The 69,674-nt window shown below is 38.2% G+C and overlaps 25 non-coding genes and 2 pseudogenes across 25 annotated transcripts; all 27 read left to right on the forward strand.

Annotated features, from left to right (window-relative positions):
* The first annotated feature begins 16,831 nt into the window (after positions 1-16,831).
* TRNAN-GUU (transfer RNA asparagine (anticodon GUU)) lies at positions 16,832-16,905 on the forward strand. The gene has a single exon. It is a non-coding gene; the product is annotated as a tRNA-Asn (tRNA).
* Positions 16,906-19,167: 2,262 nt separating this feature from the next.
* TRNAY-AUA (transfer RNA tyrosine (anticodon AUA)) lies at positions 19,168-19,241 on the forward strand. Its single transcript has one exon. It is a non-coding gene; the product is annotated as a tRNA-Tyr (tRNA).
* Positions 19,242-27,355: 8,114 nt separating this feature from the next.
* On the forward strand, positions 27,356-27,429 carry TRNAN-AUU (transfer RNA asparagine (anticodon AUU)). The gene has a single exon. It is a non-coding gene; the product is annotated as a tRNA-Asn (tRNA).
* A 3,476-nt stretch (positions 27,430-30,905) lies between these two features.
* Positions 30,906-31,069, forward strand: LOC134988538 (U1 spliceosomal RNA). The gene has a single exon (XR_010193971.1). It is a non-coding gene; the product is annotated as a U1 spliceosomal RNA (small nuclear RNA).
* A 152-nt stretch (positions 31,070-31,221) lies between these two features.
* LOC134988549 (U1 spliceosomal RNA) lies at positions 31,222-31,363 on the forward strand (annotated as a pseudogene).
* Positions 31,364-32,055: 692 nt separating this feature from the next.
* On the forward strand, positions 32,056-32,219 carry LOC134988526 (U1 spliceosomal RNA). Its single transcript, XR_010193961.1, has one exon. It is a non-coding gene; the product is annotated as a U1 spliceosomal RNA (small nuclear RNA).
* A 152-nt stretch (positions 32,220-32,371) lies between these two features.
* LOC134988546 (U1 spliceosomal RNA) lies at positions 32,372-32,534 on the forward strand. The gene has a single exon (XR_010193978.1). It is a non-coding gene; the product is annotated as a U1 spliceosomal RNA (small nuclear RNA).
* A 665-nt stretch (positions 32,535-33,199) lies between these two features.
* On the forward strand, positions 33,200-33,363 carry LOC134988527 (U1 spliceosomal RNA). The gene has a single exon (XR_010193962.1). It is a non-coding gene; the product is annotated as a U1 spliceosomal RNA (small nuclear RNA).
* Positions 33,364-33,515: 152 nt separating this feature from the next.
* Positions 33,516-33,678, forward strand: LOC134988539 (U1 spliceosomal RNA). The gene has a single exon (XR_010193972.1). It is a non-coding gene; the product is annotated as a U1 spliceosomal RNA (small nuclear RNA).
* Positions 33,679-34,349: 671 nt separating this feature from the next.
* On the forward strand, positions 34,350-34,513 carry LOC134988525 (U1 spliceosomal RNA). The gene has a single exon (XR_010193960.1). It is a non-coding gene; the product is annotated as a U1 spliceosomal RNA (small nuclear RNA).
* A 152-nt stretch (positions 34,514-34,665) lies between these two features.
* Positions 34,666-34,828, forward strand: LOC134988547 (U1 spliceosomal RNA). The gene has a single exon (XR_010193979.1). It is a non-coding gene; the product is annotated as a U1 spliceosomal RNA (small nuclear RNA).
* Positions 34,829-35,500: 672 nt separating this feature from the next.
* LOC134988535 (U1 spliceosomal RNA) lies at positions 35,501-35,664 on the forward strand. Its single transcript, XR_010193968.1, has one exon. It is a non-coding gene; the product is annotated as a U1 spliceosomal RNA (small nuclear RNA).
* A 152-nt stretch (positions 35,665-35,816) lies between these two features.
* Positions 35,817-35,958, forward strand: LOC134988551 (U1 spliceosomal RNA; annotated as a pseudogene).
* A 692-nt stretch (positions 35,959-36,650) lies between these two features.
* Positions 36,651-36,814, forward strand: LOC134988531 (U1 spliceosomal RNA). The gene has a single exon (XR_010193965.1). It is a non-coding gene; the product is annotated as a U1 spliceosomal RNA (small nuclear RNA).
* Positions 36,815-36,966: 152 nt separating this feature from the next.
* Positions 36,967-37,129, forward strand: LOC134988542 (U1 spliceosomal RNA). Its single transcript, XR_010193975.1, has one exon. It is a non-coding gene; the product is annotated as a U1 spliceosomal RNA (small nuclear RNA).
* Positions 37,130-37,800: 671 nt separating this feature from the next.
* LOC134988532 (U1 spliceosomal RNA) lies at positions 37,801-37,964 on the forward strand. The gene has a single exon (XR_010193966.1). It is a non-coding gene; the product is annotated as a U1 spliceosomal RNA (small nuclear RNA).
* A 152-nt stretch (positions 37,965-38,116) lies between these two features.
* LOC134988540 (U1 spliceosomal RNA) lies at positions 38,117-38,279 on the forward strand. Its single transcript, XR_010193973.1, has one exon. It is a non-coding gene; the product is annotated as a U1 spliceosomal RNA (small nuclear RNA).
* Positions 38,280-38,950: 671 nt separating this feature from the next.
* LOC134988537 (U1 spliceosomal RNA) lies at positions 38,951-39,114 on the forward strand. Its single transcript, XR_010193970.1, has one exon. It is a non-coding gene; the product is annotated as a U1 spliceosomal RNA (small nuclear RNA).
* Positions 39,115-39,266: 152 nt separating this feature from the next.
* Positions 39,267-39,429, forward strand: LOC134988548 (U1 spliceosomal RNA). Its single transcript, XR_010193980.1, has one exon. It is a non-coding gene; the product is annotated as a U1 spliceosomal RNA (small nuclear RNA).
* A 671-nt stretch (positions 39,430-40,100) lies between these two features.
* LOC134988529 (U1 spliceosomal RNA) lies at positions 40,101-40,264 on the forward strand. The gene has a single exon (XR_010193963.1). It is a non-coding gene; the product is annotated as a U1 spliceosomal RNA (small nuclear RNA).
* A 152-nt stretch (positions 40,265-40,416) lies between these two features.
* LOC134988543 (U1 spliceosomal RNA) lies at positions 40,417-40,579 on the forward strand. Its single transcript, XR_010193976.1, has one exon. It is a non-coding gene; the product is annotated as a U1 spliceosomal RNA (small nuclear RNA).
* A 671-nt stretch (positions 40,580-41,250) lies between these two features.
* On the forward strand, positions 41,251-41,414 carry LOC134988533 (U1 spliceosomal RNA). Its single transcript, XR_010193967.1, has one exon. It is a non-coding gene; the product is annotated as a U1 spliceosomal RNA (small nuclear RNA).
* A 152-nt stretch (positions 41,415-41,566) lies between these two features.
* LOC134988544 (U1 spliceosomal RNA) lies at positions 41,567-41,729 on the forward strand. Its single transcript, XR_010193977.1, has one exon. It is a non-coding gene; the product is annotated as a U1 spliceosomal RNA (small nuclear RNA).
* A 671-nt stretch (positions 41,730-42,400) lies between these two features.
* On the forward strand, positions 42,401-42,564 carry LOC134988536 (U1 spliceosomal RNA). Its single transcript, XR_010193969.1, has one exon. It is a non-coding gene; the product is annotated as a U1 spliceosomal RNA (small nuclear RNA).
* Positions 42,565-42,716: 152 nt separating this feature from the next.
* LOC134988541 (U1 spliceosomal RNA) lies at positions 42,717-42,879 on the forward strand. The gene has a single exon (XR_010193974.1). It is a non-coding gene; the product is annotated as a U1 spliceosomal RNA (small nuclear RNA).
* A 671-nt stretch (positions 42,880-43,550) lies between these two features.
* On the forward strand, positions 43,551-43,714 carry LOC134988530 (U1 spliceosomal RNA). Its single transcript, XR_010193964.1, has one exon. It is a non-coding gene; the product is annotated as a U1 spliceosomal RNA (small nuclear RNA).
* Positions 43,715-43,866: 152 nt separating this feature from the next.
* Positions 43,867-44,029, forward strand: LOC134988550 (U1 spliceosomal RNA). Its single transcript, XR_010193981.1, has one exon. It is a non-coding gene; the product is annotated as a U1 spliceosomal RNA (small nuclear RNA).
* Positions 44,030-69,674: the final 25,645 nt, after the last annotated feature.

Genomic DNA, 69,674 nt, shown 5'->3' on the forward strand with positions numbered 1-69,674 from the left:
CACTCCGTGTGGTAAATGGCATATTGGCAAGTTTACGCTTCTCCTCCGACAATTTTATTTTAGATTTTTGAGTCCTTTTTTTACTGATATTTGGTGTTTTGGATTTTACATGCTCTGTACTATGACATTGGGCATCGGCCTTGGCAGACAACGTTGCTGGCATTTCATCGTCTCGGCCATGACTAGTGGCAGCAGCTTCAGCACGAGGTGGAAGTCGATCTTGATCTTTCCCTATTTTTGGAACCTCAACATTTTTGTTCTCCATATTTTAATAGGCACAACTAAAAGGCACCTCAGGTAAACAATGGAGATGGATGGATACTAGTATACTTATGGATGACGAGCGACTGCCGACACAGAGGTAGCTACAGCCGTGGACTACCGTACTGTGTCTGCTGCTAATATAGACTGGATGATAATGAGATAAAATTAAAATATATATATATATATCACACTAGTACTGCAGCCGGACAGGTATATATTATGTAATGACGGACCTTCTGGACACTGTCTGTCAGCACTGCAGACTCCTAAAGTAAGCTACTAGTATCAAGAAGATAGAAAAAAAAAAACCACGGGTAGGTGGTATACAATTATGGATGGACGAGCGACTGCCGACACAGAGGTAACTACAGCCGTGGACTACCGTACTGTGTCTGCTGCTAATATAGACTGGATGATAATGAGATAAAATTAAAATATATATATATATATATATCACACTAGTACTGCAGCCGGACAGGTATATATTATGTAATGACGGACCTGCTGGACACTGTCTGTCAGCACTGCAGACTCCTAAAGTAAGCTACTAGTATCAAGAAGATAGAAAAAAAAAAAACACGGGTAGGTGGTATACAATTATGGATGGACGAGCGACTGCCGACACAGAGGTAGCTACAGCCGTGGACTACCGTACTGTGTCTGCTGCTAATATAGACTGGATGATAATGAGATAAAATTAAAATATATATATATATCACACTAGTACTGCAGCCGGACAGGTATATATTATGTAATGACGGACCTGCTGGACACTGTCTGTCAGCACTGCAGACTCCTAAAGTAAGCTACTAGTATCAAGAAGATAGAAAAAAAAAAAAACACGGGTAGGTGGTATACAATTATGGATGGACGAGCGACTGCCGACACAGAGGTAGCTACTACAGCCGTGGACTACCGTACTGTGTCTGCTGCTAATATAGACTGGATGATAATGAGATAAAATTAAAATATATATATATATATATATATCACACTAGTACTGGCGCCGGACAGGTATATATTATGTAATGACGGACCTGCTGGACACTGTCTGTCAGCACTGCAGACTCCTAAAGTAAGCTACTAGTATCAAGAAGATAGAAGAAAAGAAAAAACACGGGTAGGTGGTATACAATTATGGATGGACGAGCGACTGCCGACACAGAGGTAGCTACAGCCGTGGACTACCGTACTGTGTCTGCTGCTAATATAGACTGGATGATAATGAGATAAAATTAAAATATATATATATTATATATCACACTAGTACTGCAGCCGGACAGGTATATATTATGTAATGACGGACCTGCTGGACACTGTCTGTCAGACTCAGCACTGCAGACTCCTAAAGTAAGCTACTAGTATCAAGAAGATAGAAAAAAAAAACCACGGGTAGGTGGTATACAATTATGGATGGACGAGCGACTGCCGACACAGAGGTAGCTACAGCCGTGGACTACCGTACTGTGTCTGCTGCTAATATAGACTGGATGATAGTGAGATAAAATTAAAATATATATATATATCACACTAGTACTGCAGCCGGACAGGTATATATTATGTAATGACGGACCTGCTGGACACTGTCTGCAGAATGCGTTTATAAAAACACCACACGACGAGTGTTTAACTTTTTCAGGCAGACAATCACAATATACTGGTGGTCAGCAGACAATCACAATACTGGTGGTCAGTGGTCACTGGTCAGTCACACTGGCAGTGGCACTCTGGCAGCAAAAGTGTGCACTGTACTTAAAATATGTACTCCTGCTATAACTGCTCCCCAGTCTCCCCCACAATTAAGCTGTGTGAGCAGTGAGCACTCAGCACAGTCAGATAATGATATACAGTATTACATATAATGCAGCACACTGGGCTGAGCACAGATATGGTATGTGACTGTGTCACACTGTGTATCGTTTTTTTTCAGGCAGAGAACGGATTAATTAAACTGGTGGTCACTGGTCACACTATCAGCAGCAAGTAGTACTCCTCCTAATAATATGCTCCCCAAAATTTGTGTCTCTCTCTAGTACTCTAGTCTAAACGGAGAGGACGCCAGCCACGTCCTCTCCCTATCAATCTCAATGCACGTGTGAAAATGGCGGCGACGCGCGGCTCCTTATATAGAATCCGAGTCTCGCGATAGAATACGAGCCTCGCGAGAATCCGACAGCGGGATGATGACGTTCGGGCGCGCTCGGGTTAACCGAGCAAGGCGGGAAGATCCGAGTCGCTCGGCCCCGTGTAAAAAAACCTGAAGTTCGGGCGGGTTCGGATTCCGAGGAACCGAACCCGCTCATCTCTACCCTCTATACAGTACACTGACCTCTATATACCTGCTAGTACATCCCTGATGCCTATATTTCCTAAGCTAAATCCCTGACGCCTCTATTCCCTACGCTACATCCCTGACGCCTCTATTTCCCTATGCTACATCCCTGACGCCTCTATACCCTACGCTACATCCCTGATGCCTCTATTCCCTACGCTACATTCCTGATGCCTCTATAACCTACGCTACATCCCTGACGCCTCTATACCCTACGCTACATCCCTGACGCCTCTATACAGTACAATGCATTACTGATCCCTCTAGACCATACATCCTCATTACATCAGAGAGATAGTGAAACACTGGAAAAAATAAGGATAAAGTGGACTACAGAAACTGATGCTCTAAACAAAGGAGAGAGAGAGAGAGAGAAAAGCACAAGGGAAAGTGGGCAATCGGAACACCATAGAGAGAGGAGAGATAGAAATGCCTGAAAAAGTAAAGGGGGTTGGGTATGGCATCCGGCGCTCGGGATTCCAGCAGTCATATGATACCTAATCCTAACCCTCTGGGGGGGTGGCGGATAGGGCTAACCCTCAGGGGGTGGCAGCTAGGACTAACCCCCCCCCCTAGTGCCTTCCCTAACACCCCCTCCCCCGGTCCTAACCCTCCCTCCAATACTCGCCTTCGGGATGTTGGCTGTCAGCAAGATGCATCCTCATTTCAATGTCTACTGAAATAATTCAGGTTGACACCAGGAAACATTAACGCCACTGCATCCTTGCTGCTTTCTCATGTGGAAGTCTGTTTAATGTGAAAACAAGGTGATATCTAATTATCTAATTAGCACACAGGTAAGGAATTAAGAAAATCTTTATTTAAGGGTGAAGATGTTTCTCACAAAATCGTTGCCCCAATGCATCATTGAAATTCAAGCTGGAAAGATGATTTTAATATATCACTTGTACATTTTGTATTGCTCTTCTGGTGACAATGTAGTTTGTTTTTGTCAATTACCATTTTAATAATAGGGTAAATAAAATTAAGTGGATTTTTGAAAGAAAACAATACTGTCAATATACTATTAAAACAAATTAAAATGGTAAAAGTTATTGTACTTTAAGTAAAAATAAAAGAGCCAAAATATCAATCCCAGTTTTGGATTACTTTAATTAACAAAAAAAAAAGCATACAGCAGAGGATAGTTTCAATCTGCCTACCTCTGGGTTATGGGTCCAGCATGCTTCCATTGCAGTACTCTGCTGCACATGTAAGTGCAAGAGATCCTGAAGCACTCACTCATCATGGGAAAGTACCAATGTGTTTCTTCGTTGGTTGATGGAAGAAACATCTTACAAAAACTCTCCAGATTATTGACTTTTTAAAGTTTTGCTAGGAAACGTTTTAGATGAATGCTTATTAGCCTTTGTCAGTATGGACTTTTGCAAAGTGTCTCTGTGGCGCAATCAGTTAGTATGTACGGCTATTAACCAAAAGGTTGGTGGTTCAATCCCACCAAGGGACCTAATTGACCTTGTTATCAGATTTTGGTGATCTTTAAGTAGACTAGTCAAAATTTCAAACCCCCTGTTATGGTGTAGGGTACTTGGCCTTCTCTGATGTAATCAGAGTTAGATTTGATTCAGTGATTTTATAAAAACAGCTAGGAAGCACAATTTAGCAGTGGGTTGCAGAGAAAAAAAATATGCTGGCAGAAAAATCCAATTGAGTGATTAAACAGTTTTTTATTTTCTGGCTTTATTTTTATGCTAACAAATTTGTTCTCTGAAAAGTGTCCACAAAGCCAAGTCTCTGATTAACACCTTTGTAAGGATGGTTTTTCACCTATTACTAAATTAAACTTGCTTCATTGGAAAGGCAGCAAGATGCATCCTCATTTCAATGTCTACTGAAATAATACAGGTTGACACCAGGAAACATTAACGCCACTGCATCCTTGCTGCTTTCTCATGTGGAAGTCTGTTTAATGTGAAAACAAGGTGATATCTAATTAGCACACAGGTAAGGAATTAAGAAAATCTTTATTTAAGGGTGAAGATGTTTCTCACAAAATCGTTGCCCCAATGCATCATTGAAATTATAGCTGGAAAGATGATTTTAATATATCACTTGTACATTTTGTATTGCTCTTCTGGTGACAATGTAGTTTGTTTTTGTCAATTACCATTTTAATAATAGGGTAAAGAAAATGAAGTGGATTTTTGAAAGAAAACAATACTGTCAATATACTATTAAAACAAATTAAAATGGTAAAAGTTATTGTACTTTAAGTAAAAATAAAAGAGACAAAATATCAATCCCAGTTTTGGATTACTTTAATTAACAAACAAAAAAATGCATATAGCAGAGGATAGTTTCAATCTGCCTACCTCTGGGTTATGGGCCCAGCATGCTTCCATTGCAGTACTCTGCTGCACATGTAAGTGCAAGAGATCCTGAAGCACTCACTCATCATGGGAAAGTACCAATGTGTTTCTTCGTTGGTTGATGGAAGAAACATCTTACAAAAACTCTCCTGATTATTGACTTTTTAAAGTTTTTCTAGGAAACGTTTTAGATGAATGCTTATTAGCCTTTGTCAGTATGAACTTTTGCAAAGTGTCTCTGTGGCGCAATCAGTTAGTATGTACGGCTATTAACCAAAAGGTTGGTGGTTCAATCCCACCCAGGGACCTAATTGACCTTGTTATCAGATTTTGGTGATCTTTAAGTAGACAAGTCAAATTTCATACCCCCTGTTATGGTGTAGGGTACCTGGCCTTCTCTGATGTAATCAGAGTTAGATTTGATTCAGTGATTTTATAAAAACATCTAGGAAGCACAATTTAGCAGTGGGTTGCAGAGAAAAAGAAATATGCTGGCAAAAAAATCAAATTGCGTGATTAAACAGCTCTTCATTTTCTGGCTTTATTTTTATGCTAACAAATTTGTTCTCTGAAAAGTGTCCACAAAGCCAAGTCTCTGATTAACACCTTTGTAAGGATGGTTTTTCACCTATTACTAAATTAAACTTGCTTCATTGGAAAGGCAGCAAGATGCATCCTCATTTCAATGTCTACTGAAATAATACAGGTTGACACCAGGAAACATTAACGCCACTGCATCCTTGCTGCTTTCTCATGTGGAAGTCTGTTTAATGTGAAAACAAGGTGATATCTAATTAGCACACAGGTAAGAAATTACGAAAATCTTTATTTAAGGGTGAAGATGTTTCTCACAAAATTGTTGCCCCAATGCATCATTGAAATTCAAGCTGGAAAGATGATTTTAATATATCACTTGTACATTTTGTATTGCTCTTCTGGTGACAATGTAGTTTTTTTTGTCAATTACCATTTTAATAATAGGGTAAAGAAAATGAAGTGGATTTTTGAAAGAAAACAATACTGTCAATATACTATTAAAACAAATTAAAATGGTAAAAGTTATTGTACTTTAAGTAAAAATAAAAGAGACAAAATATCAATCCCAGTTTTGGATTACTTTAATTAACAAAAAAAAAAAGCATACAGCAGAGGATAGTTTCAATCTGCCTACCTCTGGGTTATGGGTCCAGCATGCTTCCATTGCAGTACTCTGCTGCACATGTAAGTGCAAGAGATCCTGAAGCACTCACTCATCATGGGAAAGTACCAATGTGTTTCTTCGTTGGTTGATGGAAGAAACATCTTACAAAAACTCTCCAGATTATTGACTTTTTAAAGTTTTGCTAGGAAACGTTTTAGATGAATGCTTATTAGCCTTTGTCAGTATGGACTTTTGCAAAGTGTCTCTGTGGCGCAATCAGTTAGTATGTACGGCTATTAACCAAAAGGTTGGTGGTTCAATCCCACCCAGGGACCAAATTGACCTTGTTATCAGATTTTGGTGATCTTTAAGTAGACAAGTCAAAATTTCAAACCCCCTGTTATGGTGTAGGGTACTTGGCCTTCTCTGATGTAATCAGAGTTAGATTTGATTCAGTGATTTTATAAAAACAGCTTGGAAGCACAATTTAGCAGTGGGTTGCAGAGAAAAAAAATATGCTGGCAGAAAAATCCAATTGAGTGATTAAACAGTTTTTTATTTTCTGGCTTTATTTTTATGCTAACAAATTTGTTCTCTGAAAAGTGTCCACAAAGCCAAGTCTCTGATTAACACCTTTGTAAGGATGGTTTTTCACCTATTACTAAATTAAACTTGCTTCATTGGAAAGGCAGCAAGATGCATCCTCATTTCAATGTCTACTGAAATAATACAGGTTGACACCAGGAAACATTAACGCCACTGCATCCTTGCTGCTTTCTCATGTGGAAGTCTGTTTAATGTGAAAACAAGGTGATATCTAATTAGCACACAGGTAAGGAATTAAGAAAATCTTTATTTAAGGGTGAAGATGTTTCTCACAAAATCGTTGCCCCAATGCATCATTGAAATTATAGCTGGAAAGATGATTTTAATATATCACTTGTACATTTTGTATTGCTCTTCTGGTGACAATGTAGTTTGTTTTTGTCAATTACCATTTTAATAATAGGGTAAAGAAAATGAAGTGGATTTTTGAAAGAAAACAATACTGTCAATATACTATTAAAACAAATTAAAATGGTAAAAGTTATTGTACTTTAAGTAAAAATAAAAGAGACAAAATATCAATCCCAGTTTTGGATTACTTTAATTAACAAACAAAAAAATGCATATAGCAGAGGATAGTTTCAATCTGCCTACCTCTGGGTTATGGGCCCAGCATGCTTCCATTGCAGTACTCTGCTGCACATGTAAGTGCAAGAGATCCTGAAGCACTCACTCATCATGGGAAAGTACCAATGTGTTTCTTCGTTGGTTGATGGAAGAAACATCTTACAAAAACTCTCCAGATTATTGACTTTTTAAAGTTTTTCTAGGAAACGTTTTAGATGAATGCTTATTAGCCTTTGTCAGTATGAACTTTTGCAAAGTGTCTCTGTGGCGCAATCAGTTAGTATGTACGGCTATTAACCAAAAGGTTGTTGGTTCAATCCCACCCAGGGACCTAATTGACCTTGTTATCAGATTTTGGTGATCTTTAAGTAGACAAGTCAAATTTCATACCCCCTGTTATGGTGTAGGGTACCTGGCCTTCTCTGATGTAATCAGAGTTAGATTTGATTCAGTGATTTTATAAAAACATCTAGGAAGCACAATTTAGCAGTGGGTTGCAGAGAAAAAGAAATATGCTGGCAAAAAAATCAAATTGCGTGATTAAACAGCTCTTCATTTTCTGGCTTTATTTTTATGCTAACAAATTTGTTCTCTGAAAAGTGTCCACAAAGCCAAGTCTCTGATTAACACCTTTGTAGGGATGGTTTTTCACCTATTACTAAATTAAACTTGCTTCATTGGAAAGGCAGCAAGATGCATCCTCATTTCAATGTCTACTGAAATAATACAGGTTGACACCAGGAAACATTAACGCCACTGCATCCTTGCTGCTTTCTCATGTGGAAGTCTGTTTAATGTGAAAACAAGGTGATATCTAATTAGCACACAGGTAAGAAATTACGAAAATCTTTATTTAAGGGTGAAGATGTTTCTCACAAAATTGTTGCCCCAATGCATCATTGAAATTCAAGCTGGAAAGATGATTTTAATATATCACTTGTACATTTTGTATTGCTCTTCTGGTGACAATGTAGTTTTTTTTGTCAATTACCATTTTAATAATAGGGTAAAGAAAATTAAGTGGATTTTTGAAAGAAAACTATACTGTCAATATACTATTAAAACAAATTAAAATGGTAAAAGTTATTGTACTTTAAGTAAAAATAAAAGAGCAAAAATATCAATCCCAGTTTTGATTACTTAAATTAACCAAAAAAAATGCATATAGCAAAGGATAGTTTCAATCTGCCTACCTCTGGGTTATGGGTCCAGCATGCTTCCATTGCAGTACTCTGCTGCACATGTAAGTGCAAGAGATCCTGAAGCACTCCCTCATCATGGGAAAGTACCAATGTGTTTATTCATTGGTTGATGGAAGAAACATCTTACAAAAACTCTCCAGATTATTGATTTTTTAATATTTTTCTAGGAAACGTTCTAGATGTATGCTTATTAGCCTTTGTCAGTATGTACTGTTTGCAAAGTGTCTCGGTGGCGCAATCGGTTAGTGTGTTCGGCTATTAACCAAAAGGTTGGTGGTTCAATCCCACCCAGGGACGTAATTGACCTTGTGATCAGATTTTGGTGATATTTAAGTAGACAAGTCAAAATTTCAAACCCCCTCTTATTGTGTAGGGTACCTGGCCTTCTCTGATGTAATCAGAGTTAGATTTGATTCAGTGATTTTATAAAAAACAGCTAGGAAGCACAATTTAGCAGTGGGTTGCAGAGAAAAAAAATATGCTGGCAGAAAAATCCAATTGAGTGATTAAACAGCTCTTCATTTTCTGGAATTTATTTTTATGCTAACAAATTTGTTCTCTGAAAAGTGTCCACAAAGCCAAGTCTCTGATTAACACCTTTGTAAGGATGGTTTTTCACCTATTACTAAATTAAACTTGCTTCATTGGAAAGGCAGCAAGATGCATCCTCATTTCAATGTCTACTGAAATAATACAGGTTGACACCAGGAAACATTAACGCCACTGCATCTTTGCTGCTTTCTCACATGGAAGTCTGTTTAATGTGAAAACAAGGTGATATCTAATTAGCACACAGGTAAGGAATTACGAAAATCTTTATTTAAGGGTGAAGATGTTTCTCACAAAATTGTTGCCCCAATGCATCATTGAAATTCAAGCTGGAAAGATGATTTTAATATATCACTTGTACATTTTGTATTGCTCTTCTGGTGACAATGTAGTTTTTTTGTCAATTACCATTTTAATAACAGGGTAAAGAAAATTAAGTGGATTTTTGAAAGAAAACTATACTGTCAATATACTATTAAAACAAATTAAAATGGTAAAAGTTATTGTACTTTAAGTAAAAATAAAAGAGCAAAAATATCAATCCCAGTTTTGATTACTTAAATTAACAAAAAAAATGCATATAGCAAAGGATAGTTTCAATCTGCCTACCTCTGGGTTATGGGTCCAGCATGCTTCCATTGCAGTACTCTGCTGCCCATGTAAGTGCAAGAGATCCTGAAGCACTCACTCATCATGGGAAAGTACCAATGTGTTTATTCGTTGGTTGATGGAAGAAACATCTTACAAAAACTCTCCAGATTATTGATTTTTTAATGTTTTTCTAGGAAACGTTCTAGATGTATGCTTATTAGCCTTTGTCAGTATGTACTTTTTGCAAAGTGTCTCTGTGGCGCAATCGGTTAGTGTGTTTGGCTGTTAACCAAAAGGTTGGTGGTTCAATCCCACCCAGGGATGTAATTAACCTTGTGATCAGATTTTGGTGATATTTAAGTAGACAAGTCAAAATTTCAAACCTCCTCTTATGGTGTAGGGTACATGGCCTTCTCTGATGTAATCAGAGTTAGATTTGATTCAGTGATTTTATAAAAAACAGCTAGGAAGCACAATTTAGCAGTGGGTTGCAGAGAAAAAAAATTTGCTGGCAGAAAAATCCAATCGAGTGATTAAACAGCTCTTCATTTTCTGGCTTTATTTTTATGCTAACAAATTTGTTCTCTGAAAAGTGTCCACAAAGCCAAGTCTCTGATTAACACCTTTGTAAGGATGGTTTTTCACCTATTACTAAATTAAACTTGCTTCATTGGAAAGGCAGCAAGATGCATCCTCATTTCAATGTCTACTGAAATAATACAAGTTGACACCAGGAAACATTAACGCCACTGCATCCTTGCTGCTTTCTCATGTGGAAGTCTGTTTAATGTGAAAACAAGGTGATATCTAATTAGCACACAGGTAAGGAATTAAGAAAATCTTTATTTAAGGGTGAAGATGTTTCTCACAAAATTGTTGACCCAATGCATCATTGAAATTCAAGCTGGAAAGATGATTTTAATATATCACTTGTACATTTTGTATTGCTCTTCTGGTGACAATGTAGTTTGTTTTTGTCAATTACCATTTTAATAATAGGGTAAAGAAAATGAAGTGGATTTTTGAAAGAAAACAATACTGTCAATATACTATTAAAACAAATTAAAATGGTAAAAGTTATTGTACTTTAAGTAAAAATAAAAGAGACAAAATATCAATCCGAGTTTTGGATTACTTTAATTAACAAAAAAAAATGCATATAGCAGAGGATAGTTTCAATCTGCCTACCTCTGGGTTATGGGCCCAGCATGCTTCCATTGCAGTACTCTGCTGCACATGTAAGTGCAAGAGATCCTGAAGCACTCACTCATCATGGGAAAGTACCAATGTGTTTCTTCGTTGGTTGATGGAAGAAACATCTTACAAAAACTCTCCAGATAATTGACATTTTAAAGTTTTTCTAGGAAACGTTTTAGATGAATGCTTATTAGCCTTTGTCAGTATGAACTTTTGCAAAGTGTCTCTGTGGCGCAATCAGTTAGTATGTACGGCTATTAACCAAAAGGTTGGTGGTTCAATCCCACCAATTGACCTTGTTATCAGATTTTGGTGATATTTAAGTAGACAAGTCAAATTTCATACCCCCTGTTATGGTGTAGGGTACCTGGCCTTCTCTGATGTAATCAGAGTTAGATTTGATTCAGTGATTTTATAAAAACATCTAGGAAGCACAATTTAGCAGTGGGTTGCAGAGAAAAAGAAATATGCTGGCAAAAAAATCAAATTGCGTGATTAAACAGCTCTTCATTTTCTGGCTTTATTTTTATGCTAACAAATTTGTTCTCTGAAAAGTGTCCACAAAGCCAAGTCTCTGATTAACACCTTTGTAGGGATGGTTTTTCACCTATTACTAAATTAAACTTGCTTCATTGGAAAGGCAGCAAGATGCATCCTCATTTCAATGTCTACTGAAATAATACAAGTTGACACCAGGAAACATTAACGCCACTGCATCCTTGCTGCTTTCTCATGTGGAAGTCTGTTTAATGTGAAAACAAGGTGATATCTAATTAGCACACAGGTAAGAAATTCCGAAAATCTTTATTTAAGGGTGAAGATGTTTCTCACAAAATTGTTGCCCCAATGCATCTTTGAAATTCAAGCTGGAAAGATGATTTTAATATATCACTTGTACATTTTGTATTGCTCTTCTGGTGACAATGTAGTTTTTTTTGTCAATTACCATTTTAATAATAGGGTAAAGAAAATTAAGCGGATTTTTGAAAGAAAACTATACTGTCAATATACTATTAAAACAAATTAAAATGGTAAAAGTTATTGTACTTTAAGTAAAAATAAAAGAGCAAAAATATCAATCCCAGTTTTGATTACTTAAATTAACAAAAAAAAATGCATATAACAAAGGATAGTTTCAATCTGCCTACCTCTGGGTTATGGGTCCAGCATGCTTCCATTGCAGTACTCTGCTGCACATGTAAGTGCAAGAGATCCTGAAGCACTCACTCATCATGGGAAAGTACCAATGTGTTTATTCATTGGTTGATGGAAGAAACATCTTACAAAAACTCTCCAGATTATTGATTTTTTAATGTTTTTCTAGGAAACGTTCTAGATGTATGCTTATTAGCCTTTGTCAGTATGTACTGTTTGCAAAGTGTCTCTGTGGCGCAATCGGTTAGTGTGTTCGGCTATTAACCAAAAGGTTGGTGGTTCAATCCCACCCAGGGACGTAATTAACCTTGTGATCAGATTTTGGTGATATTTAAGTAGACAAGTCAAAATTTCAAACCTCCTCTTATGGTGTAGGGTACATGGCCTTCTCTGATGTAATCAGAGTTAGATTTGATTCAGTGATTTTATAAAAAACAGCTAGGAAGCACAATTTAGCAGTGGGTTGCAGAGAAAAAAAATATGCTGGCAGAAAAATCCAATCGAGTGATTAAACAGCTCTTCATTTTCTGGCTTTATTTTTATGCTAACAAATTTGTTCTCTGAAAAGTGTCCACAAAGCCAAGTCTCTGATTAACACCTTTGTAAGGATGGTTTTTCACCTATTACTAAATTAAACTTGCTTCATTGGAAAGGCAGCAAGATGCATCCTCATTTCAATGTCTACTGAAATAATACAAGTTGACACCAGGAAACATTAACGCCACTGCATCCTTGCTGCTTTCTCATGTGGAAGTCTGTTTAATGTGAAAACAAGGTGATATCTAATTAGCACACAGGTAAGGAATTAAGAAAATCTTTATTTAAGGGTGAAGATGTTTCTCACAAAATTGTTGACCCAATGCATCATTGAAATTCAAGCTGGAAAGATGATTTTAATATATCACTTGTACATTTTGTATTGCTCTTCTGGTGACAATGTAGTTTGTTTTTGTCAATTACCATTTTAATAATAGGGTAAAGAAAATGAAGTGGATTTTTGAAAGAAAACAATACTGTCAATATACTATTAAAACAAATTAAAATGGTAAAAGTTATTGTACTTTAAGTAAAAATAAAAGAGACAAAATATCAATCCCAGTTTTGGATTACTTTAATTAACAAAAAAAAAATGCATATAGCAGAGGATAGTTTCAATCTGCCTACCTCTGGGTTATGGGCCCAGCATGCTTCCATTGCAGTACTCTGCTGCACATGTAAGTTCAAGAGATCCTGAAGCACTCACTCATCATGGGAAAGTACCAATGTGTTTCTTCGTTGGTTGATGGAAGAAACATTTTACAAAAACTCTCCAGATTATTGACTTTTTAAAGTTTTGCTAGGAAACGTTTTAGATGAATGCTTATTAGCCTTTGTCAGTATGGAAATTTGCAAAGTGTCTCTGTGGCGCAATCAGTTAGTATGTACGGCTTTTAACCAAAAGGTTGGTGGTTTAATCCCACCTAGGGACCTAATTGACCTTGTTATCAGATTTTGGTGATCTTTAAGTAGACAAGTCAAAATTTCAAACCCCCTGTTAAGGTGTAGGGTACTTGGCCTTCTCTGATGTAATCAGAGTTAGATTTGATTCAGTGATTTTATAAAAACAGCTAGGAAGCACAATTTAGCAGTGGGTTGCAGAGAAAAAAAATATGCTGGCAGAAAAATCCAATTGAGTGATTAAACAGCTCTTTATTTTCTGGCTTTATTTTTATGCTAACAAATTTGTTCTCTGAAAAGTGTCCACAAAGCCAAGTCTCTGATTAACACCTTTGTAAGGATGGTTTTTCACCTATTACTAAATTAAACTTGCTTCATTGGAAAGGCAGCAAGATGCATCCTCATTTCAATGTCTACTGAAATAATACAGGTTGACACCAGGAAACATTAACGCCACTGCATCCTTGCTGCTTTCTCATGTAAAAGTCTGTTTAATATGAAAACAAGGTGATATCTAATTAGCACACAGGTAAGGAATTAAGAAAATCTTTATTTAAGGGTGAAGATGTTTCTCACAAAATCGTTGCCCCAATGCATCATTGAAATTCAAGCTGGAAAGATGATTTTAATATATCACTTGTACATTTTGTATTGCTCTTCTGGTGACAATGTAGTTTGTTTTTGTCAATTACCATTTTAATAATAGGGTAAAGAAAATGAAGTGGATTTTTGAAAGAAAACAATACTGTCAATATACTATTAAAACAAATTAAAATGGTAAAAGTTATTGTACTTTAAGAAAAAATAAAAGAGCCAAAATATCAATCCCAGTTTTGGATTACTTTAATTAACAAAAAAAAATGCATATAGCAGAGGATAGTTTCAATCTGCCTACCTCTGGGTTATGGGCCCAGCATGCTTCCATTGCAGTACTCTGCTGCACATGTAAGTGCAAGAGATCCTGAAGCACTCACTCATCATGGGAAAGTACCAATGTGTTTCTTCGTTGGTTGATGGAAGAAACATCTTACAAAAACTCTCCAGATTATTGACTTTTTAAAGTTTTTCTAGGAAACGTTTTAGATGAATGCTTATTAGCCTTTGTCAGTATGAACTTTTGCAAAGTGTCTCTGTGGCGCAATCAGTTAGTATGTACGGCTATTAACCAAAAGGTTGGTGGTTCAATCCCACCCAGGGACCTAATTGACCTTGTTATCAGATTTTGGTGATCTTTAAGTAGACAAGTCAAATTTCATACCCCCTGTTATGGTGTAGGGTACCTGGCCTTCTCTGATGTAATCAGAGTTAGATTTGATTCAGTGATTTTATAAAAACATCTAGGAAGCACAATTTAGCAGTGGGTTGCAGAGAAAAAGAAATATGCTGGCAAAAAAATCAAATTGCGTGATTAAACAGCTCTTCATTTTCTGGCTTTATTTTTATGCTAACAAATTTGTTCTCTGAAAAGTGTCCACAAAGCCAAGTCTCTGATTAACACCTTTGTAGGGATGGTTTTTCACCTATTACTAAATTAAACTTGCTTCATTGGAAAGGCAGCAAGATGCATCCTCATTTCAATGTCTACTGAAATAATACAGGTTGACACCAGGAAACATTAACGCCACTGCATCCTTGCTGCTTTCTCATGTGGAAGTCTGTTTAATGTGAAAACAAGGTGATATCTAATTAGCACACAGGTAAGAAATTACGAAAATCTTTATTTAAGGGTGAATATGTTTCTCACAAAATTGTTGCCCCAATGCATCATTGAAATTCAAGCTGGAAAGATGATTTTAATATATCACTTGTACATTTTGTATTGCTCTTCTGGTGACAATGTAGTTTTTTTTGTCAATTACCATTTTAATAATAGGGTAAAGAAAATTAAGTGGATTTTTGAAAGAAAACTATACTGTCAATATACTATTAAAACAAATTAAAATGGTAAAAGTTATTGTACTTTAAGTAAAAATAAAAGAGCAAAAATATCAATCCCAGTTTTGATTACTTAAATTAACAAAAAAAAATGCATATAGCAAAGGATAGTTTCAATCTGCCTACCTCTGGGTTATGGGTCCAGCATGCTTCCATTGCAGTACTCTGCTGCACATGTAAGTGCAAGAGATCCTGAAGCACTCCCTCATCATGGGAAAGTACCAATGTGTTTATTCATTGGTTGATGGAAGAAACATCTTACAAAAACTCTCCAGATTATTGATTTTTTAATATTTTTCTAGGAAACGTTCTAGATGTATGCTTATTAGCCTTTGTTAGTATGTACTGTTTGCAAAGTGTCTTGGTGGCGCAATCGGTTAGTGTGTTCGGCTATTAACCAAAAGGTCGGTGGTTCAATCCCACCCAGGGACGTAATTGACCTTGTGATCAGATTTTGGTGATATTTAAGTAGACAAGTCAAAATTTCAAACCCCCTCTTATTGTGTAGGGTACCTGGCCTTCTCTGATGTAATCAGAGTTAGATTTGATTCAGTGATTTTATAAAAAACAGCTAGGAAGCACAATTTAGCAGTGGGTTGCAGAGAAAAAAAATATGCTGGCAGAAAAATCCAATTGAGTGATTAAACAGCTCTTCATTTTCTGGAATTTATTTTTATGCTAACAAATTTGTTCTCTGAAAAGTGTCCACAAAGCCAAGTCTCTGATTAACACCTTTGTAAGGATGGTTTTTCACCTATTACTAAATTAAACTTGCTTCATTGGAAAGGCAGCAAGATGCATCCTCATTTCAATGTCTACTGAAATAATACAGGTTGACACCAGGAAACATTAACGCCACTGCATCTTTGCTGCTTTCTCACATGGAAGTCTGTTTAATGTGAAAACAAGGTGATATCTAATTAGCACACAGGTAAGGAATTACGAAAATCTTTATTTAAGGGTGAAGATGTTTCTCACAAAATTGTTGCCCCAATGCATCATTGAAATTCAAGCTGGAAAGATGATTTTAATATATCACTTGTACATTTTGTATTGCTCTTCTGGTGACAATGTAGTTTTTTTGTCAATTACCATTTTAATAACAGGGTAAAGAAAATTAAGTGGATTTTTGAAAGAAAACTATACTGTCAATATACTATTAAAACAAATTAAAATGGTAAAAGTTATTGTACTTTAAGTAAAAATAAAAGAGCAAAAATATCAATCCCAGTTTTGATTACTTAAATTAACAAAAAAAATGCATATAGCAAAGGATAGTTTCAATCTGCCTACCTCTGGGTTATGGGTCCAGCATGCTTCCATTGCAGTACTCTGCTGCCCATGTAAGTGCAAGAGATCCTGAAGCACTCACTCATCATGGGAAAGTACCAATGTGTTTATTCGTTGGTTGATGGAAGAAACATCTTACAAAAACTCTCCAGATTATTGATTTTTTAATGTTTTTCTAGGAAACGTTCTAGATGTATGCTTATTAGCCTTTGTCAGTATGTACTTTTTGCAAAGTGTCTCTGTGGCGCAATCGGTTAGTGTGTTTGGCTGTTAACCAAAAGGTTGGTGGTTCAATCCCACCCAGGGACGTAATTAACCTTGTGATCAGATTTTGGTGATATTTAAGTAGACAAGTCAAAATTTCAAACCTCCTCTTATGGTGTAGGGTACATGGCCTTCTCTGATGTAATCAGAGTTAGATTTGATTCAGTGATTTTATAAAAAACAGCTAGGAAGCACAATTTAGCAGTGGGTTGCAGAGAAAAAAAATATGCTGGCAGAAAAATCCAATCGAGTGATTAAACAGCTCTTCATTTTCTGGCTTTATTTTTATGCTAACAAATTTGTTCTCTGAAAAGTGTCCACAAAGCCAAGTCTCTGATTAACACCTTTGTAAGGATGGTTTTTCACCTATTACTAAATTAAACTTGCTTCATTGGAAAGGCAGCAAGATGCATCCTCATTTCAATGTCTACTGAAATAATACAAGTTGACACCAGGAAACATTAACGCCACTGCATCCTTGCTGCTTTCTCATGTGGAAGTCTGTTTAATGTGAAAACAAGGTGATATCTAATTAGCACACAGGTAAGGAATTAAGAAAATCTTTATTTAAGGGTGAAGATGTTTCTCACAAAATTGTTGACCCAATGCATCATTGAAATTCAAGCTGGAAAGATGATTTTAATATATCACTTGTACATTTTGTATTGCTCTTCTGGTGACAATGTAGTTTGTTTTTGTCAATTACCATTTTAATAATAGGGTAAAGAAAATGAAGTGGATTTTTGAAAGAAAACAATACTGTCAATATACTATTAAAACAAATTAAAATGGTAAAAGTTATTGTACTTTAAGTAAAAATAAAAGAGACAAAATATCAATCCCAGTTTTGGATTACTTTAATTAACAAAAAAAAAATGCATATAGCAGAGGATAGTTTCAATCTGCCTACCTCTGGGTTATGGGCCCAGCATGCTTCCATTGCAGTACTCTGCTGCACATGTAAGTGCAAGAGATCCTGAAGCACTCACTCATCATGGGAAAGTACCAATGTGTTTCTTCGTTGGTTGATGGAAGAAACATCTTACAAAAACTCTCCAGATTATTGACATTTTAAAGTTTTTCTAGGAAACGTTTTAGATGAATGCTTATTAGCCTTTGTCAGTATGGAAATTTGCAAAGTGTCTCTGTGGCGCAATCAGTTAGTATGTATGGCTTTTAACCAAAAGGTTGGTGGTTTAATCCCACCCAGGGACCTAATTGACCTTGTTATCAGATTTTGGTGATCTTTAAGTAGACAAGTCAAAATTTCAAACCCCCTGTTATGGTGTAGGGTACTTGGCCTTCTCTGATGTAATCAGAGTTAGATTTGATTCAGTGATTTTATAAAAACAGCTAGGAAGCACAATTTAGCAGTGGGTTGCAGAGAAAAAAAATATGCTGGCAGAAAAATCCAATTGAGTGATTAAACAGCTCTTTATTTTCTTGCTTTATTTTTATGCTAACAAATTTGTTCTCTGAAAAGTGTCCACAAAGCCAAGTCTCTGATTAACACCTTTGTAAGGATGGTTTTTCACCTATTACTAAATTAAACTTGCTTCATTGGAAAGGCAGCAAGATGCATCCTCATTTCAATGTCTACTGAAATAATACAGGTTGACACCAGGAAACATTAACGCCACTGCATCCTTGCTGCTTTCTCATGTAAAAGTCTGTTTAATATGAAAACAAGGTGATATCTAATTAGCACACAGGTAAGGAATTAAGAAAATCTTTATTTAAGGGTGAAGATGTTTCTCACAAAATCGTTGCCCCAATGCATCATTGAAATTCAAGCTGGAAAGATGATTTTAATATATCACTTGTACATTTTGTATTGCTCTTCTGGTGACAATGTAGTTTTTTTTGTCAATTACCATTTTAATAATAGGGTAAAGAAAATTAAGTGGATTTTTGAAAGAAAACTATACTGTCAATATACTATTAAAACAAATTAAAATGGTAAAAGTTATTGTACTTTAAGTAAAAATAAAAGAGCAAAAATATCAATCCCAGTTTTGATTACTTAAATTAACAAAAAAAATGCATATAGCAAAGGATAGTTTCAATCTGCCTACCTCTGGGTTATGGGTCCAGCATGCTTCCATTGCAGTACTCTGCTGCACATGTAAGTGCAAGAGATCCTGAAGCACTCACTCATCATGGGAAAGTACCAATGTGTTTATTCATTGGTTGATGGAAGAAACATCTTACAAAAACTCTCCAGATTATTGATTTTTTAATATTTTTCTAGGAAACGTTCTAGATGTATGCTTATTAGCCTTTGTCAGTATGTACTGTTTACAAAGTGTCTCGGTGGCGCAATCGGTTAGTGTGTTCGGCTATAAACCAAAAGGTTGGTGGTTCAATCCCACCCAGGGACGTAATTGACCTTGTGATCAGATTTTGGTGATATTTAAGTAGACAAGTCAAAATTTCAAACCCCCTCTTATTGTGTAGGGTACCTGGCCTTCTCTGATGTAATCAGAGTTAGATTTGATTCAGTGATTTTATAAAAAACAGCTAGGAAGCACAATTTAGCAGTGGGTTGCAGAGAAAAAAAATATGCTGGCAGAAAAATCCAATCGAGTGATTAAACAGCTCTTCATTTTCTGGCTTTATTTTTATGCTAACAAATTTGTTCTCTGAAAAGTGTCCACAAAGCCAAGTCTCTGATTAACACCTTTGTAAGGATGGTTTTTCACCTATTACTAAATTAAACTTGCTTCATTGGAAAGGCAGCAAGATGCATCCTCATTTCAATGTCTACTGAAATAATTCAAGTTGACACCAGGAAACATTAACGCCACTGCATCCTTGCTGCTTTCTCATGTGGAAGTCTGTTTAATGTGAAAACAAGGTGATATCTAATTAGCACACAGGTAAGGAATTAAGAAAATCTTTATTTAAGGGTGAAGATGTTTCTCACAAAATTGTTGACCCAATGCAACATTGAAATTCAAGCTGGAAAGATGATTTTAATATATCACTTGTACATTTTGTATTGCTCTTCTGGTGACAATGTAGTTTGTTTTTGTCAATTACCATTTTAATAATAGGGTAAAGAAAATGAAGTGGATTTTTGAAAGAAAACAATACTGTCAATATACTATTAAAACAAATTAAAATGGTAAAAGTTATTGTACTTTAAGTAAAAATAAAAGAGACAAAATATCAATCCCAGTTTTGGATTACTTTAATTAACAAAAAAAAAAATGCATATAGCAGAGGATAGTTTCAATCTGCCTACCTCTGGGTTATGGGCCCAGCATGCTTCCATTGCAGTACTCTGCTGCACATGTAAGTTCAAGAGATCCTGAAGCACTCACTCATCATGGGAAAGTACCAATGTGTTTCTTCGTTGGTTGATGGAAGAAACATCTTACAAAAACTCTCCAGATTATTGACTTTTTAAAGTTTTTCTAGGAAACGTTTTAGATGAATGCTTATTAGCCTTTGTCAGTATGGACTTTTGCAAAGTGTCTCTGTGGCGCAATCAGTTAGTATGTACGGCTATTAACCAAAAGGTTGGTGGTTCAATCCCACCCAGGGACCTAATTGACCTTGTTATCAGATTTTGGTGATCTTTAAGTAGACAAGTCAAAATTTCAAACCCCCTGTTATGGTGTAGGGTACCTGGCCTTCTCTGATGTAATCAGAGTTAGATTTGATTCAGTGATTTTATAAAAACAGCTAGGAAGCACAATTTAGCAGTGGGTTGCAGAGAAAAAAAATATGCTGGCAGAAAAATCCAATCGAGTGATTAAACAGCTCTTCATTTTCTGGCTTTATTTTTATGCTAACAAATTTGTTCTCTGAAAAGTGTCCACAAAGCCAAGTCTCTGATTAACACCTTTGTAAGGATGGTTTTTCACCTATTACTAAATTAAACTTGCTTCATTGGAAAGGCAGCAAGATGCATCCTCATTTCAATGTCTACTGAAATAATACAAGTTGACACCAGGAAACATTAACGCCACTGCATCCTTGCTGCTTTCTCATGTGGAAGTCTGTTTAATGTGAAAACAAGGTGATATCTAATTAGCACACAGGTAAGGAATTAAGAAAATCTTTATTTAAGGGTGAAGATGTTTCTCACAAAATTGTTGACCCAATGCAACATTGAAATTCAAGCTGGAAAGATGATTTTAATATATCACTTGTACATTTTGTATTGCTCTTCTGGTGACAATGTAGTTTGTTTTTGTCAATTACCATTTTAATAATAGGGTAAAGAAAATGAAGTGGATTTTTGAAAGAAAACAATACTGTCAATATACTATTAAAACAAATTAAAATGGTAAAAGTTATTGTACTTTAAGTAAAAATAAAAGAGACAAAATATCAATCCCAGTTTTGGATTACTTTAATTAACAAAAAAAAAAAATGCATATAGCAGAGGATAGTTTCAATCTGCCTACCTCTGGGTTATGGGCCCAGCATGCTTCCATTGCAGTACTCTGCTGCACATGTAAGTTCAAGAGATCCTGAAGCACTCACTCATCATGGGAAAGTACCAATGTGTTTCTTCGTTGGTTGATGGAAGAAACATCTTACAAAAACTCTCCAGATTATTGACTTTTTAAAGTTTTTCTAGGAAACGTTTTAGATGAATGCTTATTAGCCTTTGTCAGTATGGACTTTTGCAAAGTGTCTCTGTGGCGCAATCAGTTAGTATGTACAGCTATTAACCAAAAGGTTGGTGGTTCAATCCCACCCAGGGACCTAATTGACCTTGTTATCAGATTTTGGTGATCTTTAAGTAGACAAGTCAAATTTCATATCCCCCTGTTATGGTGTAGGGTACCTGGCCTTCTCTGATGTAATAAGAGTTAGATTTGATTCAGTGATTTTATAAAAACATCTAGGAAGCACAATTTAGCAGTGGGTTGCAGAGAAAAAGAAATATGCTGGCAAAAAAATCAAATTGCGTGATTAAACAGCTCTTCATTTTCTGGCTTTATTTTTATGCTAACAAATTTGTTCTCTGAAAAGTGTCCACAAAGCCAAGTCTCTGATTAACACCTTTGTAGGGATGGTTTTTCACCTATTACTAAATTAAACTTGCTTCATTGGAAAGGCAGCAAGATGCATCCTCATTTCAATGTCTACTGAAATAATACAGGTTGACACCAGGAAACATTAACGCCACTGCATCCTTGCTGCTTTCTCATGTGGAAGTCTGTTTAATGTGAAAACAAGGTGATATCTAATTAGCACACAGGTAAGAAATTACGAAAATCTTTATTTAAGGGTGAAGATGTTTCTCACAAAATTGTTGCCCCAATGCATCATTGAAATTCAAGCTGGAAAGATGATTTTAATATATCACTTGTACATTTTGTATTGCTCTTCTGGTGACAATGTAGTTTTTTTTGTCAATTACCATTTTAATAATAGGGTAAAGAAAATTAAGTGGATTTTTGAAAGAAAACTATACTGTCAATATACTATTAAAACAAATTAAAATGGTAAAAGTTATTGTACTTTAAGTAAAAATAAAAGAGCAAAAATATCAATCCCAGTTTTGATTACTTAAATTAACAAAAAAAAATGCATATAGCAAAGGATAGTTTCAATCTGCCTACCTCTGGGTTATGGGTCCAGCATGCTTCCATTGCAGTACTCTGCTGCACATGTAAGTGCAAGAGATCCTGAAGCACTCACTCATCATGGGAAAGTACCAATGTGTTTATTCATTGGTTGATGGAAGAAACATCTTACAAAAACTCTCCAGATTATTGATTTTTTAATATTTTTCTAGGAAACGTTCTAGATGTATGCTTATTAGCCTTTGTCAGTATGTACTGTTTGCAAAGTGTCTCGGTGGCGCAATCGGTTAGTGTGTTTGGCTATTAACCAAAAGGTTGGTGGTTCAATCCCACCCAGGGACGTAATTGACCTTGTGATCAGATTTTGGTGATATTTAAGTAGACAAGTCAAAATTTCAAACCCCCTCTTATTGTGTAGGGTACCTGGCCTTCTCTGATGTAATCAGAGTTAGATTTGATTCAGTGATTTTATAAAAAAACAGCTAGGAAGCACAATTTAGCAGTGGGTTGCAGAGAAAAAAAATATGCTGGCAGAAAAATCCAATTGAGTGATTAAACAGCTCTTCATTTTCTGGAATTTATTTTTATGCTAACAAATTTGTTCTCTGAAAAGTGTCCACAAAGCCAAGTCTCTGATTAACACCTTTGTAAGGATGGTTTTTCACCTATTACTAAATTAAACTTGCTTCATTGGAAAGGCAGCAAGATGCATCCTCATTTCAATGTCTACTGAAATAATACAGGTTGACACCAGGAAACATTAAAGCCACTGCATCCTTGCTGCTTTCTCATGTGGAAGTCTGTTTAATGTGAAAACAAGGTGATATCTAATTAGCACACAGGTAAGAAATTACGAAAATCTTTATTTAAGGGTGAAGATGTTTCTCACAAAATTGTTGCCCCAATGCATCATTGAAATTCAAGCTGGAAAGATGATTTTAATATATCACTTGTACATTTTGTATTGCTCTTCTGGTGACAATGTAGTTTTTTTTGTCAATTACCATTTTAATAATAGGGTAAAGAAAATTAAGTGGATTTTTGAATGAAAACTATACTGTCAATATACTATTAAAACAAATTAAAATGGTAAAAGTTATTGTACTTTAAGTAAAAATAAAAGAGCAAAAATATCAATCCCAGTTTTGATTACTTAAATTAACAAAAAAAAATGCATATAGCAAAGGATAGTTTCAATCTGCCTACCTCTGGGTTATGGGTCCAGCATGCTTCCATTGCAGTACTCTGCTGCACATGTAAGTGCAAGAGATCCTGAAGCACTCACTCATCATGGGAAAGTACCAATGTGTTTATTCATTGGTTGATGGAAGAAACATCTTACAAAAACTCTCCAGATTATTGATTTTTTAATATTTTTCTAGGAAACGTTCTAGATGTATGCTTATTAGCCTTTGTCAGTATGTACTTTTTGCAAAGTGTCTCGGTGGCGCAATCGGTTAGTGTGTTTGGCTATTAACCAAAAGGTTGGTGGTTCAATCCCACCCAGGGACGTAATTGACCTTGTGATCAGATTTTGGTGATATTTAAGTAGACAAGTCAAAATTTCAAACCCCCTGTTATGGTGTAGGGTACCTGGCCTTCTCTGATGTAATCAGAGTTAGATTTGATTCAGTGATTTTATAAAAACAGCTAGGAAGCACAATTTAGCAGTGGGTTGCAGAGAAAAAAAATATGCTGGCAGAAAAATCCAATTGAGTGATTAAACAGCTCTTTATTTTCTGGCTTTATTTTTATGCTAACAAATTTGTTCTCTGAAAAGTGTCCACAAAGCCAAGTCTCTGATTAACACCTTTGTAAGGATGGTTTTTCACCTATTACTAAATTAAACTTGCTTCATTGGAAAGGCAGCAAGATGCATCCTCATTTCAATGTCTACTGAATTAATACAGGTTGACACCAGGAAACATTAACGCCACTGCATCCTTGCTGCTTTCTCTTGTGGAAGTCTGTTTAATGTGAAAACAAGGTGATATCTAATTAGCACACAGGTAAGGAATTAAGAAAATCTTTATTTAAGGGTGAAGATGTTTCTCACAAAATCGTTGCCCCAATGCATCATTGAAATTCAAGCTGGAAAGATGATTTTAATATATCACTTGTACATTTTGTATTGCTCTTCTGGTGACAATGTAGTTTGTTTTTGTCAATTACCATTTTAATAATAGGGTAAAGAAAATGAAGTGGATTTTTGAAAGAAAACAATACTGTCAATATACTATTAAAACAAATTAAAATGGTAAAAGTTATTGTACTTTAAGTAAAAATAAAAGAGCCAAAATATCAATCCCAGTTTTGGATTACTTTAATTAACAAACAAAAAAATGCATATAGCAGAGGATAGTTTCAATCTGCCTACCTCTGGGTTATGGGCCCAGCATGCTTCCATTGCTGTACTCTGCTGCACATGTAAGTGCAAGAGATCCTGAAGCACTCACTCATCATGGGAAAGTACCAATGTGTTTCTTCGTTGGTTGATGGAAGAAACATCTTACAAAAACTCTCCAGATTATTGACTTTTTAAAGTTTTTCTAGGAAACGTTTTAGATGAATGCTTATTAGCCTTTGTCAGTATGGACTTTTGCAAAGTGTCTCTGTGGCGCAATCAGTTAGTGTGTTTGGCTATTAACCAAAAGGTTGGTGGTTCAATCCCACCCAGGGACGTAGTTAACCTTGTGATCAGATTTTGGTGATATTTAAGTAGACAAGTCAAATTTCATACCCCCTGTTATGGTGTAGGGTACCTGGCCTTCTCTGATGTAATCAGAGTTAGATTTGATTCAGTGATTTTATAAAAACATCTAGGAAGCACAATTTAGCAGTGGGTTGCAGAGAAAAAGAAATATGCTGGCAAAAAAATCAAATTGCGTGATTAAACAGCTCTTCATTTTCTGGCTTTATTTTTATGCTAACAAATTTGTTCTCTGAAAAGTGTCCACAAAGCCAAGTCTCTGATTAACACCTTTGTAGGGATGGTTTTTCACCTATTACTAAATTAAACTTGCTTCATTGGAAAGGCAGCAAGATGCATCCTCATTTCAATGTCTACTGAAATAATACAGGTTGACACCAGGAAACATTAACGCCACTGCATCCTTGCTGCTTTCTCATGTGGAAGTCTGTTTAATGTGAAAACAAGGTGATATCTAATTAGCACACAGGTAAGGAATTAAGAAAATCTTTATTTAAGGGTGAAGATGTTTCTCACAAAATTGTTGACCCAATGCAACATTGAAATTCAAGCTGGAAAGATGATTTTAATATATCACTTGTACATTTTGTATTGCTCTTCTGGTGACAATGTAGTTTGTTTTTGTCAATTACCATTTTAATAATAGGGTAAAGAAAATGAAGTGGATTTTTGAAAAAAAACAATACTGTCAATATACTATTAAAACAAATTAAAATGGTAAAAGTTATTGTACTTTAAGTAAAAATAAAAGAGACAAAATATCAATCCCAGTTTTGGATTACTTTAATTAACAAAAAAAAAATGCATATAGCAGAGGATAGTTTCAATCTGCCTACCTCTGGGTTATGGGCCCAGCATGCTTCCATTGCAGTACTCTGCTGCACATGTAAGTGCAAGAGATCCTGAAGCACTCACTCATCATGGGAAAGTACCAATGTGTTTCTTCGTTGGTTGATGGAAGAAACATCTTACAAAAACTCTCCAGATTATTAACTTTTGAAAGTTTTTCTAGGAAACGTTTTAGATGAATGCTTATTAGCCTTTGTCAGTATGTGCTTTTGCAAAGTGTCTCTGTGGCGCAATCAGTTAGTGTGTACGGCTATTAACCAAAAGGTTGGTGGTTCAATCCCACCCAGGGACCTAATTGACCTTGTTATCAGATTTTGGTGATCTTTAAGTAGACAAGTCAAAATTTCAAACCCCCTGTTATGGTGTAGGGTACCTGGCCTTCTCTGATGTAATCAGAGTTAGATTTGATTCAGTGATTTTATAAAAACAGCTAGGAAGCACAATTTAGCAGTGGGTTGCAGAGAAAAAAAATATGCTGGCAGAAAAATCCAATTGAGTGATTAAACAGCTCTTTATTTTCTGGCTTTATTTTTATGCTAACAAATTTGTTCTCTGAAAAGTGTCCACAAAGCCAAGTCTCTGATTAACACCTTTGTAAGGATGGTTTTTCACCTATTACTAAATAAAACTTGCTTCATTGGAAAGGCAGCAAGATGCATCCTCATTTCAATGTCTACTGAAATAATACAGGTTGACACCAGGAAACATTAACGCCACTGCATCCTTGCTGCTTTCTCATGTGGAAGTCTGTTTAATGTGAAAACAAGGTGATATCTAATTAGCACACAGGTAAGGAATTAAGAAAATCTTTATTTAAGGGTGAAGATGTTTCTCACAAAATCGTTGCCCCCATGCATCATTGAAATTCAAGCTGGAAAGATGATTTTAATATATCACTTGTACATTTTGTATTGCTCTTCTGGTGACAATGTAGTTTGTTTTTGTCAATTACCATTTTATTATAGGGTAAAGAAAATTAAGTGGATTTTTGAAAGAAAACAATACTGTCAATATACTATTAAAACAAATTAAAATGGTAAAAGTTATTGTACTTTAAGTAAAAATAAAAGAGCCAAAATATCAATCCCAGTTTTGGATTACTTTAATTAACAAACAAAAAAATGCATATAGCAGAGGATAGTTTCAATCTGCCTACCTCTGGGTTATGGGCCCAGCATGCTTCCATTGCAGTACTCTGCTGCACATGTAAGTGCAAGAGATCCTGAAGCACTCACTTATCATGGGAAAGTACCAATGTGTTTCTTCGTTGGTTGATGGAAGAAACATCTTACAAAAACTCTCCAGATTATTGACTTTTTAAAGTTTTTCTAGGAAACGTTTTAGATGAATGCTTATTAGCCTTTGTCAGTATTGACTTTTGCAAAGTGTCTCTGTGGCGCAATCGGTTAGTGTGTTTGGCTATTAACCAAAAGGTTGGTGGTTCAATCCCACCCAGGGACGTAATTAACATTGTGATCAGATTTTGGTGATATTTAAGTAGACAAGTCAAAATTTCAAACCTCCTCTTATGGTGTAGGGTACATGGCCTTCTCTGATGTAATCAGAGTTAGATTTGATTCAGTGATTTTATAAAAAACAGCTAGGAAGCACAATTTAGCAGTGGGTTGCAGAGAAAAAAAATATGCTGGCAGAAAAATCCAATCGAGTGATTAAACAGCTCTTCATTTTCTGGCTTTATTTTTATGCTAACAAATTTGTTCTCTGAAAAGTGTCCACAAAGCCAAGTCTCTGATTAACACCTTTGTAAGGATGGTTTTTCACCTATTACTAAATTAAACTTGCTTCATTGGAAAGGCAGCAAGATGCATCCTCATTTCAATGTCTACTGAAATAATACAAGTTGACACCAGGAAACATTAATGCCACTGCATCCTTGCTGCTTTCTCATGTGGAAGTCTGTTTAATGTGAAAACAAGGTGATATCTAATTAGCACACAGGTAAGGAATTAAGAAAATCTTTATTTAAGGGTGAAGATGTTTCTCACAAAATTGTTGACCCAATGCAACATTGAAATTCAAGCTGGAAAGATGATTTTAATATATCACTTGTACATTTTGTATTGCTCTTCTGGTGACAATGTAGTTTGTTTTTGTCAATTACCATTTTAATAATAGGGTAAAGAAAATGAAGTGGATTTTTGAAAGAAAGCAATACTGTCAATATACTATTAAAACAAATTAAAATGGTAAAAGTTATTGTACTTTAAGTAAAAATAAAAGAGACAAAATATCAATCCCAGTTTTGGATTACTTTAATTAACAAAAAAAAAATGCATATAGCAGAGGATAGTTTCAATCTGCCTACCTCTGGGTTATGGGCCCAGCATGCTTCCATTGCAGTACTCTGCTGCACATGTAAGTGCAAGAGATCCTGAAGCACTCACTCATCATGGGAAAGTACCAATGTGTTTCTTCGTTGGTTGATAGAAGAAACATCTTACAAAAACTCTCCAGATTATTGACTTTTTTAAGTTTTTCTAGGAAACGTTTCAGATGAATGCTTATTAGCATTTGTCAGTATGTACTTTTGCAAAGTGTCTCTGTGGCGCAATCAGTTAGTGTGTACGGCTATTAACCAAAAGGTTGGTGGTTCAATCCCACCCAGGGACGTAATTGACCTTGTTATCAGATTTTGGTGATCTTTAAGTAGACAAGTCAAATTTCATACCCCCTGTTATGGTGTAGGGTACCTGGCCTTCTCTGATGTAATCAGAGTTAGATTTGATTCAGTGATTTTATAAAAACATCTAGGAAGCACAATTTAGCAGTGGGTTGCAGAGAAAAAGAAATATGCTGGCAAAAAAATCAAATTGCGTGATTAAACAGCTCTTCATTTTCTGGCTTTATTTTTATGCTAACAAATTTGTTCTCTGAAAAGTGTCCACAAAGCCAAGTCTCTGATTAACACCTTTGTAGGGATGGTTTTTCACCTATTACTAAATTAAACTTGCTTCATTGGAAAGGCAGCAAGATGTATCCTCATTTCAATGTCTACTGAAATAATACAGGTTGACACCAGGAAACATTAACGCCACTGCATCCTTGCTGCTTTCTCATGTGGAAGTCTGTTTAATGTGAAAACAAGGTGATATCTAATTAGCACACAGGTAAGGAATTAAGAAAATCTTTATTTAAGGGTGAAGATGTTTCTCACAAAATTGTTGACCCAATGCATCATTGAAATTCAAGCTGGAAAGATGATTTTAATATATCACTTGTACATTTTGTATTGCTCTTCTGGTGACAATGTAGTTTGTTTTTGTCAATTACCATTTTAATAATAGGGTAAAGAAAATGAAGTGGATTTTTGAAAGAAAACAATACTGTCAATATACTATTAAAACAAATTAAAATGGTAAAAGTTATTGTACTTTAAGTAAAAATAAAACAGACAAAATATCAATCCCAGTTTTGGATTACTTTAATTAACAAACAAAAAAATGCATATAGCAGAGGATAGTTTCAATCTGCCTACCTCTGGGTTATGGGCCCAGCATGCTTCCATTGCAGTACTCTGCTGCACATGTAAGTTCAAGAGATCCTGAAGCACTCACTCATCATGGGAAAGTACCAATGTGTTTCTTCGTTGGTTGATGGAAGAAACATCTTACAAAAACTTTCCAGATTATTGACTTTTTAAAGTTTTTCTAGGAAACGTTTTAGATGAATGCTTATTAGCCTTTGTCAGTATGGACTTTTGCAAAGTGTCTCTGTGGCGCAATCAGTTAGTATGTACGGCTATTAACCAAAAGGTTGGTGGTTCAATCCCACCCAGGGACCTAATTGACCTTGTTATCAGATTTTGGTGATCTTTAAGTAGACAGTCAAAATTTCATACCCCCTTTTATGGTGTAGGGTACCTGGCCTTCTCTGATGTAATCAGAGTTAGATTTGATTCAGTGATTTTATAAAAACAGCTAGGAAGCACAATTTAGCAGTGGGTTGCAGAGAAAAAAAATATGCTGGCAGAAAAATCCAATTGAGTGATTAAACAGCTCTTTATTTTCTGGCTTTATTTTTATGCTAACAAATTTGTTCTCTGAAAAGTGTCCACAAAGCCAAGTCTCTGATTAACACCTTTGTAAGGATGGTTTTTCACCTATTACTAAATTAAACTTGCTTCATTGGAAAGGCAGCAAGATGCATCCTCATTTCAATGTCTACTGAAATAATACAGGTTGACACCAGGAAACATTAACGCCACTGCATCCTTGCTGCTTTCTCATGTGGAAGTCTGTTTAATGTGAAAACAAGGTGATATCTAATTAGCACACAGGTAAGGAATTAAGAAAATCTTTATTTAAGGGTGAAGATGTTTCTCACAAAATCGTTGCCCCAATGCATCATTGAAATTCAAGCTGGAAAGATGATTTTAATATATCACTTGTACATTTTGTATTGCTCTTCTGGTGACAATGTAGTTTGTTTTTGTCAATTACCATTTTAATAATAGGGTAAAGAAAATGAAGTGGATTTTTGAAAGAAAACAATACTGTCAATATACTATTAAAACAAATTAAAATGGTAAAAGTTATTGTACTTTAAGTAAAAATAAAAGAGACAAAATATCAATCCCAGTTTTGGATTACTTTAATTAACACAAAAAAAATGCATATAGCAGAGGATAGTTTCAATCTGCCTACCTCTGGGTTATGGGCCCAGCATCACTGTATGCAAATCCGTCTTCTGCAGACCTTCCCCCAGGAATGCTTGTACTAGTTGTTGCATTTGGTTTGTTGTTTGGGGGTGCTTCAGTATTAGGCAGCCTTCTGCCCTCCCATGTTCATTTGAAAATATGTGTTCTCCCTGCAGTTGTTGTCCCCAGATGAGAGTTCCCTTGTGCTGCCTCAGTTGAATCGCCTTTACTTGACAGAGATGTGCCTGAGCAGCGGCCCTCCCCAGCCCTATCCCAAATCATACTTATTTTGCATAGGAGATATCATGGTCATGAAGATTGTTCTCCCAGGGTGAGGTTCATTCATTGCATTCTGGGTATGATGACCCCTGTGATTTCCCCAAATATGGGAAACTCGACTGCATTATTTGTGGTAGTGGGGGACTGTGTTTGTGCTTTCCTCTGGTCAGCTCTGGTAAAAGTCAGATTTCTTTGTCTCAGATCTTCCTCTAGCCTTGTTCTTCTTTCGAGAGTTCCCTTGTGCTGCCTCAGTTGGATCTCCTTCACTTGACAGGGGGGTGCCCGAGCAGCGACCCTCCCCAGCTCTAGCCCAACTCCTACTTACCTGCCAGGTGAGATACTATGATCAGGAAGGTGCTTCTCCCAGGGCAAGGCTCACCCATTGCACTCTGGGTGTGCTGCCCCTTTGATTTCCCCAAATGTGGGACACTTGACTGCATAATTTGTGTTTCCCCTGGTCGGCTCTCATATAATTCAGATCTCTTTGTCTCAGGTCTCTCTTCAGCCTAGTTTGCTGTCTGTTTCCACTTCTCTTTTCTTGAGCCGCTCCCTTCTATGCCCTTGCACACTAGCCTGACTTCTCCCATCTGCTTACTTTGTGCCTTCCAACGCACAATGCGAACTACAGGTAGTGCTGCAGGGCCCACACCCTTTTACTTGCCTTACAGAGCAGCTCTGGAGCTGTTACAGTGCCCAGCTGCTGCAAGAAATCAGCTTGAATGCTTCAGGGGCTGGGGCATAGCCAACATGAGCCCCACACCGAAGGAGGGTGGAGGTGTTTAATGCGAACTAGGGGTCATCCAAGCGCCGCAAAAGGCCGCCATGCCCTGCATGCCCCTTTTCTCTTTTCATATGCAGACGAGGGTTGAAGCCAACTTTGACCCACTGCTTGGATGACATCACCATATGCAAATCCATCTGCTGCAGGCCTTCCCCCAGGAATGCTTGCACTAGTTGTTGCATTTGGTTTGTTGTTTGGGGGTGCTTCAGTATTAGGCAGCCTTCTGCCCTCCCATGTTCATCTGAAAATATGTGTTCTCCCTGCAGTTGTTGTCCCCAGATGAGAGTTCCCTTGTGCTGCCTCAGTTGAATCTCCTTTACTTGACAGAGATGTGCCTGAGCAGCGGCCCTCCCCAGCCCTATCCCAAATCATACTTATTTTGCATAGGAGATACCATGGTCATGAAGATTGTTCTCCCAGGGTGAGGTTCATTCATTGCATTCTGGGTATGCTGACCCCTGTGATTTCCCCAAATGTGGGAAACTCGACTGCATTATTTGTGGTAGTGGGGGACTGTGTTTGTGCTTTCCTCTGGTCAGCTCTGGTAAAAGTCAGATTTCTTTGTCTCAGATCTTCCTCTAGCCTTGTTCTTCTTTCGAGAGTTCCCTTGTGCTGCCTCAGTTGGATCTCCTTCACTTGACAGGGGGGTGCCCGAGCAGCGACCCTCCCCAGCTCTAGCCCAACTCCTACTTACCTGCCAGGTGAGATACTATGATCATGAAGGTGCTTCTCCCAGGGCAAGGCTCATCCATTGCACTCTGGGTGTGCTGCTCCTGTGATTTCCCCAAATGTGGGAAACTTGACTGCATAATTTGTGTTTCCACTGGTCGGCTTTCATATAATTCAGATCTCTTTGTCTCAGGTCTCTCTCCAGCCTAGTTTGCTGTCTGTTTCCACTTCTTTTTTTTTGAGCCCCTCCCTTCTATACCCTTGTGCACTATCCTGACTTCTACTCCTGTCTGCTTACTTTGTGCCTTCCAATGCACAATGCAAACTACAGGTAGTGCTGCAGGGCCCACAACCTTTTACTTGCCTTACAGAGCAGCTCTGGAGCTGTTACAGTGCCAAGCTGCTGCAAGAAATCAGCTTGAATGCTGGGGCATTGCCAATATGAGCCCCACACCGAAGGATGGTGGGGGTGTTTAATGCGAACTAAGGGTCATCCAAGCGCCGCAAAAGGCCGCCATGCCCTGCATACCCCTTTTCTCTTTTCATATGCAGATGAGGGTTCCAGCCAACTTTGGCCCACTGCTTGGATGACATCACTGTATGCAAATCCGTCTTCTGCAGACCTTCCCCCAGGAATGCTTGTACTAGTTGTTGCATTTGGTTTGTTGTTTGGGGGTGCTTCAGTATTAGGCAGCCTTCTGCCCTCCCATGTTCATTTGAAAATATGTGTTCTCCCTGCAGTTGTTGTCCCCAGATGAGAGTTCCCTTGTGCTGCCTCAGTTGAATCTCCTTTACTTGACAGAGATATGCCTGAGCAGCGGCCCTCCCCAGCCCTATCCCAAATCATACTTATTTTGCATAGGAGATACCATGGTCATGAAGATTGTTCTCCCAGGGTGAGGTTCATTCATTGCATTCTGGGTATGCTGACCCCTGTGATTTCCCCAAATGTGGGAAACTCGACTGCATTATTTGTGGTAGTGGGGGACTGTGTTTGTGCTTTCCTCTGGTCAGCTCTGGTAAAAGTCAGATTTCTTTGTCTCAGATCTTCCTCTAGCCTTGTTCTTCTTTCGAGAGTTCCCTTGTGCTGCCTCAGTTGGATCTCCTTCACTTGACAGGGGGGTGCCCGAGCAGCGACCCTCCCCAGCTCTAGCCCAACTCCTACTTACCTGCCAGGTGAGATACTATGATCAGGAAGGTGCTTCTCCCAGGGCAAGGCTCACCCATTGCACTCTGGGTGTGCTGCTCCTGCGATTTCCCCAAATGTGGGACACTTGACTGCATAATTTGTGTTTCCTCTGGTCGGCTCTCGTATAATTCAGATCTCTTTGTCTCAGGTCTCTCTCCAGCCTAGTTTGCTGTCTGTTTCCACTTCTCTTTTCTTGAGCCGCTCCCTTCTATGCCCTTGCGCACTATCCTGACTTCTCCCGTCTGCTTACTTTGTGCCTTCCAACGCACAATGCGAACTACAGGTAGTGCTGCAGGGCCCACACCCTTTTAGTTGCCTTACAGAGCAGCTCTGGAGCTGTTACAGTGCCCAGCTGCTGCAAGAAATCAGCTGGAATGCTTCAGGGGCTGGGGCATTGCCAACATGAGCCCCACACCGAAGGAGGGTGGGGGTGTTTAATGCGAACTGAGGGTCATCCAAGCGCCGCAAAAGGCCGCCATGCCCTGCATACCCCTTTTCTCTTTTCATATGCAGATGAGGGTTCCAGCCAACTTTGGCCCACTGCTTGGATGACATCACTGTATGCAAATCCGTCTTCTGCAGACCTTCCCCCAGGAATGCTTGTACTAGTTGTTGCATTTGGTTTGTTGTTTGGGGGTGCTTCAGTATTAGGCAGCCTTCTGCCCTCCCATGTTCATTTGAAAATATGTGTTCTCCCTGCAGTTGTTGTCCCCAGATGAGAGTTCCCTTGTGCTGCCTCAGATGAATCTCCTTTACTTGACAGATATATGCCTGAGCAGCGGCCCTCCCCAGCCCTATCCCAAATCATACTTATTTTGCATAGGAGATACCATGGTCATGAAGATTGTTCTCCCAGGGTGAGGTTCATTCATTGCATTCTGGGTATGCTGACCCCTGTGATTTCCCCAAATGTGGGAAACTCAACTGCATTATTTGTGGTAGTGGGGGACTGTGTTTGTGCTTTCCTCTGCTCAGCTCTGGTAAAAGTCAGATTTCTTTGTCTCAGATCTTCCTCTAGCCTTGTTCTTCTTTCGAGAGTTCCCTTGTGCTGCCTCAGTTGGATCTCCTTCACTTGACAGGGGGGTGCCCTAGCAGCGACCCTCCCCAGCTCTAGCCCAACTCCTACTTACCTGCCTGGTGAGATATTATGATCAGGAAGGTGCTTCTCCCAGGGCAAGGCTCACCCATTGCACTCTGGGTGTGCTGCTCCTGCGATTTCCCCAAATGTGGGGCACTTGACTGCATAATTTGTGTTTCCTCTGGTCGGCTCTCGTATAATTCAGATCTCTTTGTCTTAGGTCTCTCTCCAGCCTAGTTTGCTGTCTGTTTCCACTTCTCTTTTCTTGAGCCGCTCCCTTCTATGCCCTTGCGCACTATCCTGACTTCTCCCGTCTGCTTACTTTGTGCCTTCCAACGCACAATGCGAACTACAGGTAGTGCTGCAGGGCCCACACCCTTTTACTTGCCTTACAGAGCAGCTCTGGAGCTGTTACAGTGCCCAGCTGCTGCAAGAAATCAGCTTGAATGCTTCAGGTGCTGGGGCATAGCCAACATGAGCCCCACACCGAAGGAGGGTGGAGGTGTTTAATGCGAATTAGGGGTCATGCAAGCGCCGCAAAAGGCCGCCATGCCCTGCACATCCCTTTTTTCTTTTCATATGCAGACGAGGGTTGAAGCCAACTTTGACCCACTGCTTGGATGACATCACCATATGCAAATCCATCTGCTGCAGGCCTTCCCCCAGGAATGCTTGCACTAGTTGTTGCATTTGGTTTGTTGTTTTTTGGGTGCTTCAGTATTAGGCAGCCTTCTGCCCTCCCATGTTCATCTGAAAATATGTGTTCTCCCTGCAGTTGTTGTCCCCAGATGAGAGTTCCCTTGTGCTGCCTCAGTTGAATCGCCTTTACTTGACAGAGATGTGCCTGAGCAGCGGCCCTCCCCAGCCCTATACCAAATCATACTTATTTTGCATAGGAGATATCATGGTCATGAAGATTGTTCTCCCAGGGTGAGGTTCATTCATTGCATTCTGGGTATGATGACCCCTGTGATTTCCCCAAATGTGGGAAACTCGACTGCATTATTTGTGGTAGTGGGGGACTGTGTTTGTGCTTTCCTCTGGTCAGCTCTGGTAAAAGTCAGATTTCTTTGTCTCAGATCTTCCTCTAGCCTTGTTCTTCTTTCGAGAGTTCCCTTGTGCTGCCTCAGTTGGATCTCCTTCACTTGACAGGGGGGTGCCCGAGCAGCGACCCTCCCCAGCTCTAGCCCAACTCCTACTTACCTGCCAGGTGAGATACTATGATGATGTAGGTGCTTCTCCCAGGGCAAGGCTCACCCATTGCACTCTGGGTGTGCTGCCCCTTTGATTTCCCCAAATGTGGGAAACTTGACTGCATAATTTGTGTTTCCCCTGGTCGGCTCTCATATAATTCAGATCTCTTTGTCTCAGGTCTCTCTTCAGCCTAGTTTGCTGTCTGTTTCCACTTCTCTTTTCTTGAGCCGCTCCCTTCTATGCCCTTGCGCACTATCCTGACTTCTCCCATCTGCTTACTTTGTGCCTTCCAACGCACAATGCGAACTACAGGTAGTGCTGCAGGGCCCACACCCTTTTACTTGCCTTACAGAGCAGCTCTGGAGCTGTTACAGTGCCCAGCTGCTGCAAGAAATCAGCTTGAATGCTTCAGGGGCTGGGGCATAGCCAACATGAGCCCCACACCGAAGGAGGGTGGAGGTGTTTAATGCGAACTAGGGGTCATCCAAGCGCCGCAAAAGGCCGCCATGCCCTGCACGCCCCTTTTCTCTTTTCATATGCAGATGAGGGTTGAAGCCAACTTTGACCCACTGCTTGGATGACATCACCATATGCAAATCCATCTGCTGCAGGCCTTCCCCCAGGAATGCTTGTACTAGTAGTTGCATTTGGTTTGTTGTTTGGGGGTGCTTCAGTATTAGGCAGCCTTCTGCCCTCCCATGTTCATCTGAAAATATGTGTTCTCCCTGCAGTTGTTGTCCCCAGATGAGAGTTCCCTTGTGCTGCCTCAGTTGAATCTCCTTTACTTGACAGAGATGTGCCTGAGCAGCGGCCCTCCCCAGCCCTATCCCAAATCATACTTATTTTGCATAGGAGATACCATGGTCATGAAGATTGTTCTCCCAGGGTGAGGTTCATTCATTGCATTCTGAGTATGCTGACCCCTGTGATTTCCCCAAATGTGGGAAACTCGACTGCATTATTTGTGGTAGTGGGGGACTGTGTTTGGGCTTTCCTCTGCTCAGCTCTGGTAAAAGTCAGATTTCTTTGTCTCAGATCTTCCTCTAGCCTTGTTCTTCTTTCGAGAGTTCCCTTGTGCTGCCTCAGTTGGATCTCCTTCACTTGACAGGGGGGTGCCCGAGCAGCGACCCACCCCAGCTCTAGCCCAACTCCTACTTACCTGCCAGGTGAGATACTATGATCAGGAAGGTGCTTCTCCCAGGGCAAGGCTCACCCATTGCACTCTGGGTGTGCTGCTCCTGTGATTTCCCCAAATGTGGGAAACTTGACTGCATAATTTGTGTTTCCTCTGGTCGGCTCTCGTATAATTCAGATCTCTTTGTCTCAGGTCTTTCTCCAGCCTAGTTTGCTGTCTGTTTCCACTTCTCTTTTCTTGAGCCGCTCCCTTCTATGCCCTTGCGCACTATCCTGACCTCTCCCGTCTGCTTACTTTGTGCCTTCCAACGCACAATGCATACTACAGGTAGTGCTGCAGGGCCCACACCCTTTTACATGCTTTACAGAACAGCTCTGGAGCTGTTACAGTGCCCAGCTGCTGCAAGAAATCATCTTGAATGCTTCAGGGGCTGGGGCAAAGCCAACATGAGCCCCACACCGAAGGAGGGTGGAGATGTTTAATGCGAATTAAGGGTCATCCAAGCGCCACAAAAGGACGCCATGCCCTGCACATCCCTTTTTTGTTTTCATATGCAGACGAGGGTTGAAGCCAACTTTGACCCACTGCTTGGATGACATCACCATATGCAAATCCATCTGCTGCAGGCCTTCCCCCAGGAATGCTTACACTAGTTGTTGCATTTGGTTTGTTGTTTGGGGGTGCTTCAGTATTAGGCAGCCTTCTGCCCTCCCATGTTCATCTGAAAATATGTGTTCTCCCTGCAGTTGTTGTCCCCAGATGAGAGTTCCCTTGTGCTTCCTCAGTTGAATCTCCTTTACTTGACAGAGCTGTGCCTGAGCAGCGGCCCTCCCCAGCCCTATCCCAAATCATACTTATTTTGCATAGGAGATACCATGGTCATGAAGATTGTTCTCCCAGGGTGAGGTTCATTCATTGCATTCTGGGTATGCTGACCCCTGTGATTTCCCCAAATGTGGGAAACTCGACTGCATTATTTGTGGTAGTGGGGGACTGTGTTTGTGCTTTCTTCTGGTCAACTCTGGTAAAAGTCAGATTTCTTTGTCTCAGATCTTCCTCTAGCCTTGTTCTTCTTTCGAGAGTTCCCTTGTGCTGCCTCAGTTGGATCTCCTTCACTTGACAGGGGGGTGCCCGAGCAGCGACCCTCCCCAGCTCTAGCCCAACTCCTACTTACCTGCCAGGTGAGATACTATGATCAGGAAGGTGCTTCTCCCAGGGCAAGGCTCACCCATTGCACTCTGGGTGTGCTGCTCCTGCGATTTCCCCAAATGTGGGACACTTGACTGCATAATTTGTGTTTCCTCTGGTCGGCTCTCGTATAATTCAGATCTCTTTGTCTCAGGTCTCTCTCCAGCCTAGTTTGCTGTCTGTTTCCACTTCTCTTTTCTTGAGCCGCTCCCTTCTATGCCCTTGCGCACTATCCTGACTTCTCCCGTCTGCTTACTTTGTGCCTTCCAACGCACAATGCGAACTACAGGTAGTGCTGCAGGGCCCACACCCTTTTAGTTGCCTTACAGAGCAGCTCTGGAGCTGTTACAGTGCCCAGCTGCTGCAAGAAATCCGCTTGAATGCTTCAGGTGCTGGGGCATAGCCAACATGAGCCCCACACCTAAGGAGGGTGGAGGTGTTTAATGCGAATTAGGGGTCATGCAAGCGCCGAAAAAGGCCGCCATGCCCTGCACATCCCTTTTTTCTTTTCATATGCAGACGAGGGTTGAAGCCAACTTTGACCCACTGCTTGGATGACATCACCATATGCAAATCCATCTGCTGCAGGCCTTCCCCCAGGAATGCTTGCACTAGTTGTTGCATTTGGTTTGTTGTTTGGGGGTGCTTCAGTATTAGGCAGCCTTCTGCCCTCCCATGTTCATCTGAAAATATGTGTTCTCCCTGCAGTTGTTGTCCCCAGATGAGAGTTCCCTTGTGCTGCCTCAGTTGAATCTCCTTTACTTGACAGAGATGTGCCTGAGCAGCGGCCCTCCCCAGCCCTATCCCAAATCATACTTATTTTGCATAGGAGATACCATGGTCATGAAGATTGTTCTCCCAGGGTGAGGTTCATTCATTGCATTCTGGGTATGATGACCCCTGTGATTTCCCCAAATGTGGGAAACTCGACTGCATTATTTGTGGTAGTGGGGGACTGTGTTTGTGCTTTCTTCTGGTCAACTCTGGTAAAAATCAGATTTCTTTGTCTCAGATCTTCCTCTAGCCTTGTTCCTCTTTCGAGAGTTCCCTTGTGCTGCCTCAGTTGGATCTCCTTCACTTGACAGGGGGGTACCCGAGCAGCGACCCTCCCCAGCTCTAGCCCAACTCCTACTTACCTGCCAGGTGAGATACTATGATCATGTAGGTGCTTCTCCCAGGGCAAGGCTCACCCATTGCACTCTGGGTGTGCTGCCCCTGTGATTTCCCCAAATGTGGGAAACTTGACTGCATAATTTGTGTTTCCCCTGGTCGTCTCTCGTATAATTCAGATCTCTTTGTCTCAGGTCTCTCTCCAGCCTAGTTTGCTGTCTGTTTCCACTTCTCTTTTCTTGAGCCGCTCCCTTCTATGCCCTTGCGCACTATCCTGACTTCTCCCGTCTGCTTACTTTGTGCCTTCCAACACACAATGCAAACTACAGGTAGTGCTGCAGGGCCCACACCCTTTTACTTGCCTCACAGAGCAGCTCTGGAGCTGTTACAGTACCCAGCTGCTGCAAGAAATCAGCTTGAATGCTTCAGGGGCTGGGGCATTGCCAACATGAGCCCCACACCGAAGGAGGGTGGAGGTGTTTAATGCGAACTAAGGGTCACCCAAGCGCCGCAAAAGGCCGCCATGCCCTGCACGCCCCTTTTCTCTTTTCATATGCAGACGAGGGTTGAAGCCAACTTTGACCCACTGCTTGGATGGCATTACCATATGCAAATCAATCTGCTGCAGGCCTTCCCCCAGGAATGCTTGCACTAGTTGTTGCATTTGGTTTGTTGTTTGGGGGTGCTTCGGTATTAGGCAGCCTTCTGCCCTCCCATGTTCATCTGAAAATATGTGTTCTCCCTGCAGTTGTTGTCCCCAGATGAGAGTTCCCTTGTGCTGCCTCAGTTGAATCTCCTTTACTTGACAGAGATGTGCCTGAGCAGCGGCCCTCCCCAGCCCTATCCCAAATCATACTTATTTTGCATAGGAGATACCATGGTCATGAAGATTGTTCTCCCAGGGTGAGGTTCATTCATTGCATTCTGGGTATGCTGACCCCTGTGATTTCCCCAAATGTGGGAAACTCGACTGCATTATTTGTGGTAGTGGGGGACTGTGTTTGTGCTTTCCTCTGCTCAGCTCTGGTAAAAGTCAGATTTCTTTGTCTCAGATCTTCCTCTAGCCTTGTTCTTCTTTCGAGAGTTCCCTTGTGCTGCCTCAGTTGGATCTCCTTCACTTGACAGGGGGGTGCCCGAGCAGCGACCCTCCCCAGCTCTAGCCCAACTCCTACTTACCTGCCAGGTGAGATACTATGATCAGGAAGGTGCTTCTCCCAGGGCAAGGCTCACCCATTGCACTCTGGGTGTGCTGCTACTGCGATTTCCCCAAATGTGGGAAACTTGACTGCATAATTTGTGTTTCCTCTGGTCGGCTCTCGTATAATTCAGATCTCTTTGTCTCAGGTCTTTCTCCAGCCTAGTTTGCTGTCTGTTTCCACTTCTCTTTTCTTGAGCCGCTCCCTTCTATGCCCTTGCGCACTATCCTGACCTCTCCCGTCTGCTTACTTTGTGCCTTCCAACGCACAATGCATACTACAGGTAGTGCTGCAGGGCCCACACCCTTTTACATGCTTTAAAGAACAGCTCTGGAGCTGTTACAGTGCCCAGCTGCTGCAAGAAATCATCTTGAATGCTTCAGGGGCTGGGGCATAGCCAACATGAGCCCCACACCGAAGGAGGGTGGAGATGTTTAATGCGAATTAAGGGTCATCCAAGCGCCACAAAAGGACGCCATGCCCTGCACATCCCTTTTTTCTTTTCATATGCAGACGAGGGTTGAAGCCAACTTTGACCCATTGCTTGGATGACATCACCATATGCAAATCCATCTGCTGCAGGCCTTCCCCCAGGAATGCTTACACTAGTTGTTGCATTTGGTTTGTTGTTTGGGGGTGCTTCAGTATTAGGCAGCCTTCTGCCCTCCCATGTTCATCTGAAAATATGTGTTCTCCCTGCAGTTGTTGTCCCCAGATGAGAGTTCCCTTGTGCTGCCTCAGTTGAATCTCCTTTACTTGACAGAGATGTGCCTGAGCAGCGGCCCTCCCCAGCCCTATCCCAAATCATACTTATTTTGCATAGGAGATACCATGGTCATGAAGATTGTTCTCCCAGGGTGAGGTTCATTCATTGCATTCTGGGTATGCTGACCCCTGTGATTTCCCCAAATGTGGGAAACTCGACTGCATTATTTGTGGTAGTGGGGGACTGTGTTTGTGCTTTCTTCTGGTCAACTCTGGTAAAAGTCAGATTTCTTTGTCTCAGATCTTCCTCTAGCCTTGTTCTTCTTTCGAGAGTTCCCTTGTGCTGCCTCAGTTGGATCTCCTTCACTTGACAGGGGGGTGCCCGAGCAGCGACCCTCCCCAGCTCTAGCCCAACTCCTACTTATCTGCCAGGTGAGATACTATGATCAGGAAGGTGCTTCTCCCAGGGCAAGGCTCACCCATTGCACTCTGGGTGTGCTGCTCCTGCGATTTCCCCAAATGTGGGACACTTGACTGCATAATTTGTGTTTCCTCTGGTCGGCTCTCGTATAATTCAGATCTCTTTGTCTCAGGTCTCTCTCCAGCCTAGTTTGCTGTCTGTTTCCACTTCTCTTTTCTTGAGCCGCTCCCTTCTATGCCCTTGCGCACTATCCTGACTTCTCCTGTCTGCTTACTTTGTGCCTTCCAACGCACAATGCGAACTACAGGTAGTGCTGCAGGGCCCACACCCTTTTAGTTGCCTTACAGAGCAGCTCTGGAGCTGTTACAGTGCCCAGCTGCTGCAAGAAATCAGCTTGAATGCTTCAGGTGCTGGGGCATAGCCAACATGAGCCCCACACCTAAGGAGGGTGGAGGTGTTTAATGCGAATTAGGGGTCATGCAAGCGCCGCAAAAGGCCGCCATGCCCTGCACATCCCTTTTTTCTTTTCATATGCAGACGAGGGTTGAAGCCAACTTTGACCCACTGCTTGGATGACATCACCATATGCAAATCCATCTGCTGCAGGCCTTCCCCCAGGAATGCTTGCACTAGTTGTTGCATTTGGTTTGTTGTTTGGGGGTGCTTCAGTATTAGGCAGCCTTCTGCCCTCCCATGTTCATCTGAAAATATGTGTTCTCCCTGCAGTTGTTGTCCCCAGATGAGAGTTCCCTTGTGCTGCCTCAGTTGAATCGCCTTTACTTGACAGAGATGTGCCTGAGCAGCGGCCCTCCCCAGCCCTATCCCAAATCATACTTATTTTGCATAGGAGATATCATGGTCATGAAGATTGTTCTCCCAGGGTGAGGTTCATTCATTGCATTCTGGGTATGATGACCCCTGTGATTTCCCCAAATGTGGGAAACTCGACTGCATTATTTGTGGTAGAGGGGGACTGTGTTTGTGCTTTCCTCTGGTCAGCTCTGGTAAAAGTCAGATTTCTTTGTCTCAGATCTTCCTCTAGCCTTGTTCTTCTTTCGAGAGTTCCCTTGTGCTGCCTCAGTTGGATCTCCTTCACTTGACAGGGGGGTGCCCGAGCAGCGACCCTCCCCAGCTCTAGCCCAACTCCTACTTACCTGCCAGGTGAGATACTATGATCAGGAAGGTGCTTCTCCCAGGGCAAGGCTCACCCATTGCACTCTGGGTGTGCTGCTCCTGCGATTTCCCCAAATGTGGGACACTTGACTGCATAATTTGTGTTTCCTCTGGTCGGCTCTCGTATAATTCAGATCTCTTTGTCTCAGGTCTCTCTCCAGCCTAGTTTGCTGTCTGTTTCCACTTCTCTTTTCTTGAGCCGCTCCCTTCTATGCCCTTGCGCACTATCCTGACTTCTCCCGTCTGCTTACTTTGTGCCTTCCAACGCACAATGCGAACTACAGGTAGTGCTGCAGGGCCCACACCCTTTTACTTGCCTTACAGAGCAGCTCTGGAGCTGTTACAGTGCCCAGCTGCTGCAAGAAATCAGCTTGAATGCTTCAGGTGCTGGGGCATAGCCAACATGAGCCCCACACCTAAGGAGGGTGGAGGTGTTTAATGCGAATTAGGGGTCATGCAAGCGCCGCAAAAGGCCGCCATGCCCTGCACATCCCTTTTTTCTTTTCATATGCAGACGAGGGTTGAAGCCAACTTTGACCCACTGCTTGGATGACATCACCATATGCAAATCCATCTGCTGCAGGCCTTCCCCCAGGAATGCTTGCACTAGTTGTTGCATTTGGTTTGTTGTTTGGGGGTGCTTCAGTATTAGGCAGCCTTCTGCCCTCCCATGTTCATCTGAAAATATGTGTTCTCCCTGCAGTTGTTGTCCCCAGATGAGAGTTCCCTTGTGCTGCCTCAGTTGAATCTCCTTTACTTGACAGAGATGTGCCTGAGCAGCGGCCCTCCCCAGCCCTATCCCAAATCATACTTATTTTGCATAGGAGATACCATGGTCATGAAGATTGTTCTCCCAGGGTGAGGTTCATTCATTGCATTCTGGGTATGCTGACCCCTGTGATTTCCCCAAATGTGGGAAACTCGACTGCATTATTTGTGGTAGTGGGGGACTGTGTTTGTGCTTTCCTCTGGTCAGCTCTGGTAAAAGCCAGATTTCTGTGTCTCAGATCTTCCTCTAGCCTTGTTCTTCTTTCGAGAGTTCTCTTGTGCTGCCTCAGTTGGATCTCCTTCACTTGACAGGGGGGTGCCCGAGCAGCGACCCTCCTCAGCTCTTGCCCAACTCCTACTTACCTGCCAGGTGAGATACTATGATCATGAAGGTGCTTCTCCCAGGGCAAGGCTCACCCATTGCACTCTGTGTGTGCTGCTCCAGCTATTTCCCCAAATGTGGGAAACTCGACTGCATAATTTGTGTTTCCCCTGGTCGGCTCTCGTATAATTCAGATCTCTTTGTCTCAGGTCTCTCTCCAGCCTAGTTTGCTGTCAGTTTCCACTTCTCTTTTCTTGAGCCGCTCCCTTCTATGCCCTTGCGCACTATCCTGACTTCTCCCGTCTGCTTACTTTGTGCCTTCCAACGCACAATGCGAACTACAGGTAGTGCTGCAGGGCCCACACCCTTTTAGTTGCCTTACAGAGCAGCTCTGGAGCTGTTACAGTGCCCAGCTGCTGCAAGAAATCAGCATGAATGTTCTTCGTTGATTGATGGAAGAAACATCTTACAAAAACTCTCCAGATTATTGACTTTTTAAAGTTTTTCTAGGAAACGTTCTAGATGAATGCTTATTAGCGTTTGTCAGAATGTAAGTTTGCAAAGTGTCTCTGTGGCGCAATCAGTTAGCGTGTTCGGTTATTATCTAAAAGGTTGGTGGTTCAATCCCACCCAGGGACGTAATTTACCTTGTGATCAGATTTTGGTGATCTTAAAGTAGACAAGTCAAAATTTCAAACCCCCTGTTATGGTGTGGGTACCTGGCCTTCCCTGATGTAATCAGAGTTAGATTTGATTCAGTGATTTTATAAAAACAGCTAGGAAGCACAATTTAGCAGTAGGTTGCAGAGAAAAAAAAAATATGCTGGCAGAAAAATCCAATTGAGTGAATAAACAGCTCTTCATTTTCTGGCTTTATTTTTATGCTAACAAATTTGTTCTCTGAAAAGTGTCCACAAAGCCAAGTCTCTGATTAACACCTTTGTAAGGATGGTTTTTCACCTATTACTAAATTAAACTTGCTTCATTGGAAAGGCAGCAAGATGCATCCTCATTTCAATGTCTACTGAAATAATACAGGTTGACACCAGGAAACATTAACGGCACTGCATCCTTGCTGCTTTCTCATGTGGAAGTCTGTTTAATGTGAAAACAAGGTGATATCTAATTAGCACACAGGTAAGCAATTAAGAAAATCTTTATTTAAGGGTGAAGATGTTTCTCACAAAATCGTTGCCCCAATGCATCATTGAAATTCAACCTGGAAAGATGATTTTAATATATCACTTGTACATTTTGTATTGCTCTTCTGGTGACAATGTAGTTTGTTTTTGTCAATTACCATTTTAATAATAGGGTAAAGAAAATTAAGTGGATTTTTGAAAGAAAACAATACTGTCAATATACTATTAAAACAAATTAAAATGGTAAAAGTTATTGTACTTTAAGTAAAAATAAAAGAGCAAAAATATCCATCCCAGTTTTGGATTACTTTAATTAACAAAAAAAATGCATATAGCAAAGGATAGTTTCAATCTGCCTACCTCTGGGTTATGGGCCCAGCATGCTTCCATTGCAGTACTCTGCTGCACATGTAAGTGCAAGAGATCCTGAAGCACTCACTCATCATGGGAAAGTACCAATGTGTTTCTTTGTTGGTTGATGGAAGAAACATCTTACAAAAACTCTCCAGATTATTGACTTTTTAAAGTTTTTCTAGGAAACGTTCTAGATGAATGCTTATTAGCCTTTGTCAGTATGTACTTTTTGCAAAGTGTCTCTGTGGCGCAATTGGTTAGTGTGTACGGCTATTAACCAAAAGGTTGGTGGTTAAATCCTACCCAGGGACGTAATTGACCTTGTGATCAGATTTTGGTAATATTTAAGTAGACAAGTCAAAATTTCAAACCCCCTCTTATTGTGTAGGGTACCTAGCCTTCTCTGATGTAATCAGAGTTAGATTTGATTCAGTGATTTTATAAAAACAGCTAGGAAGCACAATTTAGCAGTGGGTTGCAGAGAAAAAGAAATATGCTGGCAAAAAAATCCAATTGAGTGATTAAACAGCTCTTCATTTCTGGCTTTATTTTTATGCTAACAAATTTGTTCTCTGAAAAGTGTCCACAAAGCCAAGTCTCTGATTAACACCTTTGTAGGGATGGTTTTTCACGTATTACTAAATTAAACTTGCTTCATTGGAAAGGCAGCAAGATGCATCCTCATTTCAATGTCTACTGAAATAATACAAGTTGACACCAGGAAACATTAACGCCACTGCATCCTTGCTGCTTTCTCATGTGGAAGTCTGTTTAATGTGAAAACAAGGTGATATCTAATTAGCACACAGGTAAGGAATTAAGAAAATCTTTATTTAAGGGTGAAGATGTTTCTCACAAAATCGTTGCCCCAATGCATCATTGAAATTCAAGCTGGAAAGATGATTTTAATATATCACTTGTACATTTTGTATTGCTCTTCTGGTGACAATGTAGTTTGTTTTTGTCAATTACCATTTTAATAATAGGGTAAAGAAAATTAAGTGGATTTTTGAAAGAAAACAATACTGTCAATATACTATTAAAACAAATTAAAATGGTAAAAGTTATTGTACTTTAAGTAAAAATAAAAGAGCAAAAATATCAATCCCAGTTTTGGATTACTTTAATTAACAAAAAAAAAATGCATATAGCAAAGGATAGTTTCAATCTGCCTACCTCTGGGTTATGGGCCCAGCATGCTTCCATTGCAGTACTCTGCTGCACATGTAAGTGCAAGAGATCCTGAAGCACTCACTCATCATGGGAAAGTACCAATGTGTTTCTTCGTTGGTTGATGGAAGAAACATCTTACAAAAACTCTCCAGATTATTGACTTTTTAAAGTTTTTCTAGGAAACGTTCTAGATGAATGCTTATTAGCCTTTGTCAGTATGTACTTTTGCAAAGTGTCTCTGTGGCGCAATTAGTTAGTGTGTAAGGCTATTAATCAAAAGGTTGGTGGTTCAATCTCACCCAGGAATGTAATTGACCTTGTGATCAGATTTTGGTGATATTTAAGTAGACAAGTCAAAATTTCAAACCCCCTCTTATTGTGTAGGGTACCTGGCCTTCTCTGATGTAATCAGAGTTAGATTTGATTCAGTGATTTTATAAAAAACAGCTAGGAAGCACAATTTAGCAGTGGGTTGCAGATAAAAAAAATATGCTGGCAGAAAAATCCAATTGAGTGATTAAACAGCTCTTCATTTTCTGGCTTTATTTTTATGCTAACAAATTTGTTCTCTGAAAAGTGTCCACAAAGCCATGTCTCTGATTAACACCTTTGTAGGGATGGTTTTTCACCTATTACTAAATTAAACTTGCTTCATTGGAAAGGCAGCAAGATGCATCCTCATTTCAATGTCTACTGAAATAATACAGGTTGACACCAGGAAACATTAACGCCACTGCATCCTTGCTGCTTTCTCATGTGGAAGTTTGTTTAATGTGAAAACAATGTGATATCTAATTAGCACACAGGTAAGGAATTAAGAAAATCTTTATTTAAGGGTGAAGATGTTTCTCACAAAATCGTTGCCCCAATGCATCATTGAAATTCAAGCTGGAAAGATGATTTTAATATATCACTTGTACATTTTGTATTGCTCTTCTGGTGACAATGTAGTTTGTTTTTGTCAATTACCATTTTAATAATAGGGTAAAGAAAATTAAGTGGATTTTTGAAAGAAAACAATACTGTCAATATACTATTAAAACAAATTAAAATGGTAAAAGTTATTGTACTTTAAGTAAAAATAAAAGAGCAAAAATATCAATCCCAGTTTTGGATTACTTTAATTAACAAAAAAAAATGCATATAGCAAAGGATAGTTTCAATCTGCCTACCTCTGGGTTATGGGCCCAGCATGCTTCCATTGCAGTACTCTGCTGCACATGTAAGTGCAAGAGATCCTGAAGCACTCACTCATCATGGGAAAGTACCAATGTGTTTCTTCATTGGTTGATGGAAGAAACATCTTACAAAAACTCTCCAGATTATTGACTTTTTAAAGTTTTTCTAGGAAACGTTCTAGATGAATGCTTATTAGCCTTTGTCAGTATGGACTTTTGCAAAGTGTCTCTGTGGCGCAATTGGTTAGTGTGTAAGGCTATTAACCAAAAGGTTGGTGGTTCAATCCCACCCAGGGACGTAATTGACCTTGTGATCAGATTTTGGTGATATTTAAGTAGACAAGTCAAAATTTCAAACCCCATCTTATTGTGTAGGGTACCTGGCCTTCTCTGATGTTATCAGAGTTAGATTTGATTCAGTGGTTTTATAAAAAACAGCTAGGAAGCACAATTTAGCAGTGGGTTGCAGAGAAAAAAAATATGCTGGCAAAAAAATCCAATTGAGTGATTAAACAGCTCTTCATTTTCTGGTTTATTTTTATGCTAACAAATTTGTTCTCTGAAAAGTGTCCACAAAGCCAAGTCTCTGATTAACACCTTTGTAGGGATGGTTTTTCACCTATTACTAAATTAAACTTGCTTCATTGGAAAGGCAGCAAGATGCATCCTCATTTCAATGTCTACTGAAATAATACAGGTTGACACCAGGAAACATTAACGCCACTGCATCCTTGCTGCTTTCTCATGTGGAAGTCTGTTTAATGTGAAAACAAGGTGATATCTAATTAGCACACAGGTAAGGAATTAAGAAAATCTTTATTTAAGGGTGAAGATGTTTCTCACAAAATCGTTGCCCCAATGCATCATTGAAATTCAAGCTGGAAAGATGATTTTAATATATCACTTGTACATTTTGTATTGCTCTTCTGGTGACAATGTAGTTTGTTTTTGTCAATTACCATTTTAATAATAGGGTAAAGAAAATTAAGTGGATTTTTGAAAGAAAACAATACTGTCAATATACTATTAAAACAAATTAAAATGGTAAAAGTTATTGTACTTTAAGTAAAAATAAAAGAGCAAAAATATCAATCCCAGTTTTGGATTACTTTAATTAACAAAAAAAAATGCATATAGCAAAGGATAATTTCAATCTGCCTACCTCTGGGTTATGAGCCCAGCATGCTTCCATTGCAGTACTCTGCTGCACATGTAAGTGCAAGAGATCCTGAAGCACTCACTCATCATGGGAAAGTACCAATGTGTTTATTTGTTGGTTGATGGAAGAAACATCTTACAAAAACTCTCCAGATTATTGATTTTTTAATGTTTTTCTAGGAAACGTTCTAGATGTATACTTATTAGCCTTTGTCAGTATGTACTTTTCGCAAAGTGTCTCTGTGGCGCAATCGGTTAGTGTGTTCGGCTATTAACCAAAAGGTTGGTGGTTCAATCCCACCCAGGGACGTAATTGACCTTGTGGTCAGATTTTGGTGATATTTAAGTAGACAAGTCAAATTTCAAACCCCCTCTTATTGTGTAGGGTACCTGGCCTTCTCTGATGTAATCAGAGTTAGATTTGATTCAGTGATTTTATAAAAAACAGCTAGGAAGCACAATTTAGCAGTGGGTTGCAGAGAAAAAAAATATGCTGGCAGAAAAATCCAATTGAGTGATTAAACAGCTCTTCATTTTCTGGCTTTATTTTTATGCTAACAAATTTGTTCTCTGAAAAGTGTGCACAAAGCCAAGTCTCTGATTAACACCTTTGTAAGGATGGTTTTTCACCTATTACTAAATTAAACTTGCTTCATTGGAAAGGCAGCAAGATGCATCCTCATTTCAATGTCTACTGAAATAATACAAGTTGACACCAGGAAACATTAACGCCACTGCATCCTTGCTGCTTTCTCATGTGGAAGTCTGTTTAATGCGAAAACAAGGTGATATCTAATTAGCACACAGGTAAGGAATTAAGAAAATCTTTATTTAAGGGTGAAGATGTTTCTCACAAAATTGTTGACCCAATGCATCATTGAAATTCATGCTGGAAAGATGAATTTAATATATCACTTGTACATTTTGTATTGCTCTTCTGGTGACAATGTAGTTTGTTTTTGTCAATTACCATTTTAATAATAGGGTAAAGAAAATGAAGTGGATTTTTGAAAGAAAACAATACTGTCAATATACTATTAAAACAAATTAAAATGGTAAAAGTTATTGTACTTTAAGTAAAAATAAAAGAGCCAAAATATCAATCCCAGTTTTGGATTACTTTAATTAACAAAAAAAAATGCATATAGCAGAGGATAGTTTCAATCTGCCTACCTCTGGGTTATGGGCCCAGCATGCTTCCATTGCTGTACTCTGCTGCACATGTAAGTGCAAGAGATCCTGAAGCACTCACTCATCATGGGAAAGTACCAATGTGTTTCTTCGTTGGTTGATAGAAGAAACATCTTACAAAAACTCTCCAGATTATTGACTTTTTTAAGTTTTTCTAGGAAACGTTTTAGATGAATGCTTATTAGCATTTGTCAGTATGTACTTTTGCAAAGTGTATCTGTGGCGCAATCAGTTAGTGTGTACGGCTATTAACCAAAAGGTTGGTGGTTCAATCCCACCCAGGGACGTAATTGACCTTGTTATCAGATTTTGGTGATCTTTAAGTAGACAAGTCAAATTTCATACCCCCTGTTATTGTGTAGGGTACCTGGCCTTCTCAGATGTAATCAGAGTTAGATTTGATTCAGTGATTTTATAAAAACATCTAGGAAGCACAATTTAGCAGTGGGTTGCAGAGAAAAAGAAATATGCTGGCAAAAAAATCAAATTGCGTGATTAAACAGCTCTTCATTTTCTGGCTTTATTTTTATGCTAACAAATTTGTTCTCTGAAAAATGTCCACAAAGCCAAGTCTCTGATTAACACCTTTGTAGGGATGGTTTTTCACCTATTACTAAATTAAACTTGCTTCATTGGAAAGGCAGCAAGATGCATCCTCATTTCAATGTCTACTGAAATAATACAGGTTGAAACCAGGAAACATTAACGCCACTGCATCCTTGCTGCTTTCTCATGTGGAAGTCTGTTTAATGTGAAAACAAGGTGATATCTAATTAGCACACAGGTAAGGAATTACGAAAATCTTTATTTAAGGGTGAAGATGTTTCTCACAAAATTGTTGCCCCAATGCATCATTGAAATTCAAGCTGGAAAGATGATTTTAATATATCACTTGTACATTTTGTATTGCTCTTCTGGTGACAATGTAGTTTTTTTTGTCAATTACCATTTTAATAATAGGGTAAAGAAAATTAAGTGGATTTTTGAAAGAAAACTATACTGTCAATATACTATTAAAACAAATTAAAATGGTAAAAGTTATTGTACTTTAAGTAAAAATAAAAGAGCAAAAATATCAATCCCAGTTTTGATTACTTAAATTAACAAAAAAAAATGCATATAGCAAAGAATAGTTTCAATCTGCCTACCTCTGGGTTATGGGTCCAGCATGCTTCCATTGCAGTACTCTGCTGCACATGTAAGTGCAAGAGATCCTGAAGCACTCACTCATCATGGGAAAGTACCAATGTGTTTATTTGTTGGTTGATGGAAGAAACATCTTACAAAAACTCTCCAGATTATTGATTTTTTAATGTTTTTCTAGGAAACGTTCTAGATGTATGCTTATTAGCCTTTGTCAGTATGAACTTTTCACAAAGTGTCTCTGTGGCGCAATCGGTTAGTGTGTTCGGCTATTAACCAAAAGGTTGGTGGTTCAATCCTACCCAGGGACGTAATTGACCTTGTGGTCAGATTTTGGTGATATTTAAGTAGACAAGTCAAAATTTCAAACCCCCTCTTATTGTGTAGGGTACCTGGCCTTCTCTGATGTAATCAGAGTTAGATTTGATTCAGTGATTTTATAAAAACAGCTAGGAAGCACAATTTAGCAGTGGGTTGCAGAGAAAAAAAATATGCTGGCAGAAAAATCCAATTGAGTGATTAAACAGCTCTTCATTTTCTGGCTTTATTTTTATGCTAACAAATTTGTTCTCTGAAAAGTGTCCACAAAGCCAAGTCTCTGATTAACACCTTTGTAAGGATGGTTTTTCACCTATTACTAAATTAAACTTGCTTCATTGGAAAGGCAGCAAGATGCATCCTCATTTCAATGTCTACTGAAATAATACAAGTTGACACCAGGAAACATTAACGCCACTGCATCCTTGCTGCTTTCTCATGTGGAAGTCTGTTTAATGTGAAAACAAGGTGATATCTAATTAGCACACAGGTAAGGAATTAAGAAAATCTTTATTTAAGGGTGAAGATGTTTCTCACAAAATTGTTGACCCAATGCATCATTGAAATTCATGCTGGAAAGATGAATTTAATATATCACTTGTACATTTTGTATTGCTCTTCTGGTGACAATGTAGTTTGTTTTTGTCAATTACCATTTTAATAATAGGGTAAAGAAAATGAAGTGGATTTTTGAAAGAAAACAATACTGTCAATATACTATTAAAACAAATTAAAATGGTAAAAGTTATTGTACTTTAAGTAAAAATAAAAGAGACAAAATATCAATCCCAGTTTTGGATTACTTTAATTAACAAAAAAAAATGCATATAGCAGAGGATAGTTTCAATCTGCCTATCTCTGGGTTATGGGCCCAGCATGCTTCCATTGCAGTACTCTGCTGCACATGTAAGTGCAAGAGATCCTGAAGCACTCACTTATCATGGGAAAGTACCAATGTGTTTCTTTGTTGGTTGATGGAAGAAACATCTTACAAAAACTCTCCAGATTATTGACTTTTTAAAGTTTTTCTAGGAAACGTTCTTGATGAATGCTTATTAGCCTTTGTCAGTATGTACTTCTTGCAATGTGTCTCTGTGGTGCAATTGGTTAGTGTGTAAGGCTAATAACCAAAAGGTTGGTGGTTCAATCCCACCCAGGAACGTAATTGACCTTGTGATCAGATTTTGGTGATATTTAAGTAGACAAGTCAAAATTTCAAACCCCCTCTTATTGTGTAGGGTACCTGGCCTTCTTTGATGTAATCAGAGTTAGATTTGATTCAGTGATTTTATAAAAAACAGCTAGGAAGCACAATTTAGCAGTGGGTTGCAGAGAAAAAAAATATGCTGGCAAAACAAATCCAATTGAGTGATTAAACAGCTCTTCATTTTCTGGCTTTATTTTTATGCTAACAAATTTGTTCTCTGAAAAGTGTCCACAAAGCCAAGTCTCTGATTAACACCTTTGTAGGGATGGTTTTTCACCTATTACTAAATTAAACTTGCTTCATTGGAAAGGCAGCAAGATGCATCCTCATTTCAATGTCTACTGAAATAATACAAGTTGACACCAGGAAACATTAACGCCACTGCATCCTTGCTGCTTTCTCATGTGGAAGTCTGTTTAATGCGAAAACAAGGTGATATCTAATTAGCACACAGGTAAGGAATTAAGAAAATCTTTATTTAAGGGTGAAGATGTTTCTCACAAAATCGTTGCCCCAATGCATCATTGAAATTCAAGCTGGAAAGATGATTTTAATATATCACTTGTACATTTTGTATTGCTCTTCTGGTGACAATGTAGTTTGTTTTTGTCAATTACCATTTTAATAATAGGGTAAAGAAAATTAAGTGTATTTTTGAAAGAAAACAATACTGTCAATATACTATTAAAACAAATTAAAATGGTAAAAGTTATTGTACTTTAAGTAAAAATAAAAGAGCCAAAATATCAATCCCAGTTTTGGATTACTTTAATTAAAAAAAAAAGCATACAGCAGAGGATAGTTTCAATCTGCCTACCTCTGGGTTATGAGCCCAGCATGCTTCCATTGCTGTACTCTGCTGCACATGTAAGTGCAAGAGATCCTGAAGCACTCACTCATCATGGGAAAGTACCAATGTGTTTCTTCGTTGGTTGATGGAAGAAACATCTTACAAAAACTCTCCAGATTATTGACTTTTTAAAGTTTTTCTAGGAAACGTTTTAGATGAATGCTTATTAGCCTTTGTCAGTATGCACTTTCGCAAAGTGTCTCTGTGGCACAATCAGTTAGTGTGTACGGCTATTAACTAAAAGGTTGGTGGTTAAATCCCACCCAGGGATGTAATTGATCTTGTTATCAGATTTTGGTGATCTTTAAATTGACAAGTCAAAATTTCAAACCCCCTCTTATGGTGTAGGGTACCTGGCCTTCTCTGATGTAATCAGAGTTAGATTTGATTCATTGATTTTATAAAAACAGCTAGGAAGCACAATTTAGCAGTGGTTTGCAGAGAAAAAAAATATGCTGGCAGAAAAATTCAATTGAGTGATTAAACAGCTCTTCATTTTCTGGCTTTATTTTTATGCTAACAAATTTGTTCTCTGAAAAGTGTCCACAAAGCCAAGTCTCTGATTAACACCTTTGTAAGGATGGTTTTTCACCTATTACTAAATTAAACTTGCTTCATTGGAAAGGCAGCAAGATGCATCCTCATTTCAATGTCTACTGAAATAATACAAGTTGACACCAGGAAACATTAACGCCACTGCATCCTTGCTGCTTTCTCATGTGGAAGTCTGTTTAATGCGAAAACAAGGTGATATCTAATTATCACACAGGTAAGGAATTAAGAAATCTTTATTTAAGGGTGAAGATGTTTCTCACAAAATCGTTTCCCCAATGCATCATTGAAATTCAAGCTGGAAAGATGATTTTAATATATCACTTGTACATTTTGTATTGCTCTTCTGGTGACAATGTAGTTTGTTTTTGTCAATTACCATTTTAATAATAGGGTAAAGAAAATTAAGTGGATTTTTGAAAGAAAACAATACTGTCAATATACTATTAAAACAAATTAAAATGGTAAAAGTTATTGTACTTTAAGTAAAAATAAAAGAGCCAAAATATCAATCCCAGTTTTGGATTACTTTAATTAACAAAAAAAATGCATATAGCAGAGGATAGTTTCAATCTGCCTACCTCTGGGTTATGGGCCCAGCATGCTTCCATTGCTGTACTCTGCTGCACATGTAAGTGCAAGAGATCCTGAAGCACTCACTCATCATGGGAAAGTACCAATGTGTTTCTTCGTTGGTTGATAGAAGAAACATCTTACAAAAACTCTCCAGATTATTGATTTTTTAATGTTTTTCTAGGAAACGTTCTAGATGTATGCTTATTAGCCTTTGTCAGTATGCACTTTTTGCAAAGTGTCTCTGTGGCGCAATCGGTTAGTGTGTTTGGCTATTAACCGAAAGGTTGGTGGTTCAATCCCACCTAGGGACGTAATTAAACTTGTGATCAGATTTTGGTGATATTTAAGTAGACAAGTCAAAATTTCAAACCCCCTCTTATGGTGTAGGGTACATGGCCTTCTCTGATGTAATCAGAGTTAGATTTTATTCAGTGATTTTATAAAAAAACAGCTAGGAAGCACAATTTAGCAGTGGGTTGCAGAGAAAAAAAATATGCTGGCAGAAAAATCCAATCCAGTGATTAAACAGCTCTTCATTTTCTGGCTTTATTTTTATGCTAACAAATTTGTTCTCTGAAAAGTGTCCACAAAGCCAAGTCTCTGATTAACACCTTTGTAAGGATGGTTTTTCACCTATTACTAAATTAAACTTGCTTCATTGGAAAGGCAGCAAGATGCATCCTCATTTCAATGTCTACTGAAATAATACAAGTTGATACCAGGAAACATTAACGCCACTGCTTCCTTGCTGCTTTCTCATGTGGAAGTCTGTTTAATGTGAAAACAAGGTGATATCTAATTAGCACACAGGTAAGGAATTAAGAAAATCTTTATTTAAGGGTGAAGATGTTTCTCACAAATTTGTTGACCCAATGCATCATTGAAATTCAAGCTGGAAAGATGATTTTAATATATCACTTGTACATTTTGTATTGCTCTTCTGGTGACAATGTAGTTTGTTTTTGTCAATTACCATTTTAATAATAGGGTAAAGAAAATGAAGTGGATTTTTGAAAGAAAACAATACTGTCAATATACTATTAAAACAAATTAAAATGGTAAAAGTTATTGTACTTTAAGTAAAAATAAAAGAGCCAAAATATCAATCCCAGTTTTGGATTACTTTAATTAACAAAAAAAAAAATGCATATAGCAGAGGATAGTTTCAATCTGCCTACCTCTGGGTTATGGGCCCAGCATGCTTCCATTGCTGTACTCTGCTGCACATGTAAGTGCAAGAGATCCTGAATCACTCATTCATCATGGGAAAGTACCAATGTGTTTCTTCGTTGGTTGATAGAAGAAACATCTTACAAAAACGCTCCAGATTATTGACTTTTTTAAGTTTTTCTAGGAAACGTTTTAGATGAATGCTTATTAGCATTTGTCAGTATGTACTTTCGAAAAGTGTCTCTGTGGCGCAATCAGTTAGTGTGTACGGCTATTAACCAAAAGGTTGGTGGTTCAATCCCACCCAGGGACGTAATTGACCTTGTTATCAGATTTTGGTGATCTTTAAGTAGACAAGTCAAATTTCATACCCCCTGTTATGGTGTAGGGTACCTCGCCTTCTCTGATGTAATCAGAGTTAGATTTGAATCAGTGATTTTATAAAAACAGCTAGGAAGCACAATTTAGCAGTGGGTTGCAGAGAAAAAGAAATATGCTGGCAAAAAAATCAAATTGCGTGATTCAACAGCTCTTCATTTTCTGGCTTTATTTTTATGCTAACAAATTTGTTCTCTGAAAAGTGTCCACAAAGCCAAGTCTCTGATTAACACCTTTGTAGGGATGGTTTTTCACCTATTACTAAATTAAACTTGCTTCATTGGAAAGGCAGCAAGATGTATCCTCATTTCAATGTCTACTGAAATAATACAGGTTGACACCAGGAAACATTAACGCCACTGCATCCTTGCTGCTTTCTCATGTGGAAGTCTGTTTAATGTGAAAACAAGGTGATATCTAATTAGCACACAGGTAAGGAATTAAGAAAATCTTTATTTAAGGGTGAAGATGTTTCTCACAAATTTGTTGACCCAATGCATCATTGAAATTCAAGCTGGAAAGATGATTTTAAAATATCACTTGTACATTTTGTATTGCTCTTCTGGTGACAATGTAGTTTGTTTTTGTCAATTACCATTTTAATAATAGGGTAAAGAAAATGAAGTGGATTTTTGAAAGAAAACAATACTGTCAATATACTATTAAAACAAATTAAAATGGTAAAAGTTATTGTACTTTAAGTAAAAATAAAAGACAAAATATCAGTCCCAGTTTTGGATTACTTTAATTAACAAAAAAAAATGCATATAGCAGAGGATAGTTTCAATCTGCCTACCTCTGGGTTATGGGCCCAGCATGCTTCCATTGCAGTACTCTGCTGCACATGTAAGTGCAAGAGATCCTGAAGCACTCACTCATCATGGGAAAGTACCAATGTGTTTCTTCATTGGTTGATGGAAGAAACATCTTACAAAAACTCTCCAGATTATTGACTTTTTAAAGTTTTTCTAGGAAACGTTTTAGATGAATGCTTATTAGCCTTTGTCAGTAAGGACTTTTGCAAAGTGTCTCTGTGGCGCAATCAGTTAGTATGTACGGCTATTTACCATAAGGTTGGTGGTTCAATCCCACCCAGGGACCTAATTTCCCTTGTTATCAGATTTTGGTGATCTTTAAGTAGACAAGTCAAAATTTCAAACCCCCTGTTACGGTGTAGGGTACCTGGCCTTCTCTGATGTAATCAGAGTTAGATTTGATTCAGTGATTTTATAAAAACAGCTAGGAAGCACAATTTAGCAGTGGGTTGCAGAGAAAAAAAATATGCTGGCAGAAAAATCCAATTGAGTGATTAAACAGCTCTTCATTTTCTGGCTTTATTTTTATGCTAACAAATTTGTTCTCTGAAAAGTGTCCACAAAGCCAAGTCTCTGATTAACACCTTTGTAAGGATGGTTTTTCACCTATTACTAAATTAAACTTGCTTCATTGGAAAGGCAGCAAGATGCATCCTCATTTCAATGTCTACTGAAATAATACAGGTTGACACCAGGAAACATTAACGCCACTGCATCCTTGCTGCTTTCTCATGTGGAAGTCTGTTTAATGTGAAAACAAGGTGATATCTAATTAGCACACAGGTAAGGAATTAAGAAAATCTTTATTTAAGGGTGAAGATGTTTCTCACAAAATCGTTGCCCCAATGCATCATTGAAATTCAAGCTGGAAAGATGATTTTAATATATCACTTGTACATTTTGTATTGCTCTTCTGGTGACAATGTAGTTTGTTTTTGTCAATTACCATTTTAATAATAGGGTAAAGAAAATGAAGTGGATTTTTGAAAGAAAACAATACTGTCAATATACTATTAAAACAAATTAAAATGGTAAAAGTTATTGTACTTTAAGTAAAAATAAAAGAGCCAAAATATCAATCCCAGTTTTGGATTACTTTAATTAACAAAAAAAATGCATATAGCAGAGGATAGTTTCAATCTGCCTACCTCTGGGTTATGGGCCCAGCATGCTTCCATTGCTGTACTCTGCTGCACATGTAAGTGCAAGAGATCCTGAAGCACTCACTCATCATGGGAAAGTACCAATGTGTTTCTTCGTTGGTTGATAGAAGAAACATCTTACAAAAACTCTCCAGATTATTGATTTTTTAATGTTTTTCTAGGAAACGTTCTAGATGTATGCTTATTAGCCTTTGTCAGTATGCACTTTTTGCAAAGTGTCTCTGTGGCGCAATCGGTTAGTGTGTTTGGCTATTAACCGAAAGGTTGGTGGTTCAATCCCACCTAGGGACGTAATTAAACTTGTGATCAGATTTTGGTGATATTTAAGTAGACAAGTCAAAATTTCAAACCCCCTCTTATGGTGTAGGGTACATGGCCTTCTCTGATGTAATCAGAGTTAGATTTTATTCAGTGATTTTATAAAAAAACAGCTAGGAAGCACAATTTAGCAGTGGGTTGCAGAGAAAAAAAATATGCTGGCAGAAAAATCCAATCCAGTGATTAAACAGCTCTTCATTTTCTGGCTTTATTTTTATGCTAACAAATTTGTTCTCTGAAAAGTGTCCACAAAGCCAAGTCTCTGATTAACACCTTTGTAAGGATGGTTTTTCACCTATTACTAAATTAAACTTGCTTCATTGGAAAGGCAGCAAGATGCATCCTCATTTCAATGTCTACTGAAATAATACAAGTTGATACCAGGAAACATTAACGCCACTGCTTCCTTGCTGCTTTCTCATGTGGAAGTCTGTTTAATGTGAAAACAAGGTGATATCTAATTAGCACACAGGTAAGGAATTAAGAAAATCTTTATTTAAGGGTGAAGATGTTTCTCACAAATTTGTTGACCCAATGCATCATTGAAATTCAAGCTGGAAAGATGATTTTAATATATCACTTGTACATTTTGTATTGCTCTTCTGGTGACAATGTAGTTTGTTTTTGTCAATTACCATTTTAATAATAGGGTAAAGAAAATGAAGTGGATTTTTGAAAGAAAACAATACTGTCAATATACTATTAAAACAAATTAAAATGGTAAAAGTTATTGTACTTTAAGTAAAAATAAAAGAGCCAAAATATCAATCCCAGTTTTGGAATACTTTAATTAACAAAAAAAAAATGCATATAGCAGAGGATAGTTTCAATCTGCCTACCTCTGGGTTATGGGCCCAGCATGCTTCCATTGCTGTACTCTGCTGCACATGTAAGTGCAAGAGATCCTGAATCACTCATTCATCATGGGAAAGTACCAATGTGTTTCTTCGTTGGTTGATAGAAGAAACATCTTACAAAAACGCTCCAGATTATTGACTTTTTTAAGTTTTTCTAGGAAACGTTTTAGATGAATGCTTATTAGCATTTGTCAGTATGTACTTTTGAAAAGTGTCTCTGTGGCGCAATCAGTTAGTGTGTATGGCTATTAACCAAAAGGTTGGTGGTTCAATCCCACCCAGGGACGTAATTGACCTTGTTATCAGATTTTGGTGATCTTTAAGTAGACAAGTCAAATTTCATACCCCCTGTTATGGTGTAGGGTACCTGGCCTTCTCTGATGTAATCAGAGTTAGATTTGATTCAGTGATTTTATAAAAACAGCTAGGAAGCACAATTTAGCAGTGGGTTGCAGAGAAAAAGAAATATGCTGGCAAAAAAATCAAATTGCGTGATTCAACAGCTCTTCATTTTCTGGCTTTATTTTTATGCTAACAAATTTGTTCTCTGAAAAGTGTCCACAAAGCCAAGTCTCTGATTAACACCTTTGTAGGGATGGTTTTTCACCTATTACTAAATTAAACTTGCTTCATTGGAAAGGCAGCAAGATGTATCCTCATTTCAATGTCTACTGAAATAATACAGGTTGACACCAGGAAACATTAACGCCACTGCATCCTTGCTGCTTTCTCATGTGGAAGTCTGTTTAATGTGAAAACAAGGTGATATCTAATTAGCACACAGGTAAGGAATTAAGAAAATCTTTATTTAAGGGTGAAGATGTTTTCTCACAAAATCGTTGCCCCAATGCATCATTGAAATTCAAGCTGGAAAGATGATTTTAAAATATCACTTGTACATTTTGTATTGCTCTTCTGGTGACAATGTAGTTTGTTTTTGTCAATTACCATTTTAATAATAGGGTAAAGAAAATGAAGTGGATTTTTGAAAGAAAACAATACTGTCAATATACTATTAAAACAAATTAAAATGGTAAAAGTTATTGTACTTTAAGTAAAAATAAAAGACAAAATATCAGTCCCAGTTTTGGATTACTTTAATTAACAAAAAAAAATGCATATAGCAGAGGATAGTTTCAATCTGCCTACCTCTGGGTTATGGGCCCAGCATGCTTCCATTGCAGTACTCTGCTGCACATGTAAGTGCAAGAGATCCTGAAGCACTCACTCATCATGGGAAAGTACCAATGTGTTTCTTCATTGGTTGATGGAAGAAACATCTTACAAAAACTCTCCAGATTATTGACTTTTTAAAGTTTTTCCAGGAAACGTTTTAGATGAATGCTTATTAGCCTTTGTCAGTAAGGACTTTTGCAAAGTGTCTCTGTGGCGCAATCAGTTAGTATGTACGGCTATTTACCATAAGGTTGGTGGTTCAATCCCACCCAGGGACCTAATTTCCCTTGTTATCAGATTTTGGTGATCTTTAAGTAGACAAGTCAAAATTTCAAACCCCCTGTTACGGTGTAGGGTACCTGGCCTTCTCTGATGTAATCAGAGTTAGATTTGATTCAGTGATTTTATAAAAACAGCTAGGAAGCACAATTTAGCAGTGGGTTGCAGAGAAAAAAAATATGCTGGCAGAAAAATCCAATTGAGTGATTAAACAGCTCTTCATTTTCTGGCTTTATTTTTATGCTAACAAATTTGTTCTCTGAAAAGTGTCCACAAAGCCAAGTCTCTGATTAACACCTTTGTAAGGATGGTTTTTCACCTATTACTAAATTAAACTTGCTTCATTGGAAAGGCAGCAAGATGCATCCTCATTTCAATGTCTACTGAAATAATACAAGTTGACACCAGGAAACATTAACGCCACTGCATCCTTGCTGCTTTCTCATGTGGAAGTCTGTTTAATATGAAAACAAGGTGATATCTAATTAGCACACGGGTAAGGAATTAAGAAAATCTTTATTTAAGGGTGAAGATGTTTCTCACAAAATCGTTGCCCCAATGCATCATTGAAATTCAAGCTGGAAATATGATTTTAATATATCACTTGTACATTTTGTATTGCTCTTCTGGTGACAATGTAGTTTGTTTTTGTCAATTACCATTTTAATAATAGGGTAAAGAAAATGAAGTGGATTTTTGAAAGAAAACAATACTGTCAATATACTATTAAAATAAATTAAAATGGTAAAAGTTGTTGTACTTTAAGTAAAAATAAAAGAGCCAAAATATCAATCCCAGTTTTGGATTACTTTAATTAACAAACAAAAAAATGCATATAGCAGAGGATAGTTTCAATCTGCCTACCTCTGGGTTATGGGCCCAGCATGCTTCCATTGCTGTACTCTGCTGCACATGTAAGTGCAAGAGATCCTGAAGCACTCACTCATCATGGGAAAGTACCAATGTGTTTCTTCGTTGGTTGATGGAAGAAACATCTTACAAAAACTCTCCAGATTATTGACTTTTTAAAGTTTTTCTAGGAAACGTTTTAGATGAATGCTTATTAGCCTTTGTCAGTATGTACTTTTGCAAAGTGTCTCTGTGGCGCAATCAGTTAGTATGTACGGCTATTAACCAAAAGGTTGGTGGTTCAATCCCACCCAGGGACCTAATTGACCTTGTTATCAGATTTTGGTGATCTTTAAGTAGACAAGTCAAAATTTCAAACCCCCTGTTATGGTGTAGGGTACCTGGCCTTCTCTGATGTAATTAGAGTTAGATTTGATTCAGTGATTTTATAAAAACAGCTAGGAAGCACAATTTAGCAGTGGTTTGCAGAGAAAAAAAATATGCTGGCAGAAAAATCCAATTGAGTGATTAAACAGCTCTTTATTTTCTGGCTTTATTTTTATGCTAACAAATTTGTTCTCTGAAAAGTGTCCACAAAGCCAAGTCTCTGATTAACACCTTTGTAAGGATGGTTTTTCACCTATTACTAAATTAAACTTGCTTCATTGGAAAGGCAGCAAGATGCATCCTCATTTCAATGTCTACTGAAATAATACAGGTTGACACCAGGAAACATTAACGCCACTGCATCCTTGCTGCTTTCTCATGTGGAAGTCTGTTTAATGTGAAAACAAGGTGATATCTAATTAGCACACAGGTAAGGAATTAAGAAAATCTTTATTTAAGGGTGAAGATGTTTCTCACAAAATCGTTGCCCCAATGCATCATTGAAATTCAAGCTGGAAAGATGATTTTAATATATCACTTGTACATTTTGTATTGCTCTTCTGGTGACAATGTAGTTTGTTTTTGTCAATTACCATTTTAATAATAGGGTAAAGAAAATGAAGTGGATTTTTGAAAGAAAACAATACTGTCAATATACTATTAAAACAAATTAAAATGGTAAAAGTTATTGTACTTTAAGTAAAAATAAAAGAGCCAAAATATCAATCCCAGTTTTGGATTACTTTAATTAACAAAAAAAAATGCAAATAGCAGAGGATAGTTTCAATCTGCCTACCTCTGGGTTATGGGCCCAGCATGCTTCCATTGCAGTACTCTGCTGCACATGTAAGTGCAAGAGATCCTGAAGCACTCACTCATCATGGGAAAGTACCAATGTGTTTCTTCATTGGTTGATGGAAGAAACATCTTACAAAAACTCTCCAGATTATTGACTTTTTAAAGTTTTTCTAGGAAACGTTTTAGATGAATGCTTATTAGCCTTTGTCAGTAAGGACTTTTGCAAAGTGTCTCTGTGGCGCAATCAGTTAGTATGTACGGCTATTTACCATAAGGTTGGTGGTTCAATCCCACCCAGGGACCTAATTTCCCTTGTTATCAGATTTTGGTGATCTTTAAGTAGACAAGTCAAAATTTCAAACCCCCTGTTACGGTGTAGGGTACCTGGCCTTCTCTGATGTAATCAGAGTTAGATTTGATTCAGTGATTTTATAAAAACAGCTAGGAAGCACAATTTAGCAGTGGGTTGCAGAGAAAAAAAATATGCTGGCAGAAAAATCCAATTGAGTGATTAAACAGCTCTTCATTTTCTGGCTTTATTTTTATGCTAACAAATTTGTTCTCTGAAAAGTGTCCACAAAGCCAAGTCTCTGATTAACACCTTTGTAAGGATGGTTTTTCACCTATTACTAAATTAAACTTGCTTCATTGGAAAGGCAGCAAGATGCATCCTCATTTCAATGTCTACTGAAATAATACAGGTTGACACCAGGAAACATTAACGCCACTGCATCCTTGCTGCTTTCTCATGTGGAAGTCTGTTTAATGTGAAAACAAGGTGATATCTAATTAGCACACAGGTAAGGAATTAAGAAAATCTTTATTTAAGGGTGAAGATGTTTCTCACAAAATCGTTGCCCCAATGCATCATTGAAATTCAAGCTGGAAAGATGATTTTAATATATCACTTGTACATTTTGTATTGCTCTTCTGGTGACAATGTAGTTTGTTTTTGTCAATTACCATTTTAATAATAGGGTAAAGAAAATGAAGTGGATTTTTGAAAGAAAACAATACTGTCAATATACTATTAAAACAAATTAAAATGGTAAAAGTTATTGTACTTTAAGTAAAAATAAAAGAGCCAAAATATCAATCCCAGTTTTGGATTACTTTAATTAACAAAAAAAATGCATATAGCAGAGGATAGTTTCAATCTGCCTACCTCTGGGTTATGGGCCCAGCATGCTTCCATTGCTGTACTCTGCTGCACATGTAAGTGCAAGAGATCCTGAAGCACTCACTCATCATGGGAAAGTACCAATGTGTTTCTTCGTTGGTTGATAGAAGAAACATCTTACAAAAACTCTCCAGATTATTGATTTTTTAATGTTTTTCTAGGAAACGTTCTAGATGTATGCTTATTAGCCTTTGTCAGTATGCACTTTTTGCAAAGTGTCTCTGTGGCGCAATCGGTTAGTGTGTTTGGCTATTAACCGAAAGGTTGGTGGTTCAATCCCACCTAGGGACGTAATTAAACTTGTGATCAGATTTTGGTGATATTTAAGTAGACAAGTCAAAATTTCAAACCCCCTCTTATGGTGTAGGGTACATGGCCTTCTCTGATGTAATCAGAGTTAGATTTTATTCAGTGATTTTATAAAAAAACAGCTAGGAAGCACAATTTAGCAGTGGGTTGCAGAGAAAAAAAATATGCTGGCAGAAAAATCCAATCCAGTGATTAAACAGCTCTTCATTTTCTGGCTTTATTTTTATGCTAACAAATTTGTTCTCTGAAAAGTGTCCACAAAGCCAAGTCTCTGATTAACACCTTTGTAAGGATGGTTTTTCACCTATTACTAAATTAAACTTGCTTCATTGGAAAGGCAGCAAGATGCATCCTCATTTCAATGTCTACTGAAATAATACAAGTTGATACCAGGAAACATTAACGCCACTGCTTCCTTGCTGCTTTCTCATGTGGAAGTCTGTTTAATGTGAAAACAAGGTGATATCTAATTAGCACACAGGTAAGGAATTAAGAAAATCTTTATTTAAGGGTGAAGATGTTTCTCACAAATTTGTTGACCCAATGCATCATTGAAATTCAAGCTGGAAAGATGATTTTAATATATCACTTGTACATTTTGTATTGCTCTTCTGGTGACAATGTAGTTTGTTTTTGTCAATTACCATTTTAATAATAGGGTAAAGAAAATGAAGTGGATTTTTGAAAGAAAACAATACTGTCAATATACTATTAAAACAAATTAAAATGGTAAAAGTTATTGTACTTTAAGTAAAAATAAAAGAGCCAAAATATCAATCCCAGTTTTGGATTACTTTAATTAACAAAAAAAAAATGCATATAGCAGAGGATAGTTTCAATCTGCCTACCTCTGGGTTATGGGCCCAGCATGCTTCCATTGCTGTACTCTGCTGCACATGTAAGTGCAAGAGATCCTGAATCACTCATTCATCATGGGAAAGTACCAATGTGTTTCTTCGTTGGTTGATAGAAGAAACATCTTACAAAAACGCTCCAGATTATTGACTTTTTTAAGTTTTTCTAGGAAACGTTTTAGATGAATGCTTATTAGCATTTGTCAGTATGTACTTTTGAAAAGTGTCTCTGTGGCGCAATCAGTTAGTGTGTATGGCTATTAACCAAAAGGTTGGTGGTTCAATCCCACCCAGGGACGTAATTGACCTTGTTATCAGATTTTGGTGATCTTTAAGTAGACAAGTCAAATTTCATACCCCCTGTTATGGTGTAGGGTACCTGGCCTTCTCTGATGTAATCAGAGTTAGATTTGATTCAGTGATTTTATAAAAACAGCTAGGAAGCACAATTTAGCAGTGGGTTGCAGAGAAAAAGAAATATGCTGGCAAAAAAATCAAATTGCGTGATTCAACAGCTCTTCATTTTCTGGCTTTATTTTTATGCTAACAAATTTGTTCTCTGAAAAGTGTCCACAAAGCCAAGTCTCTGATTAACACCTTTGTAGGGATGGTTTTTCACCTATTACTAAATTAAACTTGCTTCATTGGAAAGGCAGCAAGATGTATCCTCATTTCAATGTCTACTGAAATAATACAGGTTGACACCAGGAAACATTAACGCCACTGCATCCTTGCTGCTTTCTCATGTGGAAGTCTGTTTAATGTGAAAACAAGGTGATATCTAATTAGCACACAGGTAAGGAATTAAGAAAATCTTTATTTAAGGGTGAAGATGTTTTCTCACAAAATCGTTGCCCCAATGCATCATTGAAATTCAAGCTGGAAAGATGATTTTAAAATATCACTTGTACATTTTGTATTGCTCTTCTGGTGACAATGTAGTTTGTTTTTGTCAATTACCATTTTAATAATAGGGTAAAGAAAATGAAGTGGATTTTTGAAAGAAAACAATACTGTCAATATACTATTAAAACAAATTAAAATGGTAAAAGTTATTGTACTTTAAGTAAAAATAAAAGACAAAATATCAGTCCCAGTTTTGGATTACTTTAATTAACAAAAAAAAATGCATATAGCAGAGGATAGTTTCAATCTGCCTACCTCTGGGTTATGGGCCCAGCATGCTTCCATTGCAGTACTCTGCTGCACATGTAAGTGCAAGAGATCCTGAAGCACTCACTCATCATGGGAAAGTACCAATGTGTTTCTTCATTGGTTGATGGAAGAAACATCTTACAAAAACTCTCCAGATTATTGACTTTTTAAAGTTTTTCCAGGAAACGTTTTAGATGAATGCTTATTAGCCTTTGTCAGTAAGGACTTTTGCAAAGTGTCTCTGTGGCGCAATCAGTTAGTATGTACGGCTATTTACCATAAGGTTGGTGGTTCAATCCCACCCAGGGACCTAATTTCCCTTGTTATCAGATTTTGGTGATCTTTAAGTAGACAAGTCAAAATTTCAAACCCCCTGTTACGGTGTAGGGTACCTGGCCTTCTCTGATGTAATCAGAGTTAGATTTGATTCAGTGATTTTATAAAAACAGCTAGGAAGCACAATTTAGCAGTGGGTTGCAGAGAAAAAAAATATGCTGGCAGAAAAATCCAATTGAGTGATTAAACAGCTCTTCATTTTCTGGCTTTATTTTTATGCTAACAAATTTGTTCTCTGAAAAGTGTCCACAAAGCCAAGTCTCTGATTAACACCTTTGTAAGGATGGTTTTTCACCTATTACTAAATTAAACTTGCTTCATTGGAAAGGCAGCAAGATGCATCCTCATTTCAATGTCTACTGAAATAATACAAGTTGACACCAGGAAACATTAACGCCACTGCATCCTTGCTGCTTTCTCATGTGGAAGTCTGTTTAATATGAAAACAAGGTGATATCTAATTAGCACACGGGTAAGGAATTAAGAAAATCTTTATTTAAGGGTGAAGATGTTTCTCACAAAATCGTTGCCCCAATGCATCATTGAAATTCAAGCTGGAAATATGATTTTAATATATCACTTGTACATTTTGTATTGCTCTTCTGGTGACAATGTAGTTTGTTTTTGTCAATTACCATTTTAATAATAGGGTAAAGAAAATGAAGTGGATTTTTGAAAGAAAACAATACTGTCAATATACTATTAAAATAAATTAAAATGGTAAAAGTTGTTGTACTTTAAGTAAAAATAAAAGAGCCAAAATATCAATCCCAGTTTTGGATTACTTTAATTAACAAACAAAAAAATGCATATAGCAGAGGATAGTTTCAATCTGCCTACCTCTGGGTTATGGGCCCAGCATGCTTCCATTGCTGTACTCTGCTGCACATGTAAGTGCAAGAGATCCTGAAGCACTCACTCATCATGGGAAAGTACCAATGTGTTTCTTCGTTGGTTGATGGAAGAAACATCTTACAAAAACTCTCCAGATTATTGACTTTTTAAAGTTTTTCTAGGAAACGTTTTAGATGAATGCTTATTAGCCTTTGTCAGTATGTACTTTTGCAAAGTGTCTCTGTGGCGCAATCAGTTAGTATGTACGGCTATTAACCAAAAGGTTGGTGGTTCAATCCCACCCAGGGACCTAATTGACCTTGTTATCAGATTTTGGTGATCTTTAAGTAGACAAGTCAAAATTTCAAACCCCCTGTTATGGTGTAGGGTACCTGGCCTTCTCTGATGTAATTAGAGTTAGATTTGATTCAGTGATTTTATAAAAACAGCTAGGAAGCACAATTTAGCAGTGGTTTGCAGAGAAAAAAAATATGCTGGCAGAAAAATCCAATTGAGTGATTAAACAGCTCTTTATTTTCTGGCTTTATTTTTATGCTAACAAATTTGTTCTCTGAAAAGTGTCCACAAAGCCAAGTCTCTGATTAACACCTTTGTAAGGATGGTTTTTCACCTATTACTAAATTAAACTTGCTTCATTGGAAAGGCAGCAAGATGCATCCTCATTTCAATGTCTACTGAAATAATACAGGTTGACACCAGGAAACATTAACGCCACTGCATCCTTGCTGCTTTCTCATGTGGAAGTCTGTTTAATGTGAAAACAAGGTGATATCTAATTAGCACACAGGTAAGGAATTAAGAAAATCTTTATTTAAGGGTGAAGATGTTTCTCACAAAATCGTTGCCCCAATGCATCATTGAAATTCAAGCTGGAAAGATGATTTTAATATATCACTTGTACATTTTGTATTGCTCTTCTGGTGACAATGTAGTTTGTTTTTGTCAATTACCATTTTAATAATAGGGTAAAGAAAATGAAGTGGATTTTTGAAAGAAAACAATACTGTCAATATACTATTAAAACAAATTAAAATGGTAAAAGTTATTGTACTTTAAGTAAAAATAAAAGAGCCAAAATATCAATCCCAGTTTTGGATTACTTTAATTAACAAAAAAAAATGCAAATAGCAGAGGATAGTTTCAATCTGCCTACCTCTGGGTTATGGGCCCAGCATGCTTCCATTGCAGTACTCTGCTGCACATGTAAGTGCAAGAGATCCTGAAGCACTCACTCATCATGGGAAAGTACCAATGTGTTTCTTCGTTGGTTGATGGAAGAAACATCTTACAAAAACTCTCCAGATTATTGACTTTTTAAAGTTTTTCTAGGAAACGTTTTAGATGAATGCTTATTAGCCTTTGTCAGTATGGTCTTTCGCAAAGTGTCTCTGTGGCGCAATCAGTTAGTATGTACGGCTATTAACCATAAGGTTGGTGGTTCAATCCCACCCAGGGACCTAATTGACCTTGTTATCAGATTTTGGTGATCTTTAAGTAGACAAGTCAAAATTTCAAACCCCCTGTTATGGTGTAGGGTACCTGGCCTTCTCTGATGTAATCAGAGTTAGATTTGATTCAGTGATTTTATAAAAACAGCTAGGAAGCACAATTTAGCAGTGGGTTGCAGAGAAAAAGGATGGTTTTTCACCTATTACTAAATTAAACTTGCTTCATTGGAAAGGCAGCAAGATGCATCCTCATTTCAATGGTAAGTCAACCTTCTTGCCCTATGTTCCCTGTCAACGGATGAAGACGCATCATTATCTACCGCAGTCATTTTGGCCCAATAGATATGCAAGAAGTTTAGATTCCCCTTTCTTTGCAGGTAGAGGAAGGAAAAGGAAGAGGTCTGTAGCCTCTTCAAGATCGCAGGACCAGAGATTGTCCTCTGCTTCTGCCAAATCCACTGCATGACACTGGGGCTTTCTTGCAGGAGCCCACACCAGTGGGGGCACGTCTAAAACTCTTCAGTCAGTTCTGGATTCATTCGGACCTGGACTCGTGGGTTTTACAAATAGTGTCCCAAGGGTACAAACTGGGGTTTCAAGACGTTCCCCCTCACCGATTGTTCAAATTGGCCTTAGTCAGCAGGGAGAAGGTTTTTATTCAAGCCTCTTCGT

The sequence above is a fragment of the Pseudophryne corroboree genome, unplaced genomic scaffold (assembly GCF_028390025.1).
Source record: "Pseudophryne corroboree isolate aPseCor3 unplaced genomic scaffold, aPseCor3.hap2 scaffold_1074, whole genome shotgun sequence".
NCBI classification, from domain to species: Eukaryota; Metazoa; Chordata; class Amphibia; order Anura; family Myobatrachidae; genus Pseudophryne; species Pseudophryne corroboree.